Source organism: Nannobrachium achirus (assembly GCF_963921795.1).
Source record: "Nannobrachium achirus genome assembly, chromosome: 5".
Classification (NCBI taxonomy): domain Eukaryota; kingdom Metazoa; phylum Chordata; class Actinopteri; order Myctophiformes; family Myctophidae; genus Nannobrachium; species Nannobrachium achirus.
In genome coordinates this window covers 62,557,454-62,629,542 of record NC_137814.1, presented here as the reverse complement: position 1 = coordinate 62,629,542, position 72,089 = coordinate 62,557,454, and the positions used below count along the sequence as shown (strand labels likewise).

General features: G+C 40.2%; 2 protein-coding genes and 1 pseudogene across 3 annotated transcripts in view; all 3 read left to right on the top strand.

The window, feature by feature from the left end:
• The window catches only part of LOC308285251 (extracellular calcium-sensing receptor-like), a 6,754-nt pseudogene extending 4,512 nt beyond the window's left edge, over window positions 1-2,242 (top strand). Inside the window, exons 4-5 of the transcript in view lie at window positions 79-202; window positions 1,325-2,242. The product of the transcript in view is annotated as an extracellular calcium-sensing receptor-like (transcript). The remainder of the gene's footprint in view (window positions 1-78; window positions 203-1,324) is intronic.
• Window positions 2,243-19,885: 17,643 nt separating this feature from the next.
• On the top strand, window positions 19,886-63,584 carry LOC308285250 (extracellular calcium-sensing receptor-like; the record flags this gene model as incomplete). The annotated part of the gene is made up of 8 exons (XM_080725969.1): window positions 19,886-20,077; window positions 27,437-27,523; window positions 52,659-52,928; window positions 54,302-54,508; window positions 59,920-60,195; window positions 60,438-60,665; window positions 61,449-61,572; window positions 62,671-63,584. 8 exons carry the CDS (start codon window positions 19,886-19,888, stop codon window positions 63,582-63,584), a joined length of 2,298 nt encoding a protein of 765 aa, XP_080582095.1.
• On the top strand, window positions 28,263-34,387 carry LOC308286121 (extracellular calcium-sensing receptor-like; the record flags this gene model as incomplete). The annotated part of the gene is made up of 5 exons (XM_080727077.1): window positions 28,263-28,460; window positions 29,379-29,654; window positions 30,272-30,499; window positions 30,602-30,620; window positions 33,474-34,387. 5 exons carry the CDS (start codon window positions 28,263-28,265, stop codon window positions 34,385-34,387), a joined length of 1,635 nt encoding a protein of 544 aa, XP_080583203.1.
• Window positions 63,585-72,089: the final 8,505 nt, after the last annotated feature.

Sequence of the window (72,089 nt, the reverse complement as noted above, 5' to 3'; positions counted from 1 at the left end):
ACTTTGGCTTTCAAAAATAACTATTGAACTCATGGTGTAACGCTGACTAAAACCGATCATGTTTACTTTCTTCTGTAGCCTGCTCGGTCAGTGTGCAGTGAAAGCTGTTCTCCTGGAACCCGTGTGGCCAGAAGGAGAGGAGAACCTGTTTGCTGCTTTGACTGCATTGTTTGTTCTGAGGGAGAGATCAGCAATCAGACAGGTTGGTTGGTTGGTTGGTTGGTTGGTTGGTTAATTGATTGATTGATTGATTGATTGATTGATTGATTGATTGATAGGTTTATTGATTAATTGATTAATTGATTTAGGTTATTTGGTGATGTGATATAGAGCACACTAGAACCTCACTTTCAAGTAGAGTTATTAATAATTAATGATGTTAACCTAGTTAGACCCTGAAACGTTTCTGTATTGGTTATTGTCTCTGCCAGACCAAAGGCATGGCAGAGTTTTGCACCGTCCGTCTGTCCATGTATCACGCAAATCGGTACACAGTATCTCAATAGTCATGTGATCGAAAGGATCTGTCAGACGTTTCATATCTGATTGGCTAACACTGGCTTCCAAAGTTTGTAGGATTGGTCTGTTTTGAACTAAATGACTCAAATCATGAATTCAGTGTGCAATTTCCTTGACATTTTTGCAGGCCCACTAGGCCGAGCAAGAAATGCCACCCAAAAGTTTTCAAATCATCCTCATGGTGGCACTATATACTGTATAACTTTTTTTGATTAGCCTACTCCTACAAACCTTGTCCAAACACCCTGCCTGATTTGCCAAACTCTTTAGTCAAGTGATCATCAAGGATCTATCCTATTTTTCATATTTCATCTAAAATTTGCAGGAGTGGTTTGTTATGAACAAAATGCAAATCATAAATGCAATCTGCCTTGAAATATTCCATGCACATCCCCACTAGGCAGAGGAAGACAAGCCACCCTTTTCGCATTGTCCTGTTATAGCGCCTCCAGAGGCATTACTCCAACACACTTTGTCCAAACACCCTGCCTGATTTGCCTGATTGGCAAATTCTGAACATTGCTGGGCTAGCCCACAATAACCTACCTCACCTGGTGGAGACCTTTTTCTTTTGTTTGTGAATATCTTCCATTGCACTGCTGCACTGTACAAGAAGCGCTGTATACCCATTAGGTTTTTAAATTGGCAAGGAATGCCTCAGTCAAGCTGCCTCAAGTGTAATACTGGTGGTTGTTTGTGTGTAATAAAACAACAGTATTTTGACATAGACTTTGGGACCTTTTTAAAAATGTACGCAGATGTGCATTTTTCAACTACTTGTCTGTCACTTTAACCTTTTTGTTAGATTCCACAGAGTGCACCAGCTGTCCAGAGGACTTCTGGTCCAGTCCCCAGCGTGACCACTGTGTCCCCAGGAGCGTGGAGTTCCTCTCCTACCATGAGGCCCTGGGAATCACCTTGACAACCATCTCATTGATAGGCACGCTTATCTGTTCCATTGTCCTGGGAATCTTCGTCTATCATCGAGACACACCCATGGTCCGCGCCAACAACTCAGAACTCAGCTTCCTTCTTTTGCTGTCACTGATGCTGTGTTTCCTGTGTTCTCTTCTGTTCATTGGTCGTCCCAGACTCTGGACTTGTCAGCTGAGACATGCAGTGTTTGGGATCAGTTTCGTCCTGTGTGTTTCCTGTATCCTGATAAGACTATGGTGGTGTTGGCCGTGTTCAAGGCCTCCAAGCCTGGAGGAGCAGACATTATGAAGTGGTTTGGTGCTGTGCAGCAGAGAGGAACCGTTCTGGCTCTTACTTCCACCCAGGGAATAATCTGCACTGGCTTGTCTGGCTTGTCTCTGCCTCACCAACTCCTTATAAAAACACACAATACAACAGTGATAAGATAGTCTATGAGTGTGATGTGGGATCAACAGTAGGTTTTGCAGTGTTACTGGGTTATATTGGTTTACTGGCACTCCTAAGCTTCATCCTAGCATTCATGGCAAGGAATCTTCCAGACAACTTCAATGAAGCCAAGTTAATCACTTTCAGCATGTTGATCTTCTGTGCCGTGTGGATAGCCTTCATCCCAGCATATATCAGCTCTCCAGGCAAATTTGCAGATGTAGTGGAAGTATTTGCTATTTTAGCATCTAGTTTTGGTTTATTGATGGCAATATTTGGCCCAAAGTGTTATACCATCCTGCTGAGACCTGAGAGAAACACTAAAAAGTCCATCATGGGGTTAGGTGCCACCAAGACGTAGCTAACATTAGCATTTGTAACATTAACACATTAGCATTAACATTTTTTAGCATTTGTTAGCATTAGCATTACCATTACAATGTTTAACATTAGCTTTTTAAGCATTAGCATTTGTTATCATTAGCATTTTTTTAGTATTAGCATTTTTACCATTAGCATTTTTAGCTTTAGGATTACCGGAAATATGGTTAGCACCCACCAAGTTTGAGACCAGTAACGTCTTTGGAAGTGGAATTATGGTCAAATAAAGCTTCGCCAATCAGAAGAGGAGACGGGGCTAAGTTAAACCAATTAAGGTGAAAAACACTGAAACAAGTCAAATGACACCACCCACAAGTTTGTACGACAAACAGTTGATGAGTTATAGCCAAATAAAGTTTCGGCCAATCAGAAGAGAGGGCGGGGCAAAGTTAAGCCAATTAAGGTGATTGACTGAAAAAAATCAAATCACAACACCACCAAGTTTGTACGAAAAACGGTTGACGAGATAAAACCAAATAAATTTGCGGCCAATTCGAAGAGGGGGAGAGGCTATGTTAAACCAATTATGCTGAAAGACTCTGACACAAGTCAGATGACACCACCCACAAGTCTGTACGACAAACGGTTGACAAGATAAAGCCAAATAAAGCTTCGGCCAATCAGAGGTGGAGACGGGGCTAATTTAAACCAATTCATGTGGAGAACTCTGAAACAAGTCAAATGACACCACCCACAAGTTTGTACGACAAACAGTTGATGAGTTAGAGCCAAATAAAGTTCGGCCAATCAGAAAAGAGGGCGGGGCTAAGTTAAGCCAATTAGGGTGAATGACTGAAACAAATCAAATCACAACACCACCAAGTTTGTACAACAAACGGTTAATGAGTAATAGCCAAATAAAGTTTCGGACAATCAGAAGAGGGGGCGAGGCTAAGTTAAACCAATTAATCTGAAGGACTCTGAAACAACTCAAATGACACCACCCACAAGCAGTGTTGGGCAAATTACTTTAAAAAAGTAATTAGATATAGTTACTAGTTACTTCTCCAAAGTTAGTAACTGAATTACTCTATTGTCAAAGTAACTAATTACTAGGAAAAGTAACTATTTGCGTTACAAAGTAAAAAAAAAAGGATTTCAGTTTATTTAACTAAAATATTTATATTATATAAGTAAGTAAATATAAGTATTTTTTTTTAAAGTAAATTAGAGTAAAAAAATCGATTCAGACAGATTTCAGTATTTTCTGCCTTTCATTCTTTTCAAGGAAAAAAATACCTTATATCGCTTTTTTGATGCCTTCCATTATTATTCTCAAGGGGGAAAAAATACCTCATGTCATTTTGCTTCACGTGTGGACACAGAGAGGAGGGGAGATCTGTCGCAAGGAAAACTAAACTAAACAAAGGTTTAGGCAGTTATACATCGACATTTAATCTCTGCATAAGGATTTAAGGATGCTAAGCTATGCTTATAATGATTGCAAGAAGAGCTGTTATCAACAATCACAGAGTATTTTGTTGGGACTGGAAATTACTTAATGAGCTCCTGGTGTGGATTCTTGCAACTCCGTGAGTCATTATTTATTTATTTTTGCAAGACCGACACACGGGGGCTTTCTCTCTCTCTCTCTCTCTCTCTCTCTCTCTCTCTCTCTGCACCCTTTCTCTCTCTCTCTCTCTCTCTGCACCCTTTCTCTCTCTCTCTCTCTGCACCCTTTCTCTCTCTGCACCCTCTCTCTCTCTCTCTCTCTCTCTCTCTCTCTCTCTCTCTCTCTCTCTCTCACACACACACACACACACACACACACACACACACACACACACACACACACACACACACACACACACACACACAACCATCGTGACAGCTGGGGACGCTTGTAACGGAGCACATTTCATTGTCAGTAACGGTAGCGGCGTTGTTACGATGGAAATTGTAATTAATTAGATTACCCATTACTGAAAAAAATAGCGGCGTTATGTAACACCGTTTATTTAAACGCCGTTATACCCAACACTGCCCACAAGTCTGTCACGGTTGACAAGATAAAGCCAAATAAATTTGCGGCCAATTAGAAGAGGGGGAGAGGCTATGTTAAACCAATTATGCTGAAAGTCTCTGACACAAGTCAGATGACACCACCCACAAGTCTGTACGACAAACGGTTGACGAGATAAAGCCAAATACATGTTCGGCCAATCAGAAGAGGAGACGGGGCTAAGTTAAACCAATTAAGGTGAATGACTCTGATACAAATCAAATGACACCACCACCAAGTCTGTAAGACAAACGGTTGTCGAGATAAAGCCATATAAAGCTTCGGCCAATCAGAGGAGGAGACGGGGCTAAGTTAAACCAATTAAGATGAAGAACTCTGAAACAAATCAAATGACACCACCCACAGGTTTGTACGGCAAACGGTTGATAAGTTATAGCCAAATAAAATTTCGGCCAATCAGAAGAGGGGGCAGGGATAAGTTAAACCAATTAAGGTGAATGAGTCTGAAACAAATCAAATCACAACACCACCAAGTTTGTACGACAAACGGTTGATGAGTAATAGCCAAATAAAGTTTCGGTCAATCAGAAGAGGGGCGGGGATAAGTTAAACCAATTAAGCGGAAGGACTGTGAAACAAGTCAGATGACACCACCCACAAGTCTTACGACAAACGGTTGACGAGATAAAGCCAATACATTTTCGGCCAATAAGAAGAGGGGGAGAGGTTATGTTAAACCAATTATGCTGAAAGACTCTGAAATAATTCAGATGACACCACCCACAAGTTTATACGACAAACGGTTGACAAGATAAAGCCAAATAAAGCTTCGGCCAATCAGAGGGAAGACGGGGCTAAGTTAAACCAATTAAGGTGAAGAAGTCTGAAACAAGTCAAATGACACCACCCACAAGTTTGTACGACAAACGGTTGATGAGTTATAGCCAAATAAAGTTTCGGCCAATCAGAAGAGAGGGCGGGGCTAAGTTAAGCAAATCAAATCACAACACCACCAAGTTTGTACGACAAACGGTTGATGAGTAATAGCCAAATAAAGTTTTGGCCAATCAGATGAGGGGGCGAGGCTAAGTTAAATCAATTAATCTGAAGGACTCTGAAACAAGTCAAATGACACCACCCACAAGTCTGTACGACAAACGGTTGACGAGCTAAAGCCAAATAAATTTTCGGCCAATCAGAAGAGGGGGAGAGACTATGTTAAACCAATTATGCTGAAAGACTCTGAAACAACTCAGATGACACCACCCACAAGTCTGTATGACAAACGGTTGATGAGATAAAGCCAAATAAAGTTTCTGCCAATCAGAAGAGGAGACGGGGCTAAGTTAAACCAATTGAGGTGAAGAACTCTGAAACAAGTCAAATGACACCACCCACAAGTTTATACGACAAACGGTTGATGAGTTATAGCCAAATAAAGTTTTGGCCAATCAGAAGAGAGGGCTGGGCTAAGTTAAAACAATTAAGGTGAATGACTCTGATACAAATCAAATGACACCACCACCAAGTCTGTAAGACAAACGGTTGTCGAGATAAAGCCAAATAAAGCTTCGGCCAATCAGAGGAGGAGACGGGGCTAAGTTAAACCAATTAAGGTGAAGAACTCTGAAACAAATCAAATAACACCACCCACAGGTTTGTACGGCAAACGGTTGATGAGTTATAGCCAAATAAATTTTCGGCCAATCAGAAGAGGGGGCAGGGATAAGTTAAACCAATTAACACATATGGTGTCAACCCCGAGTTTCCCGAGTTTGTATTGGTACCACCGCTGTGCCAACCCCGAGTTTCCTGAGTTTTTGATTATTTTTTTTTTTTTCATATTTTTTTTCAAAAATGTTTTTTGTACCTCCAGAAATGTGTTAGGCATGATCGCGATCGCGAAATTGCATGTTTAACCCCCATACCAACCCATTCTGTCAAACATGGCAGCCATGTTTGTTTACATCTGAAGAAAAAATAATGGCTGATAAATCATGAATGCCTGAACGGATTTCCAAGCGGATTTTTTTGTTTGAAAGCTGTGAACAGTGGGCACACACGTGGTGCATCATCTAGGCATGGGCGTGCACGATCCGTGCACTATAAATTACATGGAAGTCTATGGAGACCATGGCATCGCAGGACATTGAAGAGAAAAAATCATGGCACCAAAAAAGTTAAGGTGAATTATTCTGAAACAAATCAAATCACAACACCACCAAGTTTGTACGACAAACGGTTGATGAGTAATAGCCAAAAAAAGTTTCGGTCAATCAGAAGAGGGGCGGGGATAAGTTAAACCAATTATGCTGAAAGACTCTGAAACAAGTCAGATGACACCACCCACAAGTCTGTATGACAAACGGTTGATGAGATAAAGCCAAATAGAGTTTCTGCCAATCAGAAGAGGGGGCAGGGCTATGTTAAACCAATTAAGTGGAAGGACTCTGAAACAAGTCAGATGACACCACCCACAAGTCTGTACGACAAACGGTTTGACAAGATAAAGCCAAATAAATGTTCGGCCAATCAGAAGAGGGGGTGGGGCTAAGTTAAACTAATTAAGCAGAAGGACTCCTAAACAAGTCTAATGACACCACCCACAAGTTTGTACGTCAAACGGTTAACGAGATAAAGCCAAATAAAGTTTCGGCCAATCAGAAGAGGTGGCGGGGCTAAGTTAAACCAATTAAGGTGAAGAACTCTGAAACAAGTCAAATGCCACCACCCACAAGTTTGTACGTCAAACTTTTGATGAGTTAGAGGCAAATAGAGGAACAATCAAGTTTCGACCAATCAGAAGAGGGGCGTGGCTACGTCAAACCAATTAAGGACAAGGACTCAAACAAGTCAAATGGGGCGGCGCTTAAGTAATAAGTCCCTATTGGCCGTTTAAGTTCAGACAACGAGTTTTGAGAGGTTACCATTCTGCAAACTGGAGTAATTAAGTGTGCCTGCCATGCAATGGCAAAACACTTGTAATCTGCCATACTTCACTATATAATATTAATCTTCCTGCAAATTTTGGCATGTAATAACTGCCGCACAATTTACGTCACCCCCGCAATATATACATCAAAACGTGTGGCTCGCCCGGGAATGGCTATTACTTTTCTTTCCGATCCGCTTTACCATGGTGACGTAATTCTCAAAAAACTACGCCTAAAAACCAAATTGACTTTGAATAGGGGGGGGGGGGGGGGGGGGGAGAAACTTGGCGCCACAATACTCTGGCATACTTTTGCCTAGCAACGTGATTCAAACTTTAAAACGCTCAAACGACTTTGGACTTTTTCCAGCCAATAGGGATGAGCTGTAATTGATTAAGCCATGTATTCCTATTGGCTGGGCTTTAAACAGCGATATCTCCAGTTCATAGCATGGTACCGTCTTGAAACTTGGTGTCTGGACTTAAACGGCCAATAGGGACTTATTGCTTAAGCCCCGCCCCCTCTTAAGCCTCTATTTTCTTATTGTCTGAGCTTTAAATAGCCTTATCTCCAGTTTGCAGCATGGTACCGTCTCGAAACTCGCTGTGTGTACTTACATGGCCAATAGGATTGATCTGTAATTGCTTAAGCCCCGCCCCCTCTGCCTTCCTATTGGCTGGGCTTTACACATCCATAACTCCAATTCCCACAACGTTACTGGTCTCAAACTCGGTGGGTGGTCCCACAGTCCCAACAGCTAAATTATAATGCTAACCGCTATTTCCGCTAATGCTAAGCTAAAAAGACTAATGCTAACACATGCTAATAAATGCTAATGCTAAAAATGATAATGCTAAGGTTAACACATGCTAATACTAACACATGCTAATGCTAAAAATGCCAATGCTTAAAATGCAAAAGATAAAAAAGCCAATGCTAAATATATGAATGCTAAAAATGCTAATGTTAGAAATTCTAATGCTAGCTAATGTTAAAAATGCTAATGCTAATTCTAAAAAATGTTAACACCTGATAATAAATGCTAATGCTAAAAATGCAAAAAAAAAATGCTAATGCTAATGTTAAAAAAATGCTAATGCTAACACGTGCTAATGCTAAAAATGCTAATGTTAATGCTAAAAATGCCAATGCTATTATGCAAATGCTAATGCTAAAATGATAATGCTAAGCTTAATAAATGTTAAAATGTGTAAAAATGTGTAAAAAATGTTTAAAATGCTAATGCTAAAAAAAAACAATGCTAAATATGCGAATGCTAATGCTAAAAATGATGTTAGAAATTGTAATGCTAAAAATGCTAATGCTAACAAATGCTAATGCTAACAAAAGCTAATAAATGCTCATGCTAAAAAGGCTAAAAATGATGATACTAATGTTAACAAATGCTAATGCTAACATGTTCTAATGCTAGTAATGCTAATGTTAAAAATGTTAATGCCAAAAATGCTAATGCTGGCTAATGCTAAAAATATTAAAAAAATAAAAAAATGCTGATGTTAATGCTGAAAAATGCTAATGCGCTAAAAAGGCTAATGCTAACACATGCTAATAAATGCTAATGCTAAAAATTATAATGCTAAGTTTAACACATGCTAATGCTAACACATGCTAATGCTAAAAATGCAAATGCTAAAAATGCAAATGCTTTAAAATGCAAATGATAAAAAAGCCAATGCTAAATATGTGAATGCTAAAAATGTTAATGCTAGAAATTCTAATGCTAGCTAATGTTAAAAATGATAATGCTAATGCTAAAACATGTTAACACCTGATATCAAAAGCTAATGCTAAAAATTCTAAAAATCCAATGCTAATGTTAAAAAAATGATAATGCTAACACGTGCTAATGCTAAAAATGCTACATTTAATGCTAAAAAAGCCAATGCTAAATATGCGAATGTTAATGCTAAAAATTATAATGCTAAGGCTAACAAATGCTAACGCTAAGACATGTTAATGCTAAAAATGCTAATGTTAACAAATGCTAATGCTAACACAAGCTAATAAATGCTCATTCTAAAATGCTAAAAATGATAATACTAATGTTAACAAATGCTAATGCTAACATGTTCTAATGCTAGAAATGCTAATGTTAAAAATGCTAATGCTAGCTAATACTAAAAAATATTAACGCTAATGCAAAAAATGCTGATGATAATGCTGAAAAATGTTAATGCTAATGAGCTGTAATTAAAAAGCCATAACTCCAGTTCACAGCATGGTAGCGTCTTGAAACTTGATGTCTGGACTTAAGCCCCATTGGCTGAGCTTTAAACAGCTATAACTCCAGTTAGCAGCATGGTACCGTTTCGAAACTCGCTGTGTGTTCTTAGACAGCCAATAGGAATGAGCTTTAATTTCTTAAGCCCCGCCCCCTCTGCCTTCCTATTGGCTGGGCTTTAAACAGCCATAACTCCACTTCCCAACACGTTACTGGTCAGACTCGGTGGGTGGTCCCACAGTCCCAACAGCTAACCGATAATGCTAACCGCTACTTCCACTAATGCTAAGCTAAAATGCTAATGCTAATGTTAACTCTCTCCCAGCCATTTACAATAGGCTTGTGCGCCTATACTGCCAGGAATGTTATTAATTTCCAAGTTAGCTTTAATCTAACCCAACAGGGATCATATTGTTGTAAAATGTAGTACTAGTACTATCCACTAGAGTGTGCCCAACGATAATCTCCTAGAGTCTGGACTAGCGAGTGGACAGCAGTAGACCCATAATGGCGGCGCCCATTGGCGGCCATTATGTCTCCCGGTCCGCCGAACGGGAGCTATAAAACACGATCCGAACGTCGTGCACACGCCATTTACACTCGTTTTTGCTCTTGAGTGACCAATCTGTCAGTCCAGCCATTTTTTTCCGAATGAAAATCGGTCTAGATATGGTAAAGTTTGATAAGAAAAACGTCAACATTCAATGCTGTAAAAAGGCCCATTCTATGTTATGGCCGAACGACTTCCGGGTTACGTCATCGATGATGTCACTTCCTTCGAATATGTAACTTTAGACTAAAATTAAGCTAGAAAGGTCATTTATAGCTCAAAAAATGTCAAAAAAATACCAAAATGATCAGAAAATGATCCCCAAGGCGACGTTTGGCGATCTGGCTGCCTCACCCTCCTCAAAATGGCGATGGAAGGCGATTTGGCTGTGAACTAGTTAACAAATCTAATGCTAATGCGAACTAATGCTAATGCTAAAAATGTTAATATTAACAAATGCTAATGTTAAAAATGCTATTGAAAAAAATATTAATGCTAATGTTAGAAATGCTAATGCTAGCGAATGCTAAAATGTTAATGCTGATTTTAGAAATGCTAATGTTAGAAATGTTAATGTATGCTAAAATGCTAATACTAGCTAATGCTAAAAATGCTAATGCAAATGCAAAAAATGTTAAAGCTATTGAAAATGCTAGTGCTAAAAATGCTAACATTGAAGCTAATGCTAAAAATGTTAATGTTAAAAATGCTAATTCTAATGTTGATGTTAACCCTTCCCCAGCCACGTGGAGCCACTTAAAGGGGAAGACCACCCATTTTCAATATTGAAATATGTCATTAATATACCTTAGAGGAAATAGAAAAAAGTTTCCCCCCTTCTGTGTTACCTTGAACTGGAGGATTGATTTTGGGGTTTGTATTGTAAAGTACAATGTGTGATGTCATCAAGTTGTAATTTACAATACAAACCCCAAAATCAATCCTCCAGTTCTAGGCAACACAGAAGGGGGGGAACTTTTTTTTCTATTTCCACATAACTCCTCTAAGGTATATTAATGACACAGTTCAATATTGAAAATGGGTGGTCTTCCCCTTTAATATTAAAACCGGATTGAACCGTACTTCATCTGTACTCGAATTAGCTGACCGGAATTTTCGGTACTAGGTCATTAAAACCGCAATAAATGATAATTATCAAAAAACAACGATCGGCCGCTGTCCTCAGTCTCTTCTTCGGCTGGTCTAAAAGGATCATTCTCTCAACCCTTGCACCGGAAGTGCTTCTGGTCGCTATCCCTTCTCTATACCCAAATTCCTGTTTACTTTCATTGTAGGAGAAGGCGTTAGCATAGCATCTCTCGGTTATGTTTTCGACCAGATAAAAGTTGAGATCGGGGCTTCATTCATCGGGGATTACATTAGTTTATCTCCATGTGCACGGATCGTGCACGCGAAACGCACGGGGGGGAAGACGACTCGGCCAAAATCCCCACTATGCCAATGGGGATGAAACACTTCTGGTGAGTTTTAACCGGGGGAAGTTACGGAAGAGAAAAAAAGAATGCTGCCATCTTAGAAGGCACGCGTTGATGTTTATGTTTATAATCATAATATTATGTCTCAGATCATATTACAATGATAGAAATTTCCGGCTAGTCCACAAAAAGCCATTCTGGCCAGGCTGGGAAAGTGTTAATGTTAATGCTAAAATGCTAATGCTAAAACACCAACCACTACAGAAGGTTGCACACCCTTAGCGAGCTGCAGGCACACTTAACATATCTTAGAAATGTTCTTTTCTGGTTAATCATCTTCCCGCATCTTTGGCACGTAATAACTGCCGCACAATTTACACCAATATATACATCAAAACGTGCGGCTCGGCCGGTAATGGCTACTATTACTTTTTCTTTCCGATCCGCGTTACCATGGCGACGTAATTCGCAAAAAACGACACCCAAAAACCCCATTGAATTTGAATGGGGGACCCCCCCCCCCCCAAAAAAAAAAACGGAAACTTTGGCGCTCTAGCACACTTTTGCCTAGCAACGTCATTTAAACTTTAAAACGCTCACACGACTTTGGACTTTTTCCACCCAATAGGGATGAGCTGTAATTTATTAAGCCCCGCCCCCTCTGTATTCCTATTGACAAAAACAGCAATAACTCCAGTTCACAGCATGGTAGCGTCTTGAAACTTGATGTCTGGACTTAAACGGCCAATAGGGACTTATTACTCAAGCCCCGCACCCTCTTTTGAATGCCCTTTTCAAGATGGCCGCCAAGTACCAGGATGCCACGTTCCTAAATTTCTAGTGCACAGATCAATTTTTAGTGCACAGATCGTGCACGCCTATGCACCATATATGGGTCAGTGACGTGACGCCCCAAAAAATGTGTTTTTAAAAAAACTTTAAATTGCAGGCATAAAAGTTATTTACTTTTGTTCTACTCACTCTCAACCTTATGGAAATACATTTTGTTTTTAGATATTTTATTGGACTTTATTTTATTGGACTTTATTCAGCAGTTTGTTGTACTTGTGCCTAAAATCGTCATATGGTGTGACATGAAAATAATTGTTCATAAAATGAAAATGGAGTACATCTTTCTTAAGTTACTCACTTTATCAAAGTCCTTTATCATAACTAACCAGTGATCCACTATAGTTTTTTGAAAATTAATTATATCTGTATATTTTTTTCATAATCGACACTCTGTGTGAGGCCCATGTTCATGATCTTACAACATATTTTAAATGTATTCTGTCAAAACTTTCTCTAAAATTACACAAATATTTGTGACTCTTCCTGATAATATTCTCTATGTAATCCATAAACATTTTTTTGGTTTAATCATTAATAAAGGTATGATTTTTCACTATTTGGAATGTCACACCAAATGATTTAGTGTCACACCGTATGATCATATCTTCATGTGTCAAAGCAAACTGTGTTTTAACCTACCTATTAGTGAGTACTGAACTTTACTGATTGATTAAACAATTACCCAGGATAACATGGCCTTAATATTTCTGAACAGGATATTATTGTAGGGCTTTAACATGGGATAAGAAAGAATTGTAGTAGTAGATGGATGATGAGGATGTGCACAGGAATGCTACGCACACCTAAGTCTTCTGCCGGCCCATGGCAGAACGATCCTAAAGAGACAATAAGGCGCATAGCCACACTTGGAGCCAAGGCAACATTTTATTAACACCAATTAGTGGAAACAGAACTCAGCATTCAGGTAAATTGCTTTTTTCCGAAGTCTCCTGAACTTGAACACAGCATTTTGTGTTGAACAAATGTAATTAGGAATCATGACATTATACCACATCTCCACTAGCTAAAGAGTGCTGGGTTGCGCAACTCCGAAAATAGCTGATCTACAAGCTCTCGCAGCACAACGTGTTGAGAGCTTGTAGATCAGCTATTTTCGCTAGTTTTGTCTCGCGTCCTACCTTAACACTGTCCACTGTCCTGTCCAGTCCAGTGAGTGAAAGTACAAAAGTATTAGATCAGATTAGATTATACATTTAGACTGTATTGTACATCAGCCAGTCGTATTTGGTGAGGGTAGCAAACCGGCTGCCTTGTTGCGGTTCTGCTATGCCACAGACAACCTCCTGCTCTTCGTAGAAAATGCAGTCTCGCCCCTTTGGCTCCTCTCTCCTTGCTGGGTCATTGTTTAGTTTCTCCCTGTACTTTCTCGTTCTCTCAGCACTTGTCATTTTCCAGCTGACAAAAGAAAATGGAATGTATAGTTTAAGACAAAGAGAAAATATTGTTTAGATTGAAACAATATGTTAAGGTTTCTGTGAAGGGGTTTCTGCTCTGTCTGATGAATTTGAAGTATCACTGAATTACATTTTATGTAAAAATGTTTAAAACAAATGTTTAAATGTACAAAAGAAACATGGAACTTTGTTATTTATTGTTATATATGTAGTTAAATACAGTATAAATCATATGGTGTGACAATCAAGTCATATGGCGTGACAAGCAGACATGTCACACCATTATGATTAAGTGTCACACCATATTACGTTTTCTGCATTTAGGTTTACCTTGAGGCTACTATGTACACATTAGCATGCTAACAGCATGCTAGCTATAACAAAGCAACCTAGATCTACATGGAAATATGACCAAAACTTCAAATAACTTAAGCTTTTTTTAATGAAAAGGTGTCACACCAACAGACATCCAAAGTGGTGAGTTTGTCAAAGTTTCAACAAGATGGCATTTCATGAAAATGTTAAAATCATAACTCACCTCAGACACCTGTCTTGCAGTTGTGCTGGGAGTGCTGAATAGCCTTACAGAAGAAGGACCTCTCTAGCCAATAGGTGTCCAAATAATTGCCTGTTTAATTTGTCCAAACTAGTGTCACACCAAATGATTTTGGTTTGGGGGACAAAATGTTTTTGATCAGAAATGACTGAAAACATTATGCTTTGACTTTGAAAAGATATAGGCTCACAAATAGACTTTTTTTTTTGCCTAAATTCATTTTCAAATGATTTTTAGCAATTCTTTTTCTTAGTTTTTTTCAAGTTCCCACTTTGAGAAACAAGGTCAGGACAGTCACACCATATGAGTTTTGCCATGTTTGGTTGAAAATTCTGAAGAAATGAGGAATGAAATGTTTTAATCTTGAGTAAGTTCACATAAAGCTTAATGTCCTGCACAATATTCAGAAGGTTTTTGACAAATATATTTTTTATTTATACATGTTTGACACCGAGGACAGCGAAAACGTTATGTCACGTCACCCACCCACATGCACCATATGTGTAGTACTTTTTAACAGCTTTCAAACAAAAAAATCCGCTTGGAAATCCGTTCAGGCATTCATGAGATACAAGCCTTCAAAGTCAGACAAAACAGCCATTTTTGACATTTTGAAAGATGTGTTTGTTATGGGGCTAAACATGCAATTTCGCGATTGCGATCATACCTAATACATTTGAGGCATTTTTAGATTTTTTTTTATAAAAACATTTTTTTTATTTTTTTATTTATTTATTTTTTTATTTTTCAAAATGGCTTCCAACTCGGGAAACTCGGGCTGTGTACCCTGTTACTACTGTAATAACTCGGGAAACTCGGGCCTTGGCAGTCAATGAGTTAAGCCCCGCTCCTATATTCCTATTGGCTGAGCTTTAAAAAGCTAAAAATCCAGTTCGCAGCATGGTACTGTCTCGAAACTTGGCGTGAGTACTTAGATGTCCAATAGGGACGAGCTGTAATGATAAGCCCTGCCCCCTCTTTCTTCCTATTCGATGAGCTTTAAACAGCTATAACTCCAGTTTGCAGCATGGAATGGTTGCACTAACACGAGTCACAAGGAATGCACTGGGATCAAAGCCACACAAGACAGAGGGAATTCATCTACTATGCTAAATACTAAGAGGCGGTTCAACAACCACCAGGTGCATTGGTGTACCACGGCCACCAGACTTCAGGTCCAAGCTTAATCTCCATTTGAACACTCGTAATCCATGTTTTTTTTTTTCTTTTTTTTAATAGAACGTTCCCTTCTTGAATTCTGTCCTGGATTTTTATTACATATTATTATGTCACTTCTTCTGATGTCACTCCTGTCTTGGAAACGTGTAAACTTTTTGAGTGATGTTATCTGGGATGTAAGGCTGGATATCTTGGACAATATAATGTCCAATCAGAGGTCAGAAAAAGGTTAACAACGAATTATATGTTGTGATGTCAAGCGAAGCATGACCAATCTGATTGACAGATGTTTATTTCATTGCTGAGTGAGGTCATCAGAAAAATTGACGAGAGTGAGATAATAAAAAAAACTGGGTGAAATGTGACAATTTCAACAGGAAACAACTGTATATATACATACATAGATAAACGCACGCACGCACGCACGCACACACACACACACACACACACACACACACACACACACACACACACATTTGGGGTATTTCAAGAACACCATTTTGATATTATGACCTATACAGTAGCAAACTAGAACAATGCGCTCCTCTGAGCACTCTCTGCCAGACCAGAGATAATGTTTACCAGTGAAAAAGGTAGGGTGGCATTTCATCCTTGGCCTAGTGGGAATGTGCGTGCAAAGTCTAACGGTAACCGAGCGCTGCGTTCATGATTTGAGGCATTTTGTTCTATAACAGGCCGATGTGAAAGATTTGAGGCAGAGGTTCTGTTCTGGCCTCAAACAAACAAACCCATCACAAACAAAGCCATCACATCATCACCCCACAATGAAGGACCGTCCCTAAGCCTCTGGATTGGTGTTTTATTTGTGTTGTTTTACTCTTGTTGTTTCCATCCAGTGTTAGCAATGGAAGCGGAGCGATTACATCATTCTCTAGTCGAAGGAAGTGTTTAGGGACTCACTGGTAATTCTCCAGGTGCTGGAGCTCAGCTCACAAAGTAAACAGCCTGTTGAGACATGAAGAAATATTTAATGTATAAAAGCATAACTTTATGAATAAAAAGTTCATACAAGGCACATATCAAAGACACAGTGCAAGTTTACACAGTAAATAGGGTAGACACTATTAGATTTAACTAGTACATTTTATCATTGGAGAAAAAGCTAAAGCAGCTCCTGGCTTCTCTGGTCTCTGTTTTGGGGAATGCAGTACTTGAGTAAATGTACACGTTACTTGGCTGTTATGGGGAATACAGGGCTATAGGTTTGAGGTTTGTCAACTTGTGTGTGCATGACTCTAGGAATTATAGTTCATCCAATCTGGAAAATACCTATTTAGTGTGGTTGCCATAGACAACACACTGTAGTACTTGTCCAAATATATTCGGGCCCTCTGCGACACCAACGCGGTAGAATGTTAACCTGGTAAAATTTTAAACCTGCCGACGCTGGTGAGTAGCTAACCTGCCTACGCTGGTGAATGTTAACCACTATGCCTAAACCTAACCCAAACCCTGACCCTAACCTCAGTGGAGCTGAGAGAACATAGGGTCGAGGCGAGGGTTGCTGGCACACACTCGGGGTCATCTATCAAATCGACCGGCTTCATCGGGAATTGTGTGCTTGTATTTTGCTAAGAGATACGTTGTTGTCCATGCAACAGCTGGGTGTATCTACTAACAGCATCATTGTGAGCAGTTCATGCTATCCATCCAGATTAAGGGTGCACTGGCTAAAATGCCTGTCTGTTATTTCAGTGGGTTAAGTTATGTACTATTTATTTTACATTTTCTTTTTATTGCCTGCTGTGTTTCTTTAACCTGTTAACAATCCTGTATAATTTGCAAAAAACGCCTATACACAACGTACCCAAAGTAAATTGATTGTTGTTTTTAAACCATTTGGAGTAATGCATTGGGCATGGTCTCATTTTGAAGGAAACATTTTGAAGTTTTACCCAGAAATAAATAATCACTCTGTGTGCAACTGACATTGAGTAATGCAAGTTTTAACTTACTGGAATAGCAGGTTTTTAATCCTCGTCTAAATATTTTCAGTAAATAGATGCCTGCATAACACTGCTATTATCATATAGGAGCTGAAAAACACAATGTGGACACATTTTGAAGCCTTACCTAGCCCAATTTCAAAGGACATGATAAAACTACAGAATATGAATATTTTACACATGTTTTACTAAGTGTATGTTTATGCGTTTTCATTTGGAGACATTTGCATATATCATATAAAAAGGTAAAAAAAAGGGCTAATAGACTGGATTTTTTTTATTTTAATTTTTTATTATTTTTATTTATTTATTATTATTATTATTTTATTTATTTATTTTACTGACAGCCCTAACACTCTTGGTCTGACATTCGGCACGCTGCTGCGTATTTACGCACGTCCAGTGGTGCTGTTACGCAGGGGTTTTTGGGTATTGTAGTTCACTTCAGCCAAAACAAATTAGGCATCATTTTTCTGAGAATTCTATTGGCTATAAGATGTGCCAGTCATCAGAACAACCTGTTGCCACTGGCTGAATCTATGGCACAGGAAACATGGCCATGCACCGCCTCTGAACACAGACCATTGGTTGCTATTGGGGGGATGGGACAGGACTAGAAGCTCCAATTGGGTGAAATGAAGTGTCAATCGTTTGGGGGCCATTTTGAGCTATGATTTTAAGAGCAAACAAGAGGTTATACTGAAAATGTGGACTGGATTTAAATGCAAAACACTGTTAAGAGTTGTCTTTCGTCGTCATCATGTTTGTATGTCTGCCAATCCAGAACAGTGATGGCATGAAGGAAAACATGGTTTGGACTATTTTCAATCAATGGCTTGGATTATGTGTACTTTACACGAACTAAGAACATCATTATTGTGGAAATAGATCATGTTGGTGGACTAGAAACCATCTCTGAACGTGAGTAGTTACAACTTTATCAACATTTGTTTGTTTATGTATGTCGGACTTCAACGTTGATAGTAGCGCGAGTTTTAATGCTACACACACATGGTTTGCAGCTCTGTAATCACAAGACTTGTGGCTTTCTATAGATATGCGACATGCCCGTGTAGGTGAAACACACGCTTGCGTGGACGTGAATGTTTGTCAAAGTACGGCCGTTGGGCCCGCCGGCGGGCCGAGAACTGATAACAGGTTAATGTCTATCCCTTGTACCATGCCTATGGACCTGAGTACACTAATAATGATTCAATTGATTCTCTGCCTTGTCAAAGTTAATTTAACTCTATAACACTATCGTTGAAAATTGTCACACCATCACTAACGTTGGACATATTAAGCACAATATAATACATTCCATAAAAATATATTTCTCATCAAATATATATTAAAGTAGAACAATACATGGCAAATTGCATCAGCTGACATTTGTGGGAGTATGGGATTTAGTTTAGAACCTCTATCACTAACGCTGGGTAAAAATCACCCGAAGAAAAACCCAGGGATGGTGTCTGTGAAACAAACCTACCTTACGCACGCACGCACGCACGCACGCACGCACGCACGCACGCACGCACGCACGCACGCACGCACACACACACACACACACACACACACACACACACACACACACATATTATTTTTTTATGAAAGGATTGCCCATGTATGTTAAGCCCTGCCTCTACTGCCTCTGCCATGGTGGTGTGAAATATTACGTAATGCCATAAGGAGGCACAGGGGACGGCACAGCACTGTGTATAAAAAGTAGCAACTGGACAATGGATTTAGAAAGGGGGGAAGGGGGTTAGACAGAGGAGGACAGTCATGAGGTCTTCTCTAGACACACACCTGCTTTCATACATGTACTTGACCTTGATATTGTTCTCTTCGTTCTCTGCTATGTCTTCCTCACCTTCCTCTTCTTGTGAGTTACAGGAACAGTTTAATATGAACAGAATGTACAAGGCCGGAGACTTTATTCTGGGCGGCTTGTTTTATATCCACCTCTCATCTGTCCTCCCTGAGTTGTCTTTCACCTCCAAGCAACAGGAGCTCGCTTGCTATAGGTGAGTATCGCAAATTCAATAGCAAGCAAAACAATAGGTAACATGTTTTGATAGATGATACCATAGGAATAGTTGATGTTGTATACAGGGGTGTCGCACCTAATTCTGGGCCCTGGGTACAAGGATTTCTTTTCTATGTCTATGTCTATATCTAGGTGCTCCAACCTTTTCATGTGAAGGACCCCCAAAATGATATGTATTTGGCCTCGAACCCGCATCTCAAAGATTTGCACACATTTTCACAAATGTTCTAAAATAGCAGATCTACAAGCTTGCAGCGTGGCACTCGGAGCCGCGCTGTGAGCTTGTATATCTGCAATTTTCAATAACTATAGTGTAAAATAATTAAGGCCCCTCCACCTCGGGCCGTAGTAACTCAGTCCCCCTCCCCCCCTTTGTGACGCCCCTGGTTGTATATGTCTACCAAGGTAAATATGTTAGGTTACAGTGGAATTCTGTGTGTTAGATTTGACATTGATGGCTTCAGGTCTGCACAGACCATGGCTTTTGCCATTAATGAGATAAACAGAAACAGCAGCCTACTACCCAATGTGACTCTGGGATATAGTCTCTATGATAACTGTCTCACACTTGGAGTCGCATCCCGTGCAGCATTGTCATTGGTCACTGGGAGAGAGGAGCAGTTTCAATTGGATCAGAGCTGTGTTGGCTCCCCTCCAGTGCTCGGAATTGTGGGTAGTGCAACCTCAACAAGTTCTATTGCCATTGCTAGAATGTTAGGCTTATACCGAATGCCCCAGGTAAGTTTCCTTTACTTGAACCACCTTTTCCATTACGTTTTTTCTTGCTTGACTCTGTTATTTGCATGATAATTATAGAAAACGGTTTTATTTATTTATCATTATTTTTCTTCATAAATACATGCCCTACTTGTAGATCTGTTATATGTATTTTTTGTAAATAAATACATACGTTTATTTATAATGCTGCCTGCAGGGGCGTCATAGCCTCTTAGAGAGTGGGGGGGATGACCTACGGGGGGGTCATGCACGCACGCGCGCGAAAAAAAAATGGCGGTTTTTCGCAGTTTTGATCGCGTTTTATTCATTAAATTAACACTTAGAAGACTTTCATTTCATCATCCATGATTCAAGGATGATTAAAAGTGTTATAACTTAATGGTCATGATACAAGATGAAAACAGAATTATATTGTCCAACTTGACCATAGCAATTATTACAACCAGTTCACCTGCAAATTAATAAAGCATGCAGACTGAGACAAGGCTGAGAGTGCTCCAGTATTTTATTTATAGCCTAGTCACATTACTAGACATAAATGACACTTTAAACAAGAGGTAGAATATAAATTGTACTAATTAAAATAAAACAACTTTTGGACGTAGAGATTGCAAATAATAGTAAAATTAAATAGTAAAATTAAATAAAATGTGCAAAAAACGTTCTGGTGGTTTTACATAAAGTGACATTAACAAAAATCACAAACTGTACAACACAGAGGACCCCTTAGTTGAGAGGGATGTAGCAGGTTTCATTTTTAACTGCACAATCATAAGTGTATTTTAGATTCATGTCAATTAATTTCTTTCCCCCCACTACAAACCTCTTAGCCAAAAATAGCCGATCTACAAGCTTGCAGATCTCCTCTTTCCCCCCCTCTACAACAAACTTCTTAGCTGAAAATAGCCAATCGAAAAGCTTGCAGATCTGCTATCTTTGGCCAAAGTTCTCACAATGTGGACAATATTCAATATAAAATATAACATTTTTCTATCCCACATGGATTTGGCGGACCCCTAGTAGAAACTCTTAAGGACCCCTAGGGATCCCAGACCACCTGTTGAAGACCTCTAACATAATTATAAAAACAAATTACAACAGTAAACTGCACACTGGAAGCACTAGTTGGCAATACTACTTACTGCCTAAAGTATAATGCATCCAAAAGTGCTTTTTCTTTCGTCGTTACGAGACACAAATTCTTTGGCAATTGCCTTCCTGTTCATCTTTTCAAGCTTTTGCTTGTGAGCATGACACACAGCTACACCATTCAGACGCGATTGTGTCATTGTGCTCCGGAGCCATGTCTTCAGCCTCCGAAGACCACTGAACCCTCTCTCTGCTTCAGCTGATGACACTGGGACAACAATAAGCAATCTCACAAGTGCTTCAATTTGGCTAAAGAGGGCACGGACCTCCGGACAAACGCCCTTTAGAATACTGACAACTTCACTGCTTGTCTTGTAAGCAAACCTGTCTCTGAACAGTGCGAGCTGTGTCTGCAGACGTTCTGGATGGAGCTCTGGGTAGTTTCGCACAACATCATGTACCTCTCCGGTTAAGAGGACTTCATTTTTTATCATTTTCAATCCTTCCTGCTCAAATCTTTCTTCAATCTGCACAGCCACAACATCAAGGGCTTTGTAAAACTCAGCTCTGTAGTACTCAACAGGGGACGCAGGTACATGTGCAGCAGCACTGCCAGTGTATCGAGAGGGTGGCCTATGGAAACGTGGACATGCAATTGGAATTAAATTATGCTTCTGACACTTTTCTGATGCCTTGCTGTGTAAAGTTTGGTAAGTATCTGGGTTTCTTTTTTTTTGCAAAATCTCCCTTCACAATGGAGACAGCAGAGAGCATGCCATCGATTGTCTGGGTTCTGCACTGAAGGGACAGATTGAGATTCTCCAAACCCTCTGTGATCTGTAAGGCAAGTAACACACCAAGGTAAACATTCCCCTGCTGGAATTTATCATATAACCCCTGTGCTCTGCCTGCTGTATCCGATTGACCTGTTGCCATCTCACATAAAGAAGCCAACACTTGCTCTGTAGTACTCAACAGGGGACGCAGGTACATGTGCAGCAGCACTGCCAGTGTATCGAGAGGGTGGCCTATGGAAACGTGGACATGCAATTGGAATTAAATTATGCTTCTGACACTTTTCTGATGCCTTGCTGTGTAAAGTTTGGTAAGTATCTGGGTTTCTTTTTTTAGCAAAATCTCCCTTCACAATGGAGACAGCAGAGAGCATGCCATCGATTGTCTGGGTTCTGCACTGAAGGGACAGATTGAGATTCTCCAAACCCTCTGTGATCTGTAAGGCAAGTAACACACCAAGGTAAACATTCCCCTGCTGGAATTTATCATATAACCCCTGTGCTCTGCCTGCTGTATCCGATTGACCTGTTGCCATCTCACATAAAGAAGCCAACACTTGCCCATATTGAGCCAACACAGCACGTAAAGCACCCGTCCTAACAGTCCACCTTGTGGGACAAAGTGGCCGAATGGCCTGCTGTGGACCATCCTCAGGTTTTGCGATTGCCTTAAAGGTGTCCTTCATCTTGCCTGACTGGCTAAACAGAACGCCCAGCTCATTAACCCATTCCAGAGAATTTTTAATAAAAGATGATCGGCAGTGCAAGCTTGCTGAGTTATGAGATTTACACAGTGTGCTCCGCAGTGCACATAAGGAGCAAGTGGTTGTTCTTTCTGAATGATGGCCTGTGCTCCTTTATATTTACCGGACATGTTTGCTGCGCCATCATATGTCTGGCCACGTAAGCTTTCCATTGGCAAATTGAGGCGTAGCAAAACATCCTTTATCACCTTTGCCAGATTTTCACCAGTGGTCTGTGAAACCTCATACAAGCCAATAAATTCTTCATGTACAAGCAAATCTTTATCAACATACCTTAAGCACAAAGCCTCTTGCTCTTTTCCTGACAGATCTCTAGTACCATCCATTATAATGGAGAACTGAAAGTGTGGAAAGAGTGGATTTTTAGGGTCTCGAATGTCCTCAACAATCGACCTAAGAATGGAGTTACTCATCAAGTTAAGGAACTAATTTTGAATAGTTCCTGATGTGTAAGACTTTTTACGTTCCAACCACTTTGCGAGGCATTCGTCATCTTCTGCTTTGTACTTAAGAAGTTGATCAAGGTTACCTTCACCAGAATCATGGCCTCGAAGCGCTAATCCCTGCCTTGCCAACAACTGAATACCACCAATTATTTGTTGAAGACATGCCCTTGCTTTGTCATGCTGTTCTGCAGTCACACTAGCGAGCTGACACTGAACTGATCGGTCTTCATAGAGACTGGCATTTAAAGCCACCTTGTGACAATCAGACTTCTCATGTAAATTGAATTTTTCATAGGCCTTTTTCCAATTCTTGAACCCTGTAGAAATAAATGCAGGTTCTGCATTTTTGGCCAATGGTGATGCATTTTTGTAAAACATTTTATTACAGTAAAAGCAGAGCACCCCTTCTACACATGGATAAATGTGAAGCCACGGATATTTTCGGTACCAGTCTTGTTGAAAGCTAAGGGTATATTTGCCTGCCTTCCTCTTAGGAATCAGTCTTGAGTCAGGTTGATTTGGTTTTTCTGAGAATGGCTGGATTAATTGAGCAGTCGTGACCTCCGGGATCTGCAACCTTCCCTCTTCATCCGCTCCCCCTTCTTCTGCATCTCCTTCCTATAATGACACACACACACACACACACACACACACTTATTACAGAGCCAATTACTCCTACCTAAATGTCCTCTTCCTACTGAATGCATCACTACGACAGCTAAACATGTCAACTTCTATCATGAGGTCAAACCTCAAATAATTTAACAGCTCACCTCCAAGTCCACATCCAATGCTCCTGTGACCATGCCCTCTGCTTCTTGAATGACCTCTGCTCCCTCCTCCTCCTCATCATCTGAAACATTCTGAAACAAAAACATCGACACAACTTAATATAAATACCAGAGAATATTACTTATTTTCCTCCTATACTGAATACAACACTAACTCATCTAATCATGTTAACCTTAAGATGAGGAAACCTATACTGAATACATCACTACCACATCTGATCATGTTAACTTAACCTTTAACTTGACAGCTCACCTCTGTAATGTCCTCGTCATCATCCTGCTCTTCTGTGATCTCCTCACCATCATCAACTGAAACGTCCTCCTATCATGTAAAAACAAAAATATTGACAACTCGATATAAATACCAGAGCATATTACTCATTTTCCTCCTATACTGAATACAACACTAACTCATCTAATAATCATGTTAACCTTAAGATGAGGAAACCTATACTGAATACATCACTACCACATCTGATCATGTTAACTTAACCTTTAACTTGACAGCTCACCTCTGTAATGTCCTCGTCATCATCCTGCTCTTCTGTGATCTCCTCACCATCAACTGAAACGTCCTCCTATCATGTAAAAACAAAAATATTGACAACTCGATATAAATACCAGAGCATATTACTCATTTTCCTCCTATACTGAATACAACACTAACTCATCTAATCATGTTAACCTTAAGATGACGAAACCTATACTGAATACATCACTACCACATCTGATCATGTTAACCTTTAACTTGACAGCTCACCTCTGTAATGTCCTCGACCTCGTCATCATCCTGCTCTTCTGTGATCTCCTCGTCCTCACCATCATCAACTGAAACATCCTATCGTGTAAAAACAAAAATAACTCAATATAAATACCAGAGCATATTACTCATTGTCCTCCTATACTGAATACAACACTAACTCATCTAATCATGTTAACTTTAAGATGAGGAAACCTATACTGAATACCACATCTAATCATGTTAACTTTAAGATGAGAGGAAACCTTTAACTTGACAACTCACCTCTGTAATGTCCTCATCATCACCCTGCTCTTCTGTGCCCAGGCTGCTTCTTGTGTGACAGCTCACCCCTGCAATGCCATCATCTGGATGATCTGGTTGTCCCACTGAGGTTGAAGCTGGCTGACGTGATTTAGATTTACCATCCTAAACATGCAGAACACAAAACAGGTCTATTATAGCTTAGTTGAGGGTTAGTCCCATGCTATGCACAAGCAGCTCTAATCAATGTAAATGATTTTTTTAATTGATTGAAGATTGTATTAGCAGATTTGCATTTGAACAGGTACAGTTTCAAGACACGTCAACTAAAAGGAATTACCCCAAGAAAGCATTACACTTGTTTCAATTGAGATCCTTTTTAACTCATAAAAACATTGAACATTTATACAAGATGGCCTATGCACTGCTATAAAATGTAATTTCATCTTTCAGTTCTCCTTCCAAAGCAAAGACATAGTGAGCAGCCCAGCTCTTAACTTACACTAGGAGGCTTGAAATAAAAATCTATCTTCTTCTGTTTCCCTTGCATTGCCATTGTATCTTCTTTCTTGCAGGAAAAAAAGGGAGGAAAAAAAAGTACAATGACAACAATGAACAACGTTGAACACAGACAGTGACCATCAAGCAAGCATCAACAGCTATCTATAGTAGCTGCCAGCCCCAAAACAAAACATGACATTATACGACCGTCATTCAGGGGCAAGGCTACGTAAATAGCCCCATAAAGAACCTCACCCTCCTCCGCCGCGTTCTGTTGTTGGCTTCGGTGCGTCGTGCGTGCGTTCAGTTGTTGGCCACGGAGGCTCACGGAGCCAACAACAAACGTGGGGGTTCTTTATGGGGCTACGCTAGGCTAGCCTACAAACAATATAGCTGGCGACTGGCGAGTGTAACTCGTCAAGGACTGTTTTTATGAACATAGGTCACAACACAAGTACCAAGTTACAAAATACACTGGTAGGTATTATTCGCTACAATAGTAACTAAAAATCCTTAAACTTACTTCTAATCCAAGTCGATTGTTCCAAAAAAGTGCATCTTCAGCTCAAACATGCTGCTGCTGATGGGGCAAAACAACAGTGAATACATCACAGATGAAGTTCCGGGTCTTGTAGCAGCATGGACCAATGGCTTGGACTGGTGGGTTGGCCAAATTGTGTGATTGGCTGGATGGTCGTTCAATCAAATTAAATCAGCCAGTAGTACTGTACGCTTTCGGAAAGGAGAGGTTGGGTGAGAGGCGACGTCAGGCGAGCCAACTTGCAGCGCAGGGGAGAAGAAAAAAAAAAGCACCCCGGCCAAAAAGGTGGGGGGGATGAGATCTCGGTTTTATCAAAGTGGAGGTGTCGCGTCGTACTCACAATGAATGGTGGTGACGCGCCTGGCTGCCTGAACCCACACTTCAGCACACAAATGTTCAACCAATGAAAGAGATGACTAAATAAGAACTACATTAACCATTAAATTACACAATACATAATACACAACATACACTGGAACACCATTTTCTGACAAGTAACATATTTTCTCATGAGCATTTACGAGCCGACATCAACAATATGTACTTTCAGCTGGAGCATATGAGCAGAGCAGGCATAATTTGACTGGTAAGTGAAGCAGGTTTTCAAAAGGTTAGAGTACAGTGCATCGTGTGTTCGAGGTTTGATTCTTTGCCTGGACTTGAGAGTAGGTGTCCTACTGCCCCCCACTGTCCGAGAATTTTTGGCACATAAATAGCCATATTTAGAGGAATATCGCATATTAAAATAACACTAGGTTCAGGAACAGGATTTTACTCAGGGGTGCACACGTGCCTGTCAGTGATAAACTGAAACATTAAACCTTACATCACTGTGATAAAAAACATAATAAGGTTACAACGATGCTATTCTACAAAATGCATTGAACAGGTATGCAGAACATATCTCCGTGATTCTAATTTCTCTGTAATCGGCAATGTCTGATTGTTAATTAGTTGTGTCAGTTATGGTTTTTGTATCATCAATCAATCAAATGTTACAATTTGAGATGTTGGCTTGCTGCTGCTTTACAGCACATTGCTTTAGTGTCCACTCAAATGCTTTGAGGAGAGGGGGATTGTCATTTCGTCACTGTCAGGCATAAACCTTGCATCTCCAAGTTTCAAATGTGTATGTTTTTTGTTAAATTAAAGCCCTACTTCATCATATAAAAATGTCACACAAAAGTAGTGAAAATAGCAGATCTACAAGCACACACTGTAGATCGGCTACTTTCACTATTTTAAATCGTAAAAAAAAGGCGGTTTTTTACATACTTGTACATGGTTTCCACCCAATTTGCACATGAGCTCATTATTCTCTGTTTGCAGGGGGCATTTGTGATGATTTGTATATTTTGTAGGTCAGTTACTGGTCCACCTGCTCCTGTCTGAGTGACCACAACCAGTACCCCTCCTTCTTTAGAACGATCCCAAGTGACGTTTTTCAGGTGAATTTCTATTTTTCGGTTGGCATTTTATAGTAGTTAGAACATGTTCCACACAGTTGACAAATCCCTTCCTATAGTGAGTGTAATAAGACATTGCATCAAATCTGATTTGCTTGTTAGTATTACTGCTGCTGCTTGAAGATCTTCATTGGCAGCATCAAAAGAGAACAATTGAGTACCCGAGATGAATATACGTCTAAGTCCATATATATAAACAAAAACAAAAAAACATCTAATTCAACAAAATGAGGGGGAGTGCATAAACAATTTAACAGATTAAAAACTTCTAGTTTGTGGTTTACAGTCTGGTAAAAATAATAATAATAATATAAATATGGACTTTTTGTCTCAGGTACTCAATACTTTTCTATTGTGAACTCTGCGTTGGAGATTCGCTGATTTCACAGATTTGTATTTAAGGGGTAGTCCCTTGAGATAGAGCATCTAATTTTCGAGTTGTTCCCATACAAAATATGAACAACAGACATACTTTAGATACATACAACACAAGATAGGCCTACATTCATTCCACCAGCTGTTAAACGAGTTGTATCAAGATGTGAATATAGGTAAGTCTTGAAGTGACAGAAGGGTGTAATCATGTAATGGAACTAAGAGAGAGAGATAATTCCAATCAAATCTATGTGAATAATGTAGCCTAAGCACTTATCCCATTATATCCAACCAGGTACGAGCTATGCTCCAGATTATGAGGCGGTTCAGGTGGACCTGGGTAGAAATGCTGCTGATTGATAATGATTATGGACACAATGCTGCCAGGTCCTTACAGTCTGAGCTGGACCAGTCTGGTTTGGCTTGTCTAGTGTACGTGGAGGTTGTACCCATGGACTCTGACCCAGATGAACTTCAGAGGATTGTCACTGTGATGAAGAAATCCACAGCTGGCGTGGTCGTTGCATTTGTGTCAGAGCCATCTGTCTGAACTCATGGAGGAGGTTTGCTTCATGATTTATGATGCATTCATGATGAAAAGTTGCATGAAATTAGCGACTGTATTTTGAACTGATCAACGATTTTAACAATAAAAAAGTAGTTTAAATAGTGAAAAGAAAGGTCTGCATAGGCAGGGATCAGAACAGTTATACAGTATCTTTTTGCCAGTTTTTAATATTTTGAAAAACATTTTAAAATAGTTGAACTAGCCGGACATTGACACGCTTTGAGCTTGTAGATCTGCTATCTGAACTATTTAAAAATAGTAAAGCATATCAAAATCTTTAGGGATAAGGGGTTAGGTGGCGCACAATATAGGGCCCTAGAAGACAATAAAATGGCCTGCACACACTTCTTTTGCTCTCAGTACTTCTGTGCACAATAAGCAAACAGTTCACACCATTCACACATCACTGCGAAAATAAATTCTTATAAAGTCTGTCTGTGGATTTTATGAATATTGAACCAATGAAAAGTATTAACAAGAGCTTGTGAATAAATAATATGCTTGGATCCATTGGAATAACTTTTATGTTTGCCCCCTGTGTCCAACGGTTTTGGATGTGTATGGTTTCTGTAAAACAGCAAAAATATGCTAATACACTTTTTTCAACACCAAAGGTGGTAAAGCAGAATGTGTCAGGTCTGCAATGGATGGCCAGTGAGGGGTGGACATCATCGACCGTACTCCAGACTCCTCACTTCATGCCGTACCTGAGAGGAACCCTGGGTATTGCCATCCGTCGTGGCGAGATACCAGGTCTCAGGGACTTCTTGTTAAAAATACGTCCTTGCAATAGCTGTGAAAATAGCATTGTGAGTCTTTTTATTTAGTATTTGAGCAATTTCAACTGAAGTCTGTTTTTATTTTTATGTTCAAGTCTTCATTGTGTTCCTTTAGGTGAGTCAGTTTTGGGAGATCACATTTCAGTGTAAGTTTGCACCCCTTCCATCAGAGTGGGTGTATGCTGGTGGAAGGGTGTGTACTGGACAAGAGGACCTAGCAACAGCAGGAACATCACTGTTGGATGTATCTGACCTCAGGATAGAGTATAATGCGTACAAGGCTGTGTATGCTCTGGCCCATGCCCTCCATGATATGTTGCAATGTGTGCCAGGAAGAGGGCCTTTTATTGGGCACAGATGTGCCAGTTTGCAGACAATACAGCCATGGCAGGTGGGATATTAGTGAATATGCCAATATAACATTGCAATGGTTGAATGAGAAAAAAATGATGTAGGATGAAACATGACTTATTAATATTTGTATAGTGATAACTGTTAGATAACTTAAATAAAATGCCACCATCTGCCACCATCCTGGTGGCAGCATTTTATTCTCTCTTCCAAAGATGGTGGTAAGACATAGAGTATGTAAAGAATACAATATATGACAGTTAGATCGTGGGATCGTGGGATTGATTGGTTCCCATATCATAACAAGAATACAGAGACACGTAGAGTGCTGGTAACTTTCCACTAGCCAGAACTTACAGTACAACCAAGACATGGTCTCAGGGTAACAATGACCCATACTGTAAGTTCAGACAGTAGTTCACAGAATGTACCTTTATGGTCATGTGAGCCTCATACATGAATCTTACCTTTATGTATCATAAATCATATCCATCAATCAATATGAATTGATAAAAAGATGATATTAACCATAACAAAATACCTATCAATAACAGTATAGTAATACTAATTGCCTGGCAGTAAATGTTCATCAGTGTTTGGACTAGTATCTTGGCTACTTGGTGAAGTCTTCATGATTTTCCTTGTCACAATTTCTAGCTTGTCTTTTACCTGGAAAAGGTCAACTTCACCACAGCAAATGGTGATCGGGTGTCGTTTGATGAGAATGGTGATCCTTTATCAATCTATGATGTCATGAACTGGGTGTGGCTTCCTGATGGAAGCACAGAGGTTCGCAATGTGGGTGTGGTCAAAAAGTCAATCTCCGGAGATGAAGAACTCATCCTTGATGAAGACAAAATCTCCTGGAGCTTTGAATCCAAAAAGGTCACTTTGGCTTTCTAAAGTATTCTAACTACTGTTGAGCTCATGTTGGGAATGTCATTTAGTGTTTAGACTGAAACTGATCATTGTTCCTTTCCTCTGCAGCCTCCTCGGTCAGTGTGCAGTGAGAGCTGTTCTCCTGGAACCCGTGTGGCCAGAAGGAAAGGAGAACCTGTCTGCTGCTTTGACTGCATTGCTTGTTCTGAGGGAGAGATCAGCAATCAGACAGGTTGGTTGATGGATTGAGTTTATTTGGTGAAAGCACAGGGTAACATGATATTGGTTCCACCTCTCGTTGGTCCACCACCTAAACCTAACCTTAATCCTAACCCTAACCTCGCTGGTGAATGCTAACCTGGTGAATGTTAACCTGGTCCGACCAACGGGAGGTCGAACCAATGCTCAGTCCCCCAAGCACAGAAAGAGCACATGTGACATACAGTAAAAATAAAGAAACACAATGCACTAGAGATAATCAGGAACAGGACTCGAACCAGGCTACCTTAGAGCCTAGGTGCTGATGAAGCAAATATATATTGCTTAGCATTGATGAGCTTGTTTTCTTAAAAGGCTATGAACTGAGAAACAGGGCTAAGTCTGCTATCTGCTTAGATAGGGCCAGAATGCTGTGAGTACAGGTTGCAGGTCACACATCTGCCACCAGGAAGAGTTTTACACCCTTGTTTTACAACTAAAAACAGCTCAGTAGAGGTGATCCAATATTTTATTGTGTTTTCTTTAGCTAATTATGTATCTGTAAGTTGTGTGACTGTTACAGCGCTGTGAATAAATCTTTCTATTTTCACTTAATATCGTCAAGTGTTTTAGAAATTAATTAATGTTTCACAAGGATGAAGGATTTGAAGAATTGACAAAGATTTATTCAAAAGGGCAAAAAGTTGAACAGAGTATACAGCATTCACGGCATCAGAGGAGCAGGCCTCCTGGCCTTTCCTGTCAGCCCCTCCGGGCACAACCCTCCCCTCCACCATTATCATGCAGCTCTTATAGTCCATTCTGACAGAGATTCTATTCTAACATGGTAACATGGTCTTATAAGGTTATGTTCTAAAGATAAAGCAACATAGAAATAGTTACAGACAGTACAGATCATGCTGACACAGAGAGGTAGAAGTCACAGGAGGATGTCAGCTGTTGGTTTGATTGTTTGGTTTAAAAGAGAACTTAATTGTGGTCCTATTTTTTCCCTACATGTTATTCCTATATAAATTACTCAGCTTAATATCAAACACATAGTTGTTGTTGTCTTCATGGCTTGTCCTCCCATCTTCCCTTGATGTGCGTTTGGTTTCACATGACTAGTGGGGACCAGTGTCCAGTGGCTCTCACACCGCATGTGTGTCTCCTTGGGTTGGTATCCTCCTGCGGCAAATGTCTGTTGTTGTTTGACGTGGTGTCGATTCCATCACCTCTGCTGTCAATCTGTGTGATTTGGTGGTAGGCTTGCTTTTATTGTTAGTGAACAGCAAGCTTCCCTCTGTCCATAATGTTGGAGCTGTCTTCACAAACCAGATTGATCCGTGTGGTTTCATCCTTGTAGATCTGCTGAAAGTCAGTTCTTGTTGATTTTGCATAGCTTGCAAGTTGCTTCTGTAGTGGTCTCCTCTTTGTTCTGCATGGTGGTGGCCCTGCTTTAGGTCTCCTTTCCAAAAAAAATCCTTCACCCACAGGTTCATTTGAGCAAGTATCCATCAATGGTAAAAGATGAAATATTGCTCCTGGCTAGCTCGCCAAATTGTTATAAAAATTAATTAACGTTTCACAAGGATGAAGGATTTGAAGAATTGACAAAGATTTATTCAAAAGGGCAAAAGGTTGAACAGAGTATACAGCATTCACAGCATCAGAGGAGCAGGCCTCCTGGCCTGTCCTGTCAGCCCCTCCGGGCACAACCCTCCCCTGCACCATTATCATACAGCTCTCCTAACCCTAGTCCATTCTGACAGAGATGCTATTCTAACATGGTAACATGGTCTTATAAGGTTATGTTCTAAAGCAACATAGAAATAGTTACAGACAGTACAGATTATGTTGACACAGAGAGGTAGAAGTCACAGGAGGATGTCAGGTGTTTGTTTGACAGCTGCAGGCAAATCTACATTAGTGTGAGATTTGCTTTAAACTAAATTCTACAAAGTTGAATATACTTTAACCCTTAAGTTCTGTTCAGATTCACTACACCTTCGTTCTGTTCGGGTCATTTTGACCCGGGGGACATTTGGTTTAAAAAAAAACAACACTAATATAAATTGTAACTTAACAAATCATCATGATACATTGACTTTGACTCAATACCAAACAATTCATATGATATATATGGCAAATGTTTGCATTTCTGCTTTGCTATATCACATTAAACACTGAACGAGCTAGGCGTTTTTACTGATTTAGCTGGAATTCATGTAAAAAAACTACTTTTTTTAATACTGGGCAATATTGCTCATGCTTATAGGAAAAATTTTAAATCAGACAGGGGGGCTTCGGAAGGGGGGTGTTAGAAGGGGGGGGGGGCTGTGTGTCTGTGTTTTGGCACAATACTGTGTATTTCTGTGCATAATTATGTGCTTCCGGGTCAAAATGACCCGAACAGCACTTAAGGTTCAAAAAATATGAGGGGGGTGTAGCATGGGTGTAGTGCAAAAATATTTTTTTTACACGTTCATCTCAGAAGAATCTTTAAGGCCAGTGAGTTTCAGCTGGAAAGAATTTAAACTTCTACCTTTTTTTTTCAAATGAAAATGTAAAACGGGTCAAAATGACCCGAACAGAACTTAAGGGTTAAGTAGATACACATTTGACAGTCTATAAACATTTCTACTACACAAGGTTTGCTGATCTTTTGAGAGTTGACATTCCACTAGACTTTTAGACTGGAATCCATAATCAAGGATTTCCAGTCAGTGCCCAGTCCTTATACCTTAGTTGTATGTCCCTTTAACCTTGCTGCCTTTGTTAGACTCCACAGAGTGCACCAGCTGTCCAGAGGACTTCTGGTCCGGTCCCCAGCATGACCACTGTGTCCCAAAGAGCGTGGAGTTCCTCTCCTACCATGAGGCCCTGGGAATCACCTTGACAACCATCTCATTGATAGGCACACTTTGCTGTGCCATTGTCCTGGGAATCTTCATCTATCATAGAGACACTCCCATGGTCCGCGCCAACAACTCAGAACTCAGCTTCCTTCTTTTGCTGTCACTGATGCTGTGTTTCCTGTGTTCTCTTCTGTTCATTGGTCGTCCCAGACTCTGGACTTGTCAGCTGAGACATGCAGTATTTGGGATCAGTTTCGTCCTGTGTGTTTCCTGTATTCTGGTAAAGACTATGGTGGTGTTGGCCGTGTTCAAGGCCTCCAAGCCTGGAGGAGCAGACATTATGAAGTGGTTTGGTGCTGTGCAGCAGAGAGGAACCGTTCTGGCTCTTACTTCCACCCAGGGAATAATCTGCACAGTCTGGCTTGTCTCTGCCTCACCAACTCCTCATAAAAACACACAATACAACAGTGATAAGATAGTCTATGAGTGTGATGTGGGATCAACAGTTGGTTTTGCAGTGTTACTGGGTTATATTGGTTTACTGGCACTCCTCAGTTTCATCTTAGCATTCATGGGAAGGAATCTTCCAGACAACTTCAATGAAGCCAAGTTAATCACTTTCAGCATGTTGATCTTCTGTGCCGTGTGGATAGCCTTCATCCCAGCATATATCAGCTCTCCAGGCAAATATGCAGATGTAGTGGAGGTATTTGCTATTTTAGCGTCTAGTTTTGGCCTCCTGGTGTCACTGTTTGGCCCAACGTGTTATATAATCATGTTTAAACCTGAGAGAAACACAAAGAAGTCCATCATGGGTCGCGGTACAACCAAAACATAGACAGAAATTAAAATAAATAATTATTTTCTGTGTTTTATAAAAATAGCATGTAGATACTGGATATTTCATTGCTGATAGTGATAAGCTTGTTAGTAGATTCTGTTTTCTAACAACTAAAACAGTACTTTGGTCAGAGATGCAAACATCTACCATGAATAAAAGCTGGTTAAAAGTTGATAAAGCTCTTCTTCATGCATAAATTACTACAAGTAAAAGTACCAAGGGGGGAATCAGTCGCCCAGAGGCGGCAGCAGTTAAGGTTACAAGTACAGAGAAGTATGAACATAAAGTAAAAAGTACTGTTGTGTACAGCAAAAAAGAAATAAAGTAAAGAATAATCAACAATACAGAACAGTCGTAAAGGTAAAATTAAACTCAAAAAGAAACATTCTAAAAAAAATTAAGTGTGCCTGCAGCTCGCTAAGTGTGTGCAACCTTGTGCAGCAGTTGGTGTTAGCATGAGCATTAGATTTTTTTTAACATTAGCATTTTTAGCATTACCATTTTTAGTTTTTTTATTAACACTAGAACGTCTAGTCGGCGACCTGGCCAACTCGGGAACGATGTAAATAGGGAATGAATGCCCCGCCCTTTAATGCAAACCCCATTATACCTGTTGTCATAGGACCCGTTTTGACCATCTGTGTCCCAATTTGGCTGGGAGCCAGTCATTGGATTTTTATTCATTTTCATTTTTTCATTTCATTTGAAAGCTGGGGATCATAGCTACAAAATGATATATTGGTTGTGGAGATTGACCCAACAGTTTTGAAGATATGGCTTATAGAATGATGCCATGCTGAAATACTACTTTTGAGATATTCAAGTTTTAAATAAATGTCTAACCTGCAAATGACCTGACGATCTCTCACATTAAATAAAAAAAGTCTTATTTACATGCAGAGTTAAGCTCTGGCGTTTAAGTGAAATGTAGCCTGAAATTCATGAAATGCTTTAGTGGCTTTATCACATTTTAGTGGAAAAAAAAAAAAAAAAAAGTATTTTCAGTCCCTGTTACGACCCAGTGGCTCAAAAGGCCGAACATTATGCACTCGGAATACCAGTTTGCAAAATATAGATTGAATTTATTACAATCGGCACCCAAAGTGCATATTAGTGAAGATACAGATACAAAAATATATTCTTTTCTTTTAACAATAATAAAACCTGTACTTCTAGAATTCCATTACTACTACTAGTTCAGTCAAGGCGAATACTGTAATATATTATGCAATGTCTAGGAGTAAGGGATAATGATCTAATGTCTGGGCGTTGGCTGGTAGCCCCAAACAAATATAACAAAAGAACACAGTACTTACAGACCCACAAAAGAAACAATTAACCAAAGCAAAACACAGGGGAACAAAACTAACAGACTAACAGAACTAAAGAGAACATTGGCGTTCCGACGGCCAATGACACAAACTAAAGAACCAAAAGAAAAGTGTCAAGTCAGCGGGGAAGCACTGGCAGCATGGCTGGCAGCTAGCACAGGTTCAAGGTAGCATTGTCTGCTTCAGGGCTTTATAGACCAGCAGGGCGGGCCCTCCACTGCTGTTGGCAATCGCCCATCAAGTCACCAGCCAGTCAGCTGTTCACCACGTCACTCTCTCAGTCATCAGCAGTGGCCTGGGTTACTGCAGTTACCATGGCCACTGTATCAAAACAAAGAAAGCAAGATAAGATACTAATAATACAATATACCATAACAATAATACTACTAATCACGACCAACGGTCGTGACAGTCCCTGTCTAAAGCTGTACTTTCCGAGATGACTGGCTCTCAGTGAGATTGGGATTTTTTTTAACATTAGCATTTTTAGCATTACCATTTTTAGCTTTTTTATTAACACTAGAAGCTGGGCCGCCCTTCGGGCGGCCCAGCGTCTAGTCGGCGACCTGGCCAACTCGGGAACGATGTAAATAGGTAATGAATGCCCCACCCTTTAATGCAAACCCCATTATACCTGTTGTCATAGGACCCGTTTTGACCATCTGTTTGCCTGTGTCCATTTATGCCCATATATGGAGATATCTGTTATCTGTCTGTCTGTCAGCGTCCATTTTATGTCCATATATGGAGATCACTGCAGATATAGTTCTGGGTCCATTTTATGCCCATATATGCCCATATATGGAGATTAGGGTGGATCTTAAATTACCTTTTTTTGATTTTCTTGAGTCTCACCCCCCAATTATGTTCCAATGTACAAAAAAATGCTTTGGTTAAAATTTGGTTGAATTTCAAGCATATTTAGAGGTAGCTCAATCAAGTCAAAGATTGTACATTTTATTGGTCAAAATCGAATTGCACTGCAGGCACATTTAAGTTATACATTACACATTATTCTTATACTAAGCACAGAAATTATATTTTTTAAGCTTACAAATCTAAACACAAATCTGATTACATGTTTGTCATATGTCAAACCAGAATTAATGTATTGTAGGAAATAGCAAAGCAAAGAATGACAATTTGCAATTTTTCATTTAACGTGCACAATGACATGTCTTTATTGCACACTCTTCAATCATACTCTTCAACACACAACAAGCACACAGCCCCACTTCCTTGTTTACCCCCAAAACCCCTGAAAGTCACTGCAGTATAGTAATTAATTCAGTAGTTACAGTACAGATCAATTAAAGTTTGTTTACGGCTATCGGGATACTTGTGCCGATAGTCCTGCACAATTTGCAGCAAGTATTGGAGTTGGGACTCATCTTTAGTAATGAGACCACAATATTCTTGTATTAGGGCAACCCCACGCTCAGCATGATCATTGACAACATTCATCGCCTTCACTACAGCCAGAGCTTCTTGGTAGTCCTCCCTGGGCTCCCACTCAAAGCACCTTGGAAAAAATCTTCAATGTTCTTCCTTGCAATTGTTCCAAGGTCAACAGTAATTCTCTTCATATGCCCCTGTTCACCATAAGTGATTGGAAAACCTTTGAGAAGCAGCTTTAGACACCTCAGCATTTATTGATGAACCGGATACCTCGCTGCTCGAGGTATCCGGTTCAGAGCTCCAGGAGCTACCCATCATGCCCGTTGGATGGCAAAGGTTATTTATTGTATGAAGATCTGGATGTTTCATGGCCAATTCAAACTGACCTTCAGGGAAGAAAAAGCTTGCATGGATTTGTGCATTTTTGCAGTTTACAATTATGTGAAGGCATCATAGGCATGTTGCTGTCAGCGCTCCACTAAATGACTTGGCAGCTGTTAAAATCGTTGCTGGAATATTCATCAATAAATGCTGAGGTGTCTAAAGCTGCTTCTCAAAAGTTTTCCAATCACTTATGGTATTTGGCTCCAGAGATCGTAAGGACTTGCATTGTTTGACAGTCAAGTGAGCGCGCAAACGAAGAGGCTGATGGTGAGAGCCATGAAAGATGGAAATGAAGATCATGAACAGGGGCATATGAAGATAATTACTGTTGACCTTGGAACAATTGCAAGGAAGAACATTGAAGTGCTTTTCAAAATGATGGATCTCCCAGGTGACTTCCTTGACGTTGAGCCCGATGAGTGGGAGCCCAGGGTGGACTACCAAGAAGCTCTGGCTGTAGTGAAGGCGATGAATGTTGTCAATGATCATGCAGAGCGTGGGGTTGCCCTAATACAAGAATATTGTGGTCTCATTACTAAAGATGAGTCTCAACTCCAATACTTGCTGCAAATTGTGCAGAACCATCGGCACAAGTATCCCGATAGCCGTAAACAAACTTTAATTGATCAGTAACTACTGAATTACTATACTGCAGTGACTTTCGGGGTTTTTTGAGGTAATCAAGGAAGTGGGGCTGTGTGCTTGTTGTGTGTTGTGAGTATGATGAAGAGTGTGCAATAAAGACATGTCATTGTGCACGTTAAATGAAAATGTAATTCTTTGCTTTGCTATTTCCTACAATACATTAATTCTGGTTTGACATATGACAAACATGTAATCAGATTTGTGTTTAGATTTGTAAGCTTAAAAAATATAATTTCTGTGCTTAGTATAAGAATAATGTGTAATGTATAACACATTAAAAAAAATCGATTTTGACCAATAAAATGTACAATCTTTGACTTGATTGAGCTACCTCTAAATATGCTTGAAATTCAACCAAATTTTAACCAAAGCATTTTTTTGTACATTGGAACATAATTGGGGGGTGAGACTCAAGAAAATCAAAAAAAGGTAATTTAAGATCCACCCTAATGGAGATATCTGTCTATTTGCGTCCATTTCATGCCCATATATGGAGATCTCTGTATCTGTCTGTCTGTGTCCCTTTATGCCCGTATATGGAGATCTTTGTGATTCTGCGTAAATTTTATGCCCATATATGTCATTTGCGTCCATTTTATGCCCATTTATGGAGATCTCTGTATCCGTCTGTCTGTGTCCCTTTATGCCCGTATATGGAGATCTTTGTGATTCTGCGTCCATTTTATGCCTATATATGCTATATATGGAGATATTCAGAGATTTTTTGTTGACTCATGTGGCGTACGTGATGTCAGAGCCTTTTATGAGTGATGTCACAATGAGTCAGCGCTTGCGCCGATTTCCTCCGAACAGCCTGATGTCAACAATCAACCCCGCATAAGGAGATTCCGAACGTTTCGCGCCGGTTCGGGAAAACCGCGCGTCGCGTCGAGACCCGGCACTGCACTCCGTGCCGCGGCGGGGAACGCGCGTGCCGAATCTGAAGCCGGTGGGACGAACGGTTCTCAAGATACGTGGATTACAGACAGACAGACAGACAGACACACACGCAGAGACTTCTCGCATTTATAGATAGATTAGCTTTAGCATTTTTTAAATTATTATTACCTTTTTTATTATGTAATGTAATCATGAAGCCTTTTTTTGAACGGATAGCACGTCTTTTTTTTAATGGTGCGTCTATAGGAACCGATAAGCAGTACCGAAAGTAAATATTCTTTTTGGGTACCCAAGAACCGTCATGTCCATTTCGGTACCCATCCCTAGGTGGGACTAAGTTTAACCAATTAAGGTGAAGAACTCTGAAACAAGTCAAATGATACCACCCAGAAGTCTGTACGACAAATGGTTGACGAGATAAAGCCAAATAAAGTTTCGGCCAATCAGAAGAGGGGGCGGGGCTAAGTAAAAACAATTAAGCTGAAGGACTCTGAAACAAGTCGAATGACACCACCCACAAGTCTGTAGGACAAACAATTGACGAGATAAACCCAAATAAAGTTTCGGGCAATCAGAAGGGGGGCGGGGCTAAGTTAAACCAATTAAGGTGAAGAACTCTGAAACAAGTCAAATGACACCACCCACAAGTTTGTATGACAAACGGTTGATGGGTTATAGCCAAATAAAGTTCCGGCCAATCAGAAGAGGGGGCAGGGCTCAGTTAAACCAATTAAGCTGAAGGACTCTGAAATAAGTCAAATGACACCACCCACAAGTCTGTACAACAAACGGTTGACAAGATAAACCCAAATAAAGTTTCGGGCCAATCAGAAGAGTGTGTGGGGCTAAGTTAAACCAATTAAGCTGCAGGACTCTGAAACAAGTCAAATGACACAACCCACAAGTCTGTACGACAAACAGTTGACGAGATAAAGCCAAATACATTTTCGGCCAATCAGAAAAGGGGCGAGGCTAAGTTTAAACCAATTAAGGTGAAGAACTCTGAAACAAGTCAAATGACACCACCCACAAGTTTGTACGACAAACGGTTGATGAGTTATAGCCAAATAAAGTTCCGGCCAATCAGAAGAGGGGGCGGTGCTCAGTTAAACCTATTAAGCTGAAGGAATCTGAAACAAGTCAAATGATACCACCCACAAGTCTGTACAACAAACGGTTGACAAGATAAACCCAAATAAAGTTTTGGCCAATCAGAAGAGGGGGTGGGGCTAAGTTAAACCAATTAAGCTGAAGGACTTATAACTCTGAAACAAGTCAAATGACACAATCCACAAGTCTGTATGACAAACAGTTGACGAGATAAAGCCAAATACATTTTCGGCCAATCAGAAAAGGGGCGGGATGAGTTAAACCAATTAAGGTGAAGAACTCTGAAACAAGTCAAATGACACCACCCACAAGTTTGTACAACAAACGGTTGATGAGTTAGAGCCAAATAGAGGAACAATCAAGTTTCGAACAATACAAAGAGGGGGCGGGGCTACGTCAAACCAATTAAGGATAAGGACACTGAAACAAGTCAAATAGGGCGGGGCTTAAGCAATAAGTCTCTATTGGCCGTTTAAGTTCAGACACCGAGCGTTGAGAGGTTACCATTCTGCAAACTGGAGTAATGTCTGTTTAAAGCTCAGCCAATAGGAAGACAGAGGGGGGGCTTAAGAGGGGGTGGGGCTTAAGCATTTCCTTGCTTGTATGTTAGTCCCTCCAATTGAGGAAATAGAGAAGAGGAGACCTCCCATTGGCCATTTCTGATGACAACATCACAGGTGATAGGCCAACTCCCAGTGGGCGGGACTAACAGACAAGGAAATAGGAAACAAGTGAAGCAAATAGGAATAATTTAAGGACTTGAGACGCGGCTTAAGTGTGTGCACTAGCATTCTTCAATATTAGCATTTTAACGTTAGCATTAGCATTTTCAACATTAGCATTATCATTAGCGGTTAGGTCTGTGGGACCATGCACCGAGTTTGAGACAGAGCTGCAAACTGCAGTTATAGCTGTTTAAAGCTCAGCCAATAGGAAGACAGGGGCGGGGCTTAAGAGGCTTAAGTAATAAGTCCCTATTGGCCGTTGAAGTCTGGCAACAATCCTATTTTGATAATAGGGTTTATAGAGAGAACTTTAGGTTATTTACAATAACCCCCCTTTAGTTTGATGTTTTGCTAAGAATGCACAGCAGAAAATTAGTCAAGTGTAACTCCATTAGGTGCATTTGTTTTACATGCTGCTAAGAATTCACCATGGAACAGTGGTTCTCAAACCTGTTCATATCAGGAACCCTCAAATTAATATGTATTTGGCAGTGGACTAACATCAGAAAATATCTTGTGCTGATAAATACAAGATTTGTTAAAATATTTAAACATTGTTAGATTTATTTTAGAAAAAGATCTACAAGCTAGATTAAAGTGGTTAAGCTGATTTTGATACTATATACTGTATATATATATATATATATTCTAGGGCTGGGGACCCCCTGCCCTAGAATATGGGTGTTGTTGGTTGTTGAAAGTTGAAAATGAGTTTGAATACATTTAAGGGAAAAAAACTGGGGTATTTTATTATTTTTTTGTATCGAAAAAATATCGAACCGTGACCACAAAATATCGATCCAAATCGAACCGTGAATTTTGTGTATCGTTGCAGGCCTAATATATATATATATATATATATATATATATATATATATATATATATATTTATATATCTGTAGTAGTAGTAGTAGTAGTAGCAAAAGAGAGAGCGAGAGAGGTGCCTTATACTGAACATGTCAGTTGAATACATTGCAAATTCATGAGTTGCCTGCACAAAGTTCACAAGACCGGAAAATATAAATCTCTCACCGGACATCCTGACCGGTTGACAATGACACAGCGGTTCATTCCGAGGTGGAAAGTTTGTTTTCACATGGTTAAGTTACACCTATTTCCTGTTAACTTGTTGACTGCCAAGGGCCACAAGAGGCCGCTAAAGTGCCAGACATTCCCCCGTAGGCCACCACTATAACATGCGGGTACCCACACAGAAGTGGATTGTCATTTCACGTTGAACAGTGTTATGAACATGTCCCGGATGAAGAGAGCCAACAGATGGCTATACTGTAGGCTTTATTTTTTTTAAGCCCGATTTGAGGCTATTTAGCCGAAAAAAAAACTTTTTCGCTTCCATAGGAACACAGTTCAGAGAAAAAGGTCTCTAAAGATGTGAGAATGTATTGGATTCGGCGGCGTTACCCGATTACGGGCCGGTGGAAAGAGATCGCGGTTTTCGGCCTGGATGAAAATTTAGACAGGGGCTTCTCCAAGGCATCCGATTATTTAATTCATTTTATTAAAGAAACCGGAATTCTTCGGTTTCAGCACCTCGGATACGTCGCGCATAGATTGAGTTTTTTGGGGGGGGCTCTAAACTTTAACACGTAGAATGGCTCGTTAGAAAGCGATGGACGAGCCAGGACCACCCACGTCTCTACAAGCAGCTCAGGGTAAGTAAAATAGCAAAAGAAATATTGGATTGGATTGAAAAAAAGAAACAAAATTGTTCGGTTTTAGCACTTAACGAGTTAATTGTAACCTGCATAAGAATCCCTCCATCTGGCCCTCAGACTGCCAGGGTCTCTTTCCAGTGGGACATGCAGCGAGGACCTCCCTAGGGAGGCGCTCGTACTAGATGCCCGAACCACCTAAGCCCGCTCCTCTCCAACTGAAGGAGCTGCGGTTCTACTCCGAGTCTCTCACGGATGACCCTTCTCACTCTATCTCTAAGGGAGATGCCAGCCACCAGTCTGAGAAAACTCAGTTTGTCCGCTTGTATCCGCAACCTTATTCTTTCGGTCATGACCCGCACTTCATGACCATAGGTGAGAGTAGGAAAAAAGATTGCACGGTAGACAGAGAGCTTTGTCTTCTGTCTCAGTTCTCTTTTCATCACAACAGTGTGGTACAGCGACTGCAATACCGCTCCTGCTGCTCCGATTCTCCATCTGATCCCCCCCCACACTCCTGAACAAGACCCAAGTTAAAGATGTGGTGCCATGAATTCTCCCCGCCAAAACATGATGATCAGGTATTATGATTATACTAGCCGGAAGATTTTTTTTTTTCTTTCAAAAAAGTGTAAAGAAAGTGTTAAAATTATGTTTTTAAGTGGCCACACCCACCAGTTCATTAACTCATTCCCCGTCTCCCCCGATAGTCCCGAGAAAATCCCAATGTCGTTCCCCGCCAGGCCCGATAGTCCCGAGAATTTGCTTTTATATAATGTAATGTTTAATTACACTCTTCCCCAGCCCGTGACAAAGTTTGAGCCTTCTGTCATAAAGGGAACCAAAAATATCACACATCAAAGTAAGTGTGTTTGAAAAAAAGACTGTAATAATGTATAAATTGCAATACAAATGTATAAATCTCCCCATAACGCACAGTGAACTTGCAAAGTGACGCATTGGAGCACACAAGGCTGGCAGCCGGAAAAAAAGAGAGAAGAAAGAAAGTGTTAGAACAGCTGTGTTTGTGTGTGTGTGTGTGTGTGTGTGTGTGTGTGTGTGTGTGTGTGGGTGTGTGTGTGTGTGTGTGTGTGTGTGTGTGTGTGTGTGTGTGTGTGTGTGTGTGTGTGTGTGTGTGTGTGTGTGTGTGTGTGTGTGCACATCTCTTAGCTGGCTGGTCCACGGACCACTGTATTTCTGTTTCAGTGGTCCCCCTGATCAGCACACAGTCCCATAAATCAGAGATCTGCCTCTCTCTCTCTCTCTCTCTCTCTCTCTCTCTCTCTCTCTCTCTCTCTCTCTCTCTCTCAAGACACAAAAAAATATCGCCAATTCGCCATATAAATGCTTCTAAAACATACCTGAGAATGCTGATGGTTGATTAGAATCCACACCAAGGTTTATAATCCATATATCCAGGCTATAATATTTTGTTTTGTAATGGTACCGTATGTTAGTCCACAAGCAGCCAAGCAGGCCATTGGCGCCAGGTGGTCCTTTGCAAAGGGGGGGTCCCTGGTCGCCTTTCTAACGGAACCAATAGGGGGTCCACGGGCCCAACGCTTCGCTCCGCAGAGCAGTGGGAACACGATAATCAACTCTTACACAACGTTGTAAAATCAATCAATAAAACCGCCCGATTACATAAAGTTCAGTGTCGATAAGCCTTGTTAGCAAAGACGCAGCAGACTGAGCAGAGCTGTTTAGCAGGGCACTGCAGAGGATTTTTTTAGGGGCAGGGGGAGACATTTTTCTAACATGTCCTAGAATGTGAAAATAGCAGATCTACAAGCTCTACAAGCTCTCAATGTCACAGAGCGATGTGTTGAGCTTGTAGAGCTTGTAGATCTGCTATTTTCACATTCTAGGACATGTTAGAAAAAAGACTCATGCCCCCTTTGATGTCTATTTGTGTGTGTGCACCTGTACAGATCAAAAACCATCCGAGACCAACAGCAGACACATAGAGACAGAGAGAAAGCACCCCCAAGTGGGGGCTCACATAAATACTCACATAAATACTGCAATATAGTATGTGAAATTGCTGAGTGTATGGTCAGACATAGCCAATAAAAACTAACAGAAAATTAAAAAAAAAAAAGAAATCCTATTACATAATTACATTAGTACACTTATCTGATAATGCCTGAAGCCATAAAGACAAATATCAAGTGAGTTATCCACTTGAAAAGCGATCGGTCACAAAAAGGTCAATATCTCCAGTTTTTTCAATTATAGCTGGATTTTGGTCAAAAATGGCTATTTTGAGATGGCTGCAACTATAGAAAAAAAAGCTTTTTATTTATTTATTTTATTTTTTGGTGAGACTAGAGGTTGTCCTGTTTCATTTCAGGTACTGTATGACATTGTCGAAAAAATACAGAATTTAGGAAAAATGTCAATATAAAAAACATATATAATTTTTTTTATTAAACAAAATGGCAGGAGAGCCATACAGTCAATGTTAAAATGGCGGCCAATGTGTTAAGTATGTCTGGTAGCCAGGTGGGTGGTGACCCAGCTGAAGTTAGCCACACCCACGGTGTTGGGTGTATGGTAAAGAGGGAGGGGTTGATTATATGATGTCATTAACTCAGTGTTTTTCATTTGGGCCTTTTGACTCGGAGGCTTTCTGAAACCAAACTAGGTTTTTTTTTTTTTTTTCATGATTCTGAACACAACTATGGTTTAGTGACGAGTCATCACTTTCCACAGAAACATGCTTGTATCACAAAGTGAACGATTGTGTCACTAAGCTGCCGGGCCAGAAGGCAAATTTGCACATACAACCCCACGCTGTAGAGTCATGTTAACTTCATAGACAAATACAAAACTGAAAAAGTACAAAACTTTGGCACCACCTCTTTAAATTCCTTAAGCCTCATTCCATACCTGGACTGCATAATCCAATGTTTTCCTGCTAAGAATTATAGCCTCATATTACTAACTAGAAGCAGTGCTCTTCCGAGCACAGGTCTCCACCAGGCCACACAAATGGGCCTGTTATAGCGCCACCATGAGGCTGATTTAAAAAATGTGGGGCAGAGGTTCTGAATTAGCATCCAGGGAGTGTGTGTGCTCAGTTTGGCAGCGATCGGGCCAACGGCGCCGGAGATTAGCTGGTAACAACCAGGCCACACAAATCGGCCTGTTATAGCGCCACCATGAGGCTGATTTGAAAAATGTGGGGCAGAGGTTCTAGATTGGCATCCAGGGAGTGTGTGTGCTCAGTTTGGCAGCGATCGGGCCAACGGTGACTGAGATTAGCTGCTCACAAACTGCGAGGACGCACGGACGCACGCACGCACGCACGGACGGACGGACGGAGGGGAAAAAATACTCTCCCTCAGCCTTCGGCTGGTGGAGACAATTATGCAAATAGCAAATGATTCACTTTGTTGACTTTTGGGGAATATGAGTTGCTCATCTCATTCTGTATGACCCTGGACAAAAGAACTATAGCTACATTAGTAAACATGGCCACTTGTGTCCTTGTTAGTTAATCTTAGTATTTTTTGAAACAATCTCCAGTGACTCTATGGTCTCATTGGATCTGAACATTAATGAATTTCCAACAGTGCACCACTATTGTTGAGTCACTATTTTCATCACCCCTGGGCCAGATGTCTTCAGTGGTAAACACATGCCTGCCTTCGCTTGCCCAGCAGCTGTTTAATTTGTACCCACCTGGGTATAGTCTGTTGTTGCCAGACGATCAGAGACGTTCACCTACCGATATGTCTGGACACTTCTGAATGCGAGGTAGTTGAAAGAACACCAGCAAGAACACAAAGCTACGCCCACTGCTTTAGACACCAATCATATCACCACCCCAATGGGAAGGGCCACCCCTAAACTCCCCTAAACTTGTTTCCTCCAAGTTTTAGCAATGGAAGCTGAGAGATTACATCAATTCTCTAGTTGAGTGAAGTGTTTAGAGAGTCACTGGTAATTTTCCAGGAGCTGGAACTCACAAACAGCCTTTTCCACTAGGGCAGCAGTTCTCAAACTATGGGTCGCGACCCACAGTGGGGTCGGGTGACAGAGGGGTCACACATTGGCAAAAAAAAAAGAAAGAAAAAAATCTAGTAAATAAAGAAAAAGGAAACATCTGATTGAGTTTTCACCTGTCAGTGTATGTATTGCCATATCTTGCCCCCTCATCAACTGATGCCGACATGCAGTAACCTTGCGTCACCATACTTTCCAAAGACATACAAAGTAGCCTAGTCCAATTCACATCTCACATCCTGCACAATAATTGCTGAGGCTGCATGGGTGTGGTCTTTTGACAGTAAATGTGTAGGCCTACTCTGATACTTGTGATCGGCACTGTCTCGTAACTGAAGGGGGGGGGGGGGAAGAAAGGCAGAATCTTGTTTAGTAGTAGCGACACCAGCACTACTCAAGCAAAACAGAGTAAATTAATTATCCTAAATACCTCACATATGGATTTTCTTGGACCGCCGAAGAAGACAACTCGAAACCACAGTGTGTTTTGCAGTGGCGGAAAAAGTACTCATATTCCTTACTTAAGTAAAAGTATAAATATTGCAATATAGAAATACTCTGTTAGGGTGCCCACACACCAAAAGTGGAATCCGCCAATGCATTTCAATGTTAACACTGATGACGGCATAGCCGAAACGCGTCTGTTTGTTTGCCTGCTGCTGCTGCTATTCTGCAATAAAAAAGACTCTTAAACTGGATATTGGGAGTGCGGATTATAACTTTTTACTGAATTATACTTTGAATCTGCACCCGGAACCCCTTCAGACCGCTTACTGAAATAGAGTTGAGCTGACCTGGCCCTGCATGAAGGAAGTCCTCCTTTAACCATTGAGCAGCCCATTGAAGTCTGGTTTTGCAACACAATTCAATCAGGCTGTCTAGAAATACTATTCATGAACTATAAGTAACGCTAACGTGTCATAGAGTAGCGAAGCCGTGGCGTCTCTCGTTCATCCCTTGGTTCCCGGAAGTAATTTCTCTATGGAGATGAACATTGAGTTGTATATGACCTCATTAAATGCTCCTGTACAATAACACCAACTAGTGGGCAAAAGAGTAAATTCCAGGGCTAAAGTGTAACACACACACACACACACACACACACACACACACACACACACACACACTCCGTCCATCCGCACGGCCTCTGTCCGTCCACGCTCTGACATCACTGTGAGTGTACATGCTAAGCCATGCCTCTACTGCCTATGGTGTGAAAGATTGCGTAATGTCTTAAGGTGGCACATGGGACATGGTACAGCACTGTATGGTACAGCACTGTGTATAAAGTGCAGCAACTGGACAATGGATTCAAAAAGGAGGGGAGGAGGTTAGACAGAGGAGGACATTCACGATGTCTTCTCTAGGCACACATCTGCTTTCATACATGTACTTGACCTTGATATTGTTGTTTTCATTCTCTGCTCTGTCTTCCTCACCTTCCTCTTCTTGTGAGTTTCAGGGACAGTTTAATCTGAACAAAATGTACAAGGCCAGAGACTTTATTCTGGGTGGCTTGTTTCATATCCACCTCTCATCTGTCTTCCCTGAGTTGTCTTTCACCTCCAAGCAACAAGAGGTCACTTGCTCTGGGTGAGTATCCCAAACACAGACATTTTTTTTTTTGCCTTTGGATAGATAGCACCATATAGTATTAGGATGAGTTGATCATGTTTCTACCAAGATAAACATGTAGTGTATGGTTAGTTAAAATGGCTTTCTGTGTGTTACATGTGGTACTGACATGTAAGTCATCTGAAAAGTTTTAGTTTTAGTCGACTAAATATTATAAGATTTAATCGACTACAGTACATTTTATCAACCAAACATGTATTCAAATTTGATGTAGTCGAATGCCTGATTTTACACTTGGTTGCATGCTGAAAATAGCCGATCATGCTCAGCTTGTAGATCTGCTATTTTCAGACACCCAAGCGCATCCAAACAAAGTAAAGGTGGCCGTACACTACGCGATAATCAGGGCATTTAATTACCCTCCCGACAGTCGGGCTGCCTCCGACTGAAACGGGCCCGACAATCGGGCGTCAATGTCGTCTAGTGTGAGGGCTCACAGATTCAATCCCAGCCCCGCCGAGTGGCTCGGAGGACGATCGGGGCCAGCCCGACTCTTTTCAAAAATGTTTGATATTTTTCTGGGATCCCGTCTGGAACAGCAGCGGGTGACCGAGAGAAAGACAGCTGCTGATCGACAGATCTCTCTCTCTTTTTCTTTCTCCATCTCTCCCTCCCTCCCTCACTCTCTCTCACTCACACACATACATTCACACGCGCACGCACGACACACTTTTCATACCGTCCACATCCATCCGCCCAGGTTGTATCATGATTGCTTGCGATGGGAATTAAAACTCAATGGTAGCGAGTTTGTTTGATATCAGCAGAAATAGTCACTACCAGTCACTGACTGGAGTGGGAACAGCACACGAGTGACACGACACATCTCGCTTTGCTCTTGCAAGTACACGCCCACTGCCTGATCTACAAACCCTACAATGTGGCGCGGAGGGACTCTTGGAAATCTAATGTTCTGTGTGCCACACATTCATACGACTAATCATAAATCAGGCACGGAGGCACCATGAGAAGCAGACAGCACGCAGCAGTGATAGAGACAGAGAGGGTAAAAGTCAGAGAGTTGAACAGGCATGGATGGACATGAAACGTGTCAAAGTGAACTCATATGATCATCAAAATGGGACACAATAAGCGATGGTGTGTTGTGTGGATAACGTTTTATGTGTTGTGTGCGTGTGCGTGCGTGTGTGTGTTGCAAGGCGAAGAACAGCCACCGTGACATTTTGTATTCATTATATTATGTATTATTGCTTTGTTCAGGCCCGACTCAATCTGAATAGAATCCTGTAGCGTGCGGAGCGCCCGACTGTTCAAAACGGTTAGTCTGAGCCTGTTTAGATTATCTGGTCAGATAATCTGAAAAAATTATCCTGTAGTGTTTAATTCTACCCGATTCAGTCGGGCCCGATTATCTTGTAGTGTATTGCCAGCTTAACCCTTAAGTTCTGTTCAGATTCACTACACCTTCGTTCTGTTCGGGTCATTTTGACCCGGGGGATATTTGGTTTAAAGAAAACAACACTAATATACATTTTTACTTAACAAATCATCATGATACATTGACTTTGACTCAATACCAATCAATTAATATGATATATATGGTAAATGTTTGCATTTCTGCTTTGCTATATCACATTAAACACTGAAAGAGCTAGGCGTTTTTAATGATTTAGCTGAAATTCATGTAAAAAAACGACTTTATTTAATACTGGGCAATATTTCTCATGCTTATAGGACAAAATGAAAATCAGACAATATTTTTATGAACTTTTTTTTTTTCAACATGCCCATTAATTGAATACTTGTGGTTCAAGAACAGGACATCAAGAGCTGAACACACATGTGAACACACATGAACGTCACATATGAATATACACTTGAACGTATACACTAGGACAGGTTTTCAAACACTTTGGTCTCAGGGAACCCCTGTAAACAACATTTTCATCCACAGCACCCCTGAATTACAGTGTTACTTTACAGCACCTTATGTTTATGTAAAATAATGTAAAATATCCCCTAAGATACAGTACAGTCACAAGGAAAACTTCAGATAAGTGAGGGGTGAGTGGTTTGGAGGGGAGGGGGTAAGGGAAGAGGGGTGGAAGGGGTTAGGGGGTGATTGTGTATCTGTGTTTGTACATGATTCCTTGCATTTCTGTGCATCGGGGGGGGGGGGGGGGGGGAGGGTTCGGAATGGGGCTTCGGAAGGGGGGTGTTAGAAGTGGGGGTGACTGTGTGTCTGTGTTTTGGCATAATACTGTGTATTTCTGTGCATCTGTGCTTCCGGGTCAAAATGACCCGAACAGCACTTAAGGTTCAAAAAATATGAGGGGGGTGTAGCATGGGTGTAGTGCAAAATTTTTTTTACATGTTCATCTCAGAAGAATCTTTAAGGCCAGTGAGTTTCAGGTGGAAACAATTTAAACTTCTACCTTTTTTTTTCCAAATGAAAATGTAAAACGGGTCAAAATGACCCGAACAGCACTTAAGGGTTAAGATGACGTGTTTGTGACAATGAAGAAGTTGTGTTCTTCTACTGGATCTCTTCTGCACTGGTCCCTCCCTAAAAGTTTACTCCAGTTTTTATTTGTTAACAAAATTGTCAATTTATTTAGTCTTAGTTGTTGTCATCATAGCTTATTTTTTTGTTTTCATCTGTGAAAAAAGGTAGTTGATGAACATTTTTTATCAAGTTTTAGTCGACGGAATCAACAGTGGTCTAGTTACAATGGACTTCTGTGTGTTAGGTTTTACATTGCAGGCTTCAGGTTTGCACAGACAATGGCTTTTGCAATAAATGAGATCAACATAAACAGCAGCCTACTACCGAATGTGACTCTGGGATATAGTCTCTATGATACCTGTTTGACGCTTGGAGTCGCATCCCGTGCAGCATTGTCTTTGGTCACTGGGAGAGAGGAGCAGTTTCAATTGGATGAGAGATGTGTTGGCTCCCCTCCAGTGCTAGGAATTGTGGGTGCTGCGTCCTCAACTAGTTCTATTGCTATTGCTAGAATATTAGGTTTATACAGAGTGCCACAAGTAAGTTTCCTATTTGAACCGCCTTTTACCATGACATATTGTATGACTAATTTTGGTTACTTACATTATTTACTAATCTACAATCACATTTTGTCTTTGAAAGACATGGAACACATTGTTGCTGTCGAGCAGAAACCTATTTCATACATAAATGCCCTACTTGTCATACTACAGTGTCACATAGGTTTTTTTGTTTATTTTTTTGTATTTTTTACATTTGTAATGTGTAAAGATTAAAGTGTTTCCGTGGGTTTAATAAATATTGAACAATGAAAAGTATAAACCGCTTGCAACTAAATAATAACTACATTGGATCCCTCATTTTCTGAAAGGTAACCGTTTTGGACAGAAGAGTCTTCCACCCAACAGTGATAACATGACTTTCAGCTAGACTAGAGCATGTGAACAGAGCTGGCATATGTTGAATGGAGTGTAAAGGTGCTTTTCACAGGTTGAAGCAGAGAGAGAGAGAGAGAGAGAGAGAGAGAGAGAGAGAGAGAGAGAGAGAGAGAGAGAGAGAGAGAGAGAGAGAGAGAGAGGCTACAGGGATTGTTGTTGATAATTTATCATATGCTCGTATGACAGTTGTTGATGATTGCATATATTAGAGAACATATGTTTTGTGCCTTTTGTAGGTCAGTTACTATGCAACCTGTGCCTGTCTGAGTGACCATAGCCAGTTCCCATCCTTCTTTAGAACAATCCCAAGTGATGCCTTCCAGGTGAATTTATATAGACTATACATCTGCTGGTACTGTATATAGTAGAACATTGGTTCTCAATACATGTCATTAATTGTTTCCACAGTATTTCAAAATGTTCACATAAAATATCCACAAGCTCACAAGGTTGTGTATGTTGGTTCTAGCCTGTCTAAAAGGTTAACGTGGTTAAACCCCCCTCAAGGACCCTTGGGGGTCCCTGGACCCCACTTTGAGAATCACTGCAGTAAAGTAGTACATGTTCCATACATTTGACAAATACCTCTGTCTATTGAGTTTAATAAGGTATTCTTCTTATTAATACTCTTGTTGCTAAAGGTCTTCATTGACAGCATCAAAAGAGAACGATTAGAGCTTTTTCTATAGTGGAATCCATGTAGGAGATTCACTGATGGAAATTCAGATTTTAACTTTCATTTATCGTTGCTGTAGTAGGCCAAACATCACACGTAAAATATATTATTGGCGAGGCGCCAGCCAGGTGGCTTGTGTAAACAAACTGGTGTGTGATTCCCTGCTACGCTATGGATTCCAAACGCAAAACATTTAAGACAACTGGGGAAAACAGACAGTATATTTGTATTTCCTTCATTTAGCTATAATACACACGTAATAGCCATCAATATGTTTTGCAGCTCTTTTTTGTATTAATGTGTTGGTCCAAAATGGCTCTTTTGACATTTAAGGTTGGCTGACCTCTCTAGCCTAATCCCTTATCCCTCCATCAGGTACGAGCTATGCTCCAGATTATGAGGCGGTTCAGGTGGAACTGGGTAGGAATGGTGCTGGTTGATAATGACTATGGACACAATGCTGCCAGGTCCTTACAGTCTGAGCTGGACCAGTCTGGTTTGGCTTGTCTAGCGTACATGGAGGTTGTGCCTATAGATTCTGACCCAGATGAACTTCAGAGGATTGTCACTGTGATGAAGAAATCCACAGCTCGCGTTGTCATTGCATTTGTAACTCAGAGCCATATGTCTAAACTACTGGAGGAGGTTTGGTTCATGATTTATGATGCATTCATAATTATAAGGAATATGATAATTTGCTATATTGATTGAATTGTATACATTCTTTAAAGAGTCATGAAACACAAAATCACTTTTTCTATAAATATATATTATATCACTGAGTCACTTGTGATAGGGACCAATGATATGGTTCAGTTTACCCATAGGCTTGTTGATTCAGAGCTTTCTGCTGTCTCTGTAGCTATTTCTGTGTTCTTCCAGTTTCAGGGTAGAAAATAAATATTTGGCACCACTCATTACATATTAGCTCACTCTGTTTCATTTCTGTGACGTGATGTAGGCATATCTAATTAATATTAACGTTTGTTTTATATAGATTCGTATCAAGGCCGTGGTTTCATTGTACTGACCACAGAGAGAAACACCCGCAGTCGCCTTATTTGGAAACGCACATGAGTTCTGGGCACAGTCACAGTGTGCAGACAGTGACTGTCTTTCCAGGTTCTCTCTCTCTCGAGTCGGACTCTAGGGTATAGTTCAGAGCCGAAACCACCGTGTTACATGCCGTGGAACGCTGTTTGGCGGCTGCTGCTACGACTACATAGCTACATAGCCTATCTACAAGCTCACAATGCATCGCGAAAGCGACGCGTTGTGAGCTTGTAGATCTTCTATTTTTCGTGCATGTGGACGTTGTGTGTGCGCGTGAACTGTTACTACACACCCACACACACACACTGTGCCACACACACTACACAGTCAGAAAATAGCTAGCCAACAGCGCTAGCGCCTAGCGTCCATTCTGCTCGGTTGTCCCCACGGTAGTCCAGAGCTGGAGAAAGTTAACCATGGATAAAAGCTCAGACAGCTTGTTTGTAAAATACTTGCACATTTTTACTGGTTACAAAACATGGAGTTGCCAAATCTTTATACTTTTTACACCTCCAATGGCTGGTTTTAAAATGTGTTTCAGAAATGCAAACAGCAACAAGTACAGACAGCTTCTCTCTAGTCTAGAGTCTAGTGTCAGAACATAATGATATGCACGCATTACTCCGTCCCCTCCCCCCACAACAGCAGATAACCATGCCTACATTTTAGATTTCTTTTCATATTCTCAAGTCTGATAAAGCAAATAAAGAGGCGGGGTTTCTTGATCCTTAAGAATAAAATAAATAGGTTTAATTTGTAAAAACATTTTGTTTTTAATTATGCAATGCAATTGAATCACTCTAGATTCATCAATTTAAATGCTCAGCAATTGTGTGTATGTGTGTATTTTACACATGTTCTCATTTCCCTTTTGATCTCAGCTTTGGTTTTGGACATACAGTATAAAGGTTTCTTTGTCGAACCGAAAAATAAATGATACTGATGCATTTTGTTCAACACAATAGGTGATAAAGCAGAACGTGACAGGTCTGCAATGGATGGCCAGTGAGGCGTGGACATCATCGCCCGTACTGCAGACTCCCAGGTTCATGCCGTACCTGAGAGGAACCCTGGGTATCGCCATCCGTCGTGGAGAGATACCAGGTCTCAAGGACTTCTTATTGAAAATACATCCTGACAAAGACCCTGAAAGCAGACATGAAAATAGCATAGTGAGTTTTTTTGGTTAATTTCATTGCGACCCAAGGTCGCAGTTTACTGGCAGAACCGGCACAGCTTGTCCGTATGTATGTATGTATATATATATATATTATATATATATGTATACGTGTAACGCCTGATACTGTGGTGATGTGTCACTGTGACATCACAGGTGACATCACAGTGATGTCACACTGTTAAATATTACCAGGATCTCACAATACTTTACATTATTATTTCACAATATAATACTGTATTCTGAATATTACTGTGTAATCACACCATCATCTGTGATAACACAACAAATGACTGTACTCTAAATTGTTATCAGGATTACACAACACTTTACAATATATCTCACAATAAAATATTGTGTTCAGAATGTTACTGTGATATCACAACAAATTACTTGTACTGTGCTGCATTGTGGGATTACATTTCAAATTTATATCCATTGTGAGAGGGAAAGCAGTGAACTGATGGTGAAGATGGAATTATGAAATTATGAAGTCAATTTCAATTCAAAGGAACTTTCAGAAGTCATGTGAAGTTCATAACATTGCTCTGATAAGGTAAGTCACGCTCTTTTTTTACCCCCTCCACCTTAATGACAACTAGTTGTGCTTTCGCGTGTGGTTCAGTCTTGCTCCAGCAATGTATGTGTGCTGCAGGCTCTGAAGCAGCACTGCTTCCCTGCTGACGTGCGCCTGTCGAGCGGCAGAAGCCACCCAAACACACCGGTGAACCGGCTTAGCGTACACACCGAGCGACGCGCGCCACTATGAGCTTATCTGCTATTAGTTAAAGCGGTGTGTGAGGGAAACACACATTTAAACTGTCGAGTTAAATGTGTCTTTCCCTCACAAACCGCTTTAACTAAATAGCAGATATACAAGCTCATAGTGGCGCGCGTCGCTCGGTGTATACGCCAAGCCGTTTCACCAGTGTGCTTGTGTGGTTTCTGCCGCCGATAGGCTGCACGTCAGCAGGGCTTATTTATATCATGTCGGCTGCTTACTAGCTAGCGGACCGCGGTAGGGAACGTTCCCTGCCCGGTTCAATACGGCCGACGCGCGTGGAAGAACTCCCCGCGACGCACGAGTTACAGACCCACACGGGTCCATTTGGTTCCTATATCTATCATTTAGCTGTGGACCATCTGGAACTCCATCACTCGGACGCGATAATGACCGGACACTACTTTGAGAACCACAGACAATCCTTGTGTCAGTTGTACGTATCCTTACGCCGGGTCCATTTGGTTCTTCTCAACTATATCAATGATAATATTTGCACCGGGGGAGGTTTTATGCTCCAGTGTGGCTAAAAGTTGCTGTTGTAAAAGCAACCGATCCACAAGCCAAGCGTCACGACAAATGGGAGCCTGTAGATCATTGGTTTTCAAAGTGGGGTACGGGACCCCGCAGGAGTCCTTCAGGGAGTTCCAGGGGGTCCCTGGCTAAATGATAACAGGTCCATTTTGTTCCATTTGTACATTCTGAGAGTTAAATTAACATATATCATCTCAGAGATAGAAATACCATTACATATGTCCTGGGGGTCCTTGAAATTAAAATGGAATCACTACAGAGCCTTCAAAATCTTCTCTTATGGGGGTCCCTGGCGTATATCTTTTCAAATGGACGTCCACTGGCTGATAAGTGTTAAATTGGGGTTTGTGGAACCACAAGTTTTGAGAACCACTGCTGTAGAGATGGTCTATATTCGACGGGTGACACCATCAGATTAATGATTGATCATTAGCCTACCTGTGGTGTCCACTGCAGTAGGAGCTTAATTTCCGTCAAAAATCCCGTCATAAGTATAATGTCCTTAAATCTTTATGCATGGATTAAATGTATATATTTAATTGCCTACATTAAAACTTTGTTTTGACTTTGATGGAATCTCCTCGCCCAGTCGCCCCTCCCCTTTCCTCCACATGTGAGACATTATGGTCATTAGGGTGACATAGGGTGATTTTTTCCCCTTAATATCATAATGTAAGCATACCTAGAAAATAATGTAAGTCAGAAAAATACTGGAATGTGTCTGAATAGAGATTTTATTTTTTATATTATCTTCATCAAATAATATTAAAGTAAAATAAACTGAACATTTTGGAAAGATTTCATTTCTTTTAAACTGTACCAAAACAGTACATGCCACAGAGTGATAAGCCACTCTGTGGGCATAAATAAAGTGTGTGTGTGTGTGTGTGTGTGTGTGTGTGTGTGTGTGTGTGTGTGTGTGTGTGTGTGTGTGTGTGTGCGTGCGTGCGTGCGTGCGTGTGTGTATTGTGGAATGCATTTAGCATTTCACCTCTTAACAATATCACACGATGGGTATCTCTGTTCAGGTGATATAATGAAGGATGCTGTCCATTGAAGAATAAGATGGGACCACGTGATGGCTACTGCAACTTCAATCTGCAGTATCCTTCCTGAGGATGGCACTTGTACTCTGGAGTTTATCCAAAGGTATTATACTTATAGGCTACTGAAAATGTATTATACTGAATTTAACATTGCTAATAGAATTTGGCATAGAATAATACAAAGTAGATCTAATGTGATTGACAGATTGATTGAGGTTCTAGATAAGGTTTTAGAGGTCCTGGAGAGAGTTTGGTGTCAGCTTGAGATCTCTTGGGCATGGTCAATCATTGAGGTGGTTGTTGTCTTGTCTTATTTATTTTACAGATGTGTGCCACAGCCACTGATGTGCAGATGACGGAGAAATTACCAAGCACCCCCTGCTTGATTGTCCAAGGTAGATCAAAATAAAGTGAGTTGTGTCACAGTTTGTGATGTTGCTGATCATTGAAATTCTACTCTTGTTCAATTAGCATTTCACCTCTACAATATCACATAATGGGTATCTCTTTTCAGGTGATTTAATGAAGTCTATGGCCTGGGTGCTGTCCATTGAAGAGCAAGTGTGATGGGACAACACGATGGGATCATTATTGGATAGCTGTGGTTTTCGCGATCTACTACAACTTCAATCTGCTCCTGAGGATGGTGTGTGTACTCTGGATTGGAGGTATTGTAACACTGAAATTGTACTGAAGCATTGTACTGGATTGCTTGCAACATTGATACTTGAATGTTACTTACTCTCAGTACTACTTTCTTTCTGTGGTGTAGGGCAGGGGTTTTCAAAGTGGGTGACAGGGTGCCGCGAGATCATTTGATAATATTTGAAATGTATTTATTTGGACAAATATTTAGTATCATTTAAACTTGAAGTACAGTTATTTTCAGTCAGTTCTCTAACCAAAATGGCTATTATCTCAACGTTTTCCTCTCAACCTAATCACTTTTCACTAGTTTAGTACATTTTATGGATGATAAATACAAAACTAACGGTTTTGGACATAAAAGGTTTCCACCCGACAACGATGATATGCTATAAATATAAGGTGCTGGGAGTGAAAATTATAATGTAGGGGTGCTTCGGATTAAAAAGATATTTATGGGGTACCCTGAGACAAAAAAGTTTGGGAACCCGGTGTAGGGTTTACTTAAGGGAAAGGGGAACTGCTGCATGTGCCTTGTATAAACGATGCAATATATGTTTATGTGAAAGTAAAAGTTGTTGTCTTGTCTTATTGTTTACAGGTGCTTCATGGGCATTAACCCTGAGAGAGGCTCCAAATCGAAGAAGCGTGGCGTATCAACCCACACGTGAGCACACTTTTGAGACAACTTGTGGACTTTTAATGGTCGATGGTATTCAGGACTCCAATATGAGACACACTCATACGCATTTGAGAAAACTTGTGGACTTTGAATGGTCGATGGTATTCAGGACTCCAATATGAGACACACTCATACGTGTTTCAGATGCCCTACTCTTGTTTGTCCAACTCCACCAGCCATTATTCTTATCTGGATATGTAAAATTGCCAATATTCTTTGCTGATGCCCTGTCACTTCATTCAGCAATGCTCGCCTCTTCTGTCTCGGCCTGCATGTTAGCAAGGTGCATACTGTAATCATTAGTTTGCTTTGTTCTTACCACTACTGCTGTGTTGCTTTATACCTTCAGGACTTATGTGACTGAGTGCAAAGTTGAGGTGTACTTCACATACTTCGTGCCTGCTGAAGTGTGTTCATATAACACACAGGGAGGGTTGCCAGAGAGAACCAGTCACCATTTCTCCCCAAGTTGTGAAGGCAACCTCCATTTGTGTTATATGGACACATTTCACCTCTGTTCCAACTGGCATGAGGGTGAGTAGATGAGTTATTTTGCAGTTAAAGGAACAGTTCACCCAAAAGTGAAAATGTTGTATCTACTCACCACCATGCTGATACAAAGTCAGGTGAAGTTTTTTTTAGTCCACAAAATCACTCCTGGAGTTTCACAGGAAAACAGTGTTGCAGCCTCCTAAATAACTAAAGTCTATGACAACCAGTTTTCAAACTGGCCTCCAGACACCAGACCAAACTCCAGGAGTGTTTGTAGACTTAACACTTCTACTGAGTAAAAGGCTTCATGTGTGGTTCTTCTTTGTCCATTTGAAATGTTGCACTTTGTATTGGAATTGTACAATAAAAAGTTTAAATGAATGAAGTTGTTTTATCTTTCTTTTTTTCTTTTAGCATGTTTGTGTATGTATGGTAAAATCACAGTTAAGGCCCATTCCCACTGAGCCAGATAACAGATAAAAAAATCTCTTTCTTCAGATATTTTTCCATTCAAAGTGGATGATAGATAGTTAGATACAGATAAAACAATATCTGTCACAGATAAAAGAAATATCTGTGGCAGATATTTTTTATCTGTATCTACCATCCACTTTGAATGGAAAAATATCTGGAGAAAGAGCTTTTTTTGTATCTGTTATCTGGCCCAGTGGGAATGGGCCTATAAATTCAAATTTACAATATTTTACTGTATTAGATACAATTTACTGTAAATTTACAGTAAATTACTGCCTACTGAGCTGCCTTACATTCACAGTAATAGTGTAAAAATACAGGCAACTACTGTAATATCACAGTAAATAACTGCGATACATACTGCTAAATCACAGTAAATTACTAAAATTTCACAGCTGTGAAATTACAGTAATTTACTGCGCAATATTTACTGTGAAAATTACTGTGAAAGTAATGCAATTAGTAGCCAGTAATTTACTGTAAATTTACAGCGAATTATTTTACAGTGCAGATACTCAGAGCAGGGATCTCCATGTATGGGCATGAAAGGGATTCTGTTAGGGATCTCCATATATGGGCATAAAAGGGATTGTATCCCAGATGATGCCCTGTTAGGAGAACCACACTAACAGAATCCATATGGCCAAGACAGATGGCCAAGACAGATGGCGCGATGTCGCTTTTCGCCCTTAGGTGTCTTACTGTTATTTAACTGGTTTAATTATGTTTAAGTCTTAATTGTGTTTCTTCAGGTGAGGCGGTTTTGGGAGATCACATTTCAGTGTAAGTTTGCACCCCTTCCATCAGAGTGGGTGGATGCTGGTGGAAGGGTGTGTACTGGACAAGAGGACCTTGCAACAACAGAAACATCACTGTTGGATGTGTCTGATCTCAGACCAGAGTACAATGTGTACAAGGCTGTGTATGCTCTGGCCCATGCCCTCCATGACATGTTGCAATGTCTGCCTGGAAGAGGGCCTTTCACTGGGCACAGCTGTGCCAGTTTGCAGACAATACAGCCATGGCAGGTATGATGTGAATTCACAGTTCACCTATATAATGACTGGATGAATATGGCTGGTAAACAAGGTAATGTCTCTTCCTGGTGGCGGAGAAGTGCACTTTATTTTTTATATTGGAATGATTTTCATGTTGCCATATGGTAAGCGTTTTAGAAAAGCAATACGCCAGCAACGCAGCACCCTGGAAGCCTACAATTAGATTTAAATTATACAATTAAATGTTGAAAATGTTCTTCATCATTTTCTAGCTTGTCTATTACCTGGAAAAGGTCAACTTCACCACTTCATTTGGTGATGATGTATCATTTGATGAGAATGGTGATCCTTTACCAATCTATGATGTCATGAACTGGGTGTGGCTTCCTGATGGAAGCGTGAAGGTTCACAATGTGGGTGTGGTCAAGAAGTTAGCCTCCGGAGATGAAGAACTCATCCTTGATGAAGACAGAATCTTCTGGAGCTTTGAATCCAAAAAGGTCACTTTGGCTTCCTAAAACATCTAATATTGAACTCATGGTGTAACTCAAGCTGAAACTGATCATTGGGCCTGATTCACCAATAAGTTCTTAACTTTTCCTCTTAACACTCGGGTGACTGAAACAAATTCACTTCCACCCCGCCTGCATTTATCGTTCATTTTGACCGTTAAATTATCTCCCTTTTGGCCCAGGAGAGCAACACCTCCTCTCCTGCTGCCAGCGGGGTTTCTATTGTCTTCCAAATGTGAATTGTGGTTTATTAGACCCTTTTTTTTCTTTACTGATTATATTGTTTTTTAGATTGATATTCATATGCATTTGTCATATTGTTGCTGATGTTCTGACATATTATCTTGTTTATTGTAAGTCGCTTTGGATTAAAAGTGTCTGCTAAATGCCTAAACTGTAAACTGTAAACTGTACAAACTCAAAATGGGCTGTAAATGGTAATGTGTTGTGAGCTTGTAGATCGGTTATTTTCAAACAAAGTTTAAACCAGGGTTGAAGTGGCACTTCCTAAAGGACCCCTGGGGGTCCCCAAACCACACTTTGAGAACCACTGCTCTAAAGATAGGATACATATATTTTGGTGATTTAAATCATATTATTATGCTCTGGAGTGTGTTTTTCTTAACAAAAGAACAAATCACAGCTAAGAAAACATTGGTGTATGCCAAATCTTCTTAAACAACTTCTTAAAAGGGTCTAAGAAGAAATGTCTTCATAAGAACGTTCGTAAGTAAGTTGGTGAATCGGGCCCATTGTTCCTTTCCTCTGCAGCCTCCTCGGTCAGTGTGCAGTGAGAGCTGTTCTCCTGGAACCCGTGTGGCCAGAAGGAAAGGAGAACCTGTCTGCTGCTTTGACTGCATTGCTTGTTCTGAGGGAGAGATCAGCAATCAGACAGGTTGGTTGGTTGATTGATTGATTGATTGATTGATTGATTGATTGATTGATTGATTGAATGTATTGATTCATTGATTTAGTTTATTTGGCGACAGCACAGAGCACATTAGCACTTTACAGTCAAGTGAAGTTGTATTAATGTAATATTTATAAAGTTAACTTAGTTAAACCCTAAAACATTTATGTATTGTTATTGTCTCTGCCAGACCAAAGGCATGGCCGAGACTATGTTTTGCACCCTGTCCAGCTCTCTGCGAACAGTTAATCTCTGGCGCCGTGCACCAGATAATCTCTGGCGCTGTGCACATACACTCCCCGGTTGCCCGAGCAGAACCTCTTACTACAACATATTTTGTCCAAACATCATGCAAATCCCGTACACAGTATCTCTATCGTCATGTGAACAAAACAGATCTGTCCGATGTTTCATATCCCATTGTGATTGGCTAACATTATTGGCTTCCAAAGTTGGTCTGTTTTGAACACAATGACTGCAATGTGCAATTTCCTTGACATTATGCACGCACATTCCCACTAGGCAGAGGAAGAAATTACACTCAGTCCTCATGGTATAACTGGCCAATTTCCGGTCTGCCTTTATGTTTAAGTCAAGCAAAGGATTTTGAGTACAAGAACCATAAGAGCCGTGTTACGGCTAGGGTTTCTTTTGAATTATTCTTAAGCTGTAACCTGTAAATGTTTTGTTTTCATATTCAGCACTGACAGTGGGGTATTTTGAGTAAAAGGAGGCGTTGTAACGTGCGTGCATTCCTCCCTGTAAGCAGTGGAGGAACTAGGCCCCGATGTGCCCCAATGAAAGATTTTCACCAAGTGCCCCTCAACAACAACAACAACCTCCCCACTTGAGAAAGAATGATGCAGCAACTCAGTGTCCGATTGCCTTGAAACATTGCATGCACATCCCCACTAGGCCGAGGAATAGTCCTGTTATAGCTCCACCAGCAGGAGGCAGATGTTTTTATATTACTCGTACAAAATGTGTCCAAACATCACAGACAGTGGTCCAATTCGGAACATAACCTGGTGGAGACCTTTAATCTTGCCGTCTGGAGACCTTTAATCTTGCCGTCTTTGTTAGACTCCACAGAGTGCACCAGTTGTCCAGACGACTTCTGGTCCAGCCCCCAGCGTGACCACTGTGTTCCTAAGAGCCTGGAGTTCCTCTCCTACCATGAGGCCCTGGGCATCACCTTGACAACCATCTCTTTGATAGGCACACTTATCTGTGCCGTTGTCCTGGGAATCTTCATCTATCACAGAGACACTCCAATGGTCCGCGCCAACAACTCAGAACTCAGTTTCCAACTATTGCTGTCTCTGATGCTGTGTTTCCTGTGTTCTCTTCTGTTCATTGGTCGTCCCAGACTCTGGACTTGTCAGCTGAGACATGCAGTGTTTGGGATCAGTTTCGTCCTGTGTGCTTCCTGTATTCTGGTAAAGACTATGGTGGTGTTGGCCGTGTTCAAGGCCTCCAAGCCTGGAGGAGCAGACATTATGAAGTGGTTTGGTGCTGTGCAGCAGAGAGGAACCGTTCTGGCTCTTACTTCCGTCCAGACAATTATCTGCACAGTCTGGCTTGTCTCTGCCTCACCAAGTCCTCATAAAAACACACAATACGACAGTGATAAGATAGTCTATGAGTGTGATGTGGGATCAACAGTTGGTTTTGCAGTGTTACTGGGTTATATTGGTTTACTGGCACTCCTCAGCTTCATCCTAGCATTCATGGCAAGGAATCTTCCAGACAACTTCAATGAAGCCAAGTTAATCACTTTCAGCATGTTGATCTTCTGTGCCGTGTGGATAGCCTTCATCCCAGCATATATCAGCTCTCCTGGCAAATATGCAGATGTAGTGGAGGTATTTGCTATTTTAGCATCTAGTTTTGGCCTTTTGGTGTCATTGTTTGGCCCAAAGTGTTATATAATCATTTTTAAACCTGAGAGAAACACTAAGAAGTCCATCATGGGTCGCGGTACAACCAAAACATAGAAGCAGAAATTCACCTAGAAAAGAACATTTCTAAGACATTTTAAGTGTGCCTGCAGCTCGCTAAGTGTGTGCAACCTTGTGCTGCGGTTGGTGTTAGCATTAGATTTATTAACATTAGCATTTTTAACATTAGCATTTTTAGCATTTTTATTAACATTTTAATTAGCATTTTTAGCATTAGCTATCATTAGCATGTTAGCATTAGCTAGCATTAGCTAGCATTAGCTTTTTAGCATTAGCTAGCAATAGCATTTGTAACATTAGCATATTAGCATTCACATTTGTTAGCATGAGCATTTGTTAGCATTAGCATTACCATTTTTAACATTACCCTTTTTAGCATTAGCATTTGTTAGCATTAGCATTTTTAGCTATAGCATTAGCGGAAGTAGCGATTATCATTAGCGGTTAGCTGTTGGGGCTGTGGGACCACCCACCAAGTTTGAGACCAGTAACGTGTTGGGAAGTGGAGTTATGGTCAAATAAAGTTTCGGCCAATCAGAAGAGGGGCGGGGCTAAGTTATACCAATTAAGCTGAAGGACTCTGAAACAAGTCAAATGACACCACCCACAATTCTGTATGACAAACAGATGACGAAATAAAGCCAAATAAAGTTTCAGCCAATCAGAAGAGGGGGTGGGGCTAAGTTAAACCAATTAAGGTGAAGAACTCTGAAACAAGTCAAATGACTCCACCCACAAGTTTGTACGACAAACGGTTGATGAGTTAGAGCCAAATAATGGAACAATCAAGTTTCGACCAATCAGAAGAGGGGGGGAGGGGGGGGGGGCTACGTCAAACCAATTAATAGCAACCTATTCCTGGCCGAGCACGTTTTGATGTATATATTGCGGGGGGTTGCATGAATTGTGCGGCAGTTATTACGTGCAGAAATTTGCAAGAACATGACTTACTGACTTACTTAAGTATGGCGGATTACAATAAATGTTTTGCCATTGCATGGCAGGTGTAACGGTGGTGATCCGAACCTCCCCACCCGGTTTCGAGCCCGGGTCTCCCGCGTGAAAGTCCAATATCATAACCATCACTCCAAAGGGACATCCCTATGGAACGAGAGCAGATAGTAGACTTTTGAGGCTTCAGGCTGGGGCTGCGACTATCACACTGTTTTATGCTGTGATCCAGGGTGTCCTTGAAAAAGAGAGCTTGCTCTCAATGGGTTCCCCTGAATAAATAAAGGAAAAAGAAAGAAAGAATATTTCATTGCTGATAACCTTGTTTGTAGATTCCGTTTTCTAACAACTAAAAGCAGTACTCCGGTCAGAGATGCAAACATCTACCATGAATAAAAGCTGGCGAAAAGTTGATTACCCTAGGTTTGGTGATTTGAAAAACGTGCTCTTCTTCATGCATCAAATTACTACAAGTGAAAGTACTAAATGGCAAATTGACAAATGTACATGTACCGTATGTGTATGAATGTTTCATAACACTACAACCAGTGTGCACGTGCCGACCATCCATGCAGAGTTTTCGGTCCCACCCTTTTTTACAGTACACTAATAACACAAAATAAGACATAATAAAGCCATAATTAAGAAATAATGTGTTGGTAATTAGAACTTATAATGTTTTATTAGACAAGAACAAAGACAGAATAAGACAGAATAAAGCCACAATAAGGATGATGTTTTATTACCCCTTGAATGAAACGTAACATATCAGGGTCCCAACAAACTCTAATAAGTCCTATAAGACCAATCAGGGTCCTAACAAAGTCTACTTATTTAACATTAGGCTTCATTAGAAAATGATGTGCTCTAATTACAAACAAAGTAGCACTCATTATCACAGAATTGTACTCTAAAAACTAATCAACAACAAGGTAATTAGAACTTATCATTTTTATTAGACAGAAACAAAGACAGAATAAAGCCATAATAAGGATGGTGTTATTAACCCTTGAATGAAACATAACAAATCAGGGTCATAACAAACTCTTCTTATTTAACATTAGGCTTCATTACCCAATTTATTAGACAGAAACAAGACAGAATAAGGATGATGTTATTACCACTCAAATGAAACGTAATAAATCAAGGTCCTAACAAACTCTTCTTATTTAACATTAGGCTTCATTACAAAATAATGTGCTCTAATTACAAACAAATTAGCACTCATTATCACAGAATTGTACTGTAAAAACTAATCAACAACAAGGTAATTAGAATTTATTAGACAGAAACAAGACAGAATAAGACAGAATAAGGATGATGTTATTATATGAACAATGGTCGAACTCTCCACCAGGGGGAGCTCCTGAGCACATTTCTTCCCTGCCTGCTGCAGAAGAAGAGAGGAGGAAGCCAGCAGCAGAGCAGATAGCTCCATATGTTTTTCTAAGAGAGTGTTTTGACACATGTTCCAAAGCTTTAAAAGCTGATTCTGAGGCAACTAAATGTGATTAACCTTACAGACAGTGATTTTCTATGTTACTGTATGCTGCCAGATGACCTGAGAGTACCGTTTCCTTTTCTTTTGATGAAGAATCTCTGGTGAGTGTGTCTTTCTTAACAAGGGTGCTAAGCTAACTGTTAGTATGCAGCTTCATGCTAACAGTTAGCTTAGCACCCTTGTTAAGAAAGGCACACAAAAGACAATTACACTCACCAGAGATTCTTCATCAAAAGAAAAGGAAACGGTACTCTCAGGTCATCTGGCAGCATACAGTAACATAGAAAATCATTTACTCAATGTCTGTAAGGTTAATCACATTTAGTTGCCTCAGAATCAGCTTTTAAAGCTTTGGAACATGTGTCAAAACACTCTCTTAGAAAAACATATGGAGCTCTCTGCTCTGCTGCTGGCTTCCTCCTCTCTTCTTCTTCTGCAGCAGGCAGGGAAAAATGTGCTCAGGAGCTCCCCCTGGTGGAGAGTTCGGCCATTGTTCATATAATAACATCATCCTTATTCTGTCTTATTCTGTCTTGTTTCTGTCTAATAAATTCTAATTACCTTGTCGTTGATTAGTTTTTACAGTACAATTCTGTGATAATGAGTGCTAATTTGTTTGTAATTAGAGCACATTATTTTGTAATGAAGCCTAATGTTAAATAAGAAGAGTTTGTTAGGACCTTGATTTATTACGTTTCTTTTGAGTGGTAATAACATCATCCTTATTCTGTCTTATTCTGTCTTGTTTCTGTCTAATAAATTCTAATTACCTTGTCGTTGATTAGTTTTTACAGTACAATTCTGTGATAATGAGTGCTAATTTGTTTGTAATTAGAGCACATTATTTTGTAATGAAGCCTAATGTTAAATAAGAAGAGTTTGTTATGACCCTGATTTGTTACATTTCATTCAAGGGTTAATAACACCATCCTTATTATGGCTTTATTCTGTCTTTGTTTCTGTCTAATAAAAATGATAAGTTCTAATTACCTTGTCGTTGATTAGTTTTTACAGTACACTTCTGTGATAATGAGTGCTAATTTGTTTGTAATTAGAGAACATTATTTTCTAATGAAGCCTAATGTTAAATAAGTAGACTTTGTTAAGACCCTGATTGGTCTTATAGGACTTATTAGAGTTTGTTGGGACCCTGATATGTTACGTTTCATTCAAGGGGTAATAAAACATCATCCTTATTGTGGCTTTATTCTGTCTTTGTTCTTGTCTAATAAAACATTATAAGTTCTAATTACCAACACATTATTTCTTAATTATGGCTTTATTATGTCTGTCTTATTTTGTCTTATTAGTGTACTGTAAAAAAGGGTGGGACCGAGTTTTCTATAGGATGTTTTCAACTGCTGGTCCAATAGATCTTTAAATCCTTCTGTGTTCCTTTTGAAACAACTTGTGCCTTCCTGCTCTCCCCTCCCATTGCCTTGCTTCCTAATATGGGGATCATAATGTGCAATAAAAACACTTTTGTGTAATTCACTGTGAATAGCAATGTCATCAACTGCTTTTCAGTATAGATAGACAGACAGACAGACAGACAGACAGACAGACAGACAGACAGACAGACAGACAGGCAGGCAGGCAGGCAGGCAGGCAGACAGACAGACAGACAGACAGGCAGGCAGGCAGGCAGGCAGGCAGGCAGACAGACAGACAGACAGACAGACAGACAGACAGACAGACAGACAGACAGACAGACAGACAGACAGACAGACAGACAGACAGACAGACAGACAGACAGACAGATTTCCAAGGTGGGAATCAGTCGCCCAGAGGCGGCATATCAGTTATATCGGTTACAAGTACAGAGTAGTATGACAAATAAAGAAAAAGGAAAAAGAAATAAAGCAAAGAATTAGAATCAACAATACAGAGCAGTCGTAAAGGTAGACATTAACTAGAAAAGTGGGTAACCCTTTACTTTCCGGTACAGTAATTACATGGTAGTTACCACGTAATTACTTGGTAACCACCCCGTATTTACTGAGTAATAACTAGGTAATTACAAGGTAATTACAATGTATTTTACATAGTAATTACCTGGTGTTACCTGGTAATTCCCAGATACATTCCTGAGAACTACCAGGTAATTACCTGTACCTGGTAATTCCATAGTAACTACCTGGTAATACACTTAGCAATTACTTAGTTTATTACCCGGTAGTTCCCTGGTATTTTCTTAGATACTACAAGGTAATTATTAGGTAATTATAAGTATTTTATTATGTATTTAGCATGTAATTATACTGTAACTACCTGGTAATACACTTAGCAATTACTAGGTTTATTACCCGGTAGTTACCTGGTATTTTCTTGTATACTACAAGGTAATTATTAGGTAATTATAAGTATTTTATTATGTATTTAGCATGTAATTATACTGTAACTACCTGGTAATACACTTAGCAATTACTAGGTTTATTACCCGGTAGTTACCTGGTATTTTCTTGTATACTACAAGGTAATTATTAGGTAATTATAAGTATTTTATTATGTATTTAGCATGTAATTATAGTGTAACTACCTGGTAATACACATAGTAATTACAAGGTATATTGCCTGGTATTTACCAGGTATTTTCTTTGATACTACCAGGAATTAATGAGTAGTTGCTTATGCAATTACTATATAATTACATGGTAACTACCATGTACAGTAATATACCTATTAATGTCTAGGTAATTCCTATGTATTTTCTTAGAAATTACTAGGTAATTCATGTTAACTATCATGTTATTTACCTGGTCCTTACATGATAGGTAACCCATTATAATCTGTGCATATACAAAGGTACTTACCTGGTATTTACCCAATAACTCCAAAAAGTATTTACAGGGAAATTACCCAGTAGTTACTGTTGGTTTGTACTGTAAAGTAAAGCGTGATCAATTCCATGACCTTACCTGGTAATTACTCAGTATTAACCCAATAATTACAAAAGGTATTTACATGGAAATTACCCAGTAGTTACTGTTGGTTTGTACTGTAAAGTAAAGCGTGATCAATTCCATGACCTTACCTGGTAATTACTCAGTATTAACCCAATAACTACAAAAAGTATTTACAGGGAAATTACCCAGTAGTTACTGTTGGTTTGTACTGTAAAGTAAAGCGTGATCAATTCCAGGACCTTACCTGCTAATTACTAAGTGTTTACCCTGTAACCAGAATAATTATGTGCCTTGCATTTAGCCAGTGTAAGTGCAACTACTGAAAAATAAGTACTTTTTTTTTGGGACCAAATGGCATCATGGCCATGGGTGGATAAAATAACCAGGCCTCAAAAATGACCAGTGTCGTTCATTTGTGTTCAGTGCATGCTTCTCCGGTGTCCGTGAGTCTGCTTCTCCCCTGGACAGCACACTGCATCTGAAATCCAGTTCCCACCCCAAGCACCAGCAAGCAACCCCACCATAACCAAGGCATGATACAACACAAATATAAATTCATTACATTAACACCTCCTCAACCACCACCAACCTTGACATAACACGCAAAAAAACAGGTGAGCTGGCAAAGAGATTTCTTTATAAAATGCTGTAATGCTTTTCAATAAACAAACAAAAAAAAACACATGTTCGACAGTGCAATACTATAAAAAAACTATTTACAAGAAGTACACAAAATGACAGTTGATTCTTCACACATTGGTTGCCAACCCCGAGTTCCCCGAGTTTATAATGGTACCCCCCAATTGCCAACCCCGAGTTCCCCGACCAAAAAAGAAAAAAACATTTTTGGACCTCTAGAAATGTATTAGGCATGATCGCGATTTTGCATGTTTAACCCCCATACAACCCCCATACAACTCAGGTAGCAGACCTCCAAGCTCACAACAGTGTAAAACATAATGGCTGCTATCTCATGAATGCCTGAACGGATTTCCAATCGGATTATTTTGTTTGAAAGCTGGGAGCATTGTGCACTCACATGGTGCATGATCTAGGCATGGGCGTGCATGATCCGTGCACTATGAATTACATGGAGTCTATGGAGACCTTGGCAACTTGGACCCTCAAGAGATTTTTTTTTTAAAGGCAACAAATGTGTTCATATACATATGAGTCGAACCGCTGAGATAATTTTAACACAGTTCTTATATGAAATATATGAAAAGGGTCTAGGGGAATTCAGAATGGGGGAAGAAAATGACGAACCAGCTAGGATGGGTAAATTACGTCACGCTTTACTGTTCTAAGGTTTAAGGCGCTTTCCCACTGCGCCCGATAACGATAGTTTTCAATTGAAGTGAATGGCAGCGTCCACAACACAACAATATAGCCGTCATAATTTGCGTGAACGCCATCGCCGACATGTCACTATCGTTATCGGGCGCAGTGGGAAAGGGCCATTACACTTGGTAACATGCTCTGACATCCTTGAACAATCGTCCAAGAATGCCCTCCCTGTGTTCCCTCCCCAGCCAGTAATGCCACTCGATGAACCATAGGTTCATCTTCAGTGCCTTCTCAGTGAGGTTCCCCCTGTACCTATAGATGTCTTCCTTGCAACTATTTTAGAGTATAAACTAATTTGAGTAAATTATTTTGTTTCTATGTTCAAATATCCTGAGTTAACTCTTTTTCCTTTTCTTTCCTTCCACAGGTAAAAACCCAAACCAAGAATGGATGATCACAGGTAGAGGTAAGTATCAAAAATCAAAATAGAACAATGAATTTCAATTACTTGGAATGTAATGAAAATAATAAAATACAAAAATAAAGGTACTTCAATGCTCAATGTTCAATTCAAAATCAAATGTCCTCTTATTCAAAAATCAAATATATCTAATATGGCTCAGTCTTTTTCAGTTAGATCCAAAAAGAAAAATATGACACTTTAATACTGTCCTTTTTCAGCTCAGTGTGTCTAAATCCGAAGGCACTTTGACTCAGTGCTTAAGTTGTGCCTTAATACTCTAAGTTCAGTCCAAAAAATAAAATAAAACTGGTGTCTCAATTATCTCAGTCCAAAAAATGAAATAAAGTAATCCGTTCGAAATTGTACTCCGATACTCCTACCAGTCTGGCAGTGAGTGACTCTGTTGGTTGGTTGTGCAAAGTGGACCCTTTGCACTGCTTGTAGATCAGCTATCTAATGTCCGTGGGCCTCCTCGCTCGCCATCCTGTTTCTCCAGGAAATATCATGGGGTGTTTCCCAGCAAGGGAAAAAACCTGACCTGTACAACAGGCCATAAAGAAAATAACATCACTATAAGTAACTCAAATCAAAACATCAAAGTGATTCAGGCACTGTGTGACTGTGGGCCAATTAACACTAGCTGCAGTAGACAACTAGACCCAAATTGATGGCTGATTGCTGTCAGCTGGCTGCCCAGCTCAGTTACTCTGATTACATAAATCCGTTTTTTACCATGGATAAATCTTCACATTTAACACCAGAAACATGCACAATACCCTTGTATTCCTTAAATAATTCAAAACGTTTTCATTACAAGTGCAAAAACAATGATTTAGTGCAATCATTCCGTTTTCAACTCACCAAAACAATTGGCTGTACAAACACAAACAAACAGCTTCTTCCTGTACAAGGGCTGCTCCCAGGTTTGACCAAACGTTCCCCCAAAAGGTGGCTTGCTTGTCACACTTTTAGGCTTGTAATCAAACAGTTTCTGGTAGTTTTCTTATCATAAATCAATTCACTTTTCAGTTCAGTTCTGACGTTCACTCCTCCTTCTCTCTCTCTCTCCTCTCCAGGTAATGACAGGCTGCACACACACTCTGCCCTTAAAGGGGAAGTACGTCATCTGCCACTTAAAGGCATATGTTGTGTTTTCTGTACATGTACAGTTTTAAAGTAGCTTCTTAACATAATAAAACCATTCCCATTTTAAACCAACGTATGAATTCTGTATTTATTAATCACTTGAGTGTCTCAATGAATTATTCATGCATTTAAAATGGGTATGTACAGAATATATACAGAAAATGAATAAATATGAACAGTTCATTAAAATGCATGAATAATTCATTAAGACACTCAAGTGATTAATAAATACAGAATTCATACGTTGGTTTAAAATGGGAATGGTTTTATTATGTTAAGAAGCTACT